This window comes from Hippocampus bargibanti, linkage group LG08, assembly GCF_051943395.1.
Source record: "Hippocampus bargibanti isolate YZ-2025 linkage group LG08, ASM5194339v1, whole genome shotgun sequence".
NCBI lineage: Eukaryota > Metazoa > Chordata > Actinopteri > Syngnathiformes > Syngnathidae > Hippocampus > Hippocampus bargibanti.
Genome location: NC_142741.1, coordinates 8,185,432 through 8,257,520, shown reverse-complemented (window position 1 = coordinate 8,257,520; position 72,089 = coordinate 8,185,432). Strand labels below are relative to the sequence as shown.

Genomic DNA, 72,089 nt, shown 5'->3' with positions numbered 1-72,089 from the left:
AGAGGTTTTATTTTTTGTTTCATTCTACAGTATGCAGTTTTGCATTGTTAAAAAAAAAAAAAAAAAAAAGCTGACTCCATTGTACTTCGCGGATTTCACCTATCGCGGGCTATTTTTGTAACGTATCTCCCGCGATAAACGAGGGTTCACTGCATTTTTTTGCCCTCTTGTACTCTTTTTAAATATTCTGTATTCTTTTAAAAATCTGTATCAAGACATTCAATAATTCATGTGCTCCGAAAACTGACGACCTGACTCCGTTAGTCCCACGCGGCAGTCACACATCGTAGGAAAGAGCAAAGCATTCCTCCTCCGTGTGAGCTGTGCCGCCTGCTCTCGAGCCCAATGATTAGAGCTCTGTAATCAGCGAGAGGCTCTGAAAAGGACGGCGAGCTATCTGGCAGCATTTGGTCCCTCTTCTAGTCTCTCCCTCTGCTCTGGTGTATTTACGTCATGGGCATTTCCCAACCAGGCAGACCAGACAAAGAGAGACTTGAGAGAATAACGAGTGAGAAAAAGCGCCGCAAGAAGTGTACGATAGATCGCTCGGCGCTTTTCAAACAGAGTCTATCATTGTCTCCCCCCGGGTGTGGGGGAGGTGTGGGGGGGGCATCCACAGGTGTGCTTAGGCCCTGCCTGCGACGCCGCAGTCTGCTGCGGACGAGTGAAAGAAACTTACAATATATGTCAGTGCGGATGACAAGGAAATAGATGCTTATCGCTAGTGATTGCTTTAATCCAGGGGTCACCAATGTGGTCCCCGAGGGTCGCGTCATTAGCCCGTTTGGACCTGCAGGAAAAATTGCACCGCCCAGAACTTCAACCGGCAATTTTTTTCAGGGTTTTGCTTTTTTTTAAACTACACTAGGATTTGTGTTAGTCTGACAATGACAATACATACACGAATGAATTAACGGATTGATTAATAAATACAGTAAAGTCTCATTATATCGATATCGGATATATCGATAGTCCCGGTTATATCGGGTTCGGACATTGAGAGGGTGACCTCCTACAAGTACCTGGGTGTTACTCTCAACAATAAACTGGACTGGACAACAAACACGGATGCCCTAATCAAAAAGGGACAGAGTCGCCTCTTCCTCCTCAGGAAACTGAGGTCTTTTGGAGTTCAGGGGTCACTCCTAAAGACTTTCTATGACTCTGTGGTGGCATCAGCCATCCACTATGGCATTGTCTGCTGGTCAGGCAGCATCACCACCCGGGACAGAAAAAGACTGGAGCGCTTTGTCAAGCGGGCCAGTTCTGTCGTGGACTGCTCGCTGGACTCTCTAGAGGAGGTGGGCAACAGACGGACGCTAGCTAAACTAAAAGCTATGACGGACAGCCCCTCCCACCCCCTCCTGCCCATCCTGACAGCTCTGGGTAGCTCCTTTAGCCAGAGACTATTACACCCGTGCTGCAAGAAGGAGAGGTACCGCCGCTCGTTCCTACCGACTGCTGTCAGGCTTCACAATTCCAATGATCACATGTGAAAAAAAAAACAAAACTGGACACTTGTAAATATGGGTTGTTGCCATATATCTAAATGCATTTCTTGATTCTGCACTATGTACAGTCTTGTTTATAGAACGGTTTTTGCACATCTACATTTGCACAGTATACAGTTGACATTTTTATTTTGTTATGCTTAGAATATCTTGTTTTCTATCCTTTCACTGCCACCCCAACCCCATCCCTCTTCAATTGCTGCTGTGGACTGCAAATGTCCCCATTGCGGGACGAATAAAGGTATTCTGATTCTGATTCTGATTCTGATACTATTTCTATGCACGCACGGAGAAAATTACATGCAAACAGGGTCGGATATATCGATAGTCCCGGTTATATCGATATTTTTTCTGACTCCCTTGAATATCGATATAACGAGACTTTATATACTGTATTTATGTTTTTGTGTATTTACTTATTTATTCTCCGTCCCTCGCTCACCCCTCACACCACTGCTATCCTTATCCACAGTCTCGTCACCTCCCGCATCGATTATTGCAACGCACTTCTCTTCGGTATCAACCAGAAATTTCTCCATAAACTCCAACTCGTCCAAAATTCTTCAGCCCGGATCATCACTAGAACCCCCTCCTTTCACCACATCACCCCTGTCCTCCAGCAACTCCACTGGCTACCTGTTAAACATCGTATCGAATTCAAAATACTTCTGTTTACATTTAAAGCAATCCATAACCTTGCCCCTCCCTATCTTTCTGACCTGCTTCAAATCTCTGTTCCCTCTCGGTGCCTCAGATCTTCATCCTCCCTTCACCTCTATGTGCCCTCTGCCCGTCTCACCACGATGGGTTGCAGAGCTTTCAGCCGCTCTGCTCCCACTCTGCAATTCTCTTCCACCCAACATTCGCAATATTGACTCCCTCCCTATTTTCAAGGCTCACCTCAAAACCCACTTGTTTAAAATTGCTTTCAATGTATAGTTCTATCTGCTATTTTATTATGTATCATTTTACTTATGGTTTTATTGTTATGTGCTTTGTTTTATTGTTTTTATTGTATAGTGTCCTTGGGTGTTTTGAAAGGCGCTTGAAATAAAATGTATTATTATTATTATTATTTACTGTATATGAATAAATAAATAAGTAAATATGTAAACCCATGAATAAATAAATACATGAATTAATAAATGAGTAAATATGTAGACCCATGACTAAACAAATAAATAAGTAAATACATAAAAACATAAATACAGTATATAAATATGTAAATACATGAATAAATAAACAAAAAACTAAACACATGAATAAATGAATAAATAAATAAATAAATAAATAAATAAATAAATAAATAAAAATGCATGAATAAATGCATGAATAAATAAATAAGTAAATATGTCGAGACATGGATAAATCAACAAAAACATATAAACAAAAACATAAACAAATAAATGAATGAATAAATAAATAAATATATAAATAAATAAATATGTATACATGAATAAATCAACAAAAACATATACAGAAACAAATAAATACATAAATTAATATATAAATAAATACATAAATGCATAAATAAATGCACAAATAAATACACAAATACTTAAAGTAAATATGAATAAACAAAAACATGAACAAAAAATATAAATACATATGTAAATAAGTATATAAATAAAATAAATAAACATACAAATGAACAAATAAATAAATAAATAAATAAATAAATAAATAAAACATTTTAAAAGTATAATTTTCCATATGGGGGGAACACGCTCCAATGATTTCAACATTTTTAATGAAAGAAGCTCTTTAGAACGACTCGTTGATTCATTGAAATATTTCTACCGGTCACCAGCAAATTTTAATTGGAAATGTGTACGGAAGCATATTTCTGTTTTTCTTTAATTTAAGTTTGCTTAATTTATTCATTGTAGCACATTGAATCATAATTAAATAGAATGTGAAGAATTAAAGTTTGTGCACTGAGATTTTACGCTTTTGTTGTTTAGGCAACACGAGTTGTTTTAAACGAGGATAAAGAATATGTGATATTTTCTCTCACGTCTTGCTACTGTCACGTCCGCTCGAGGAGTGGTGACAGAACTCGACGGATGAAAAAAAGGAAGGGTTTGGATCCGAAATACACGATGGAGAGAGTATAGTCCAATAATGTTTTACTGAGACACGCAGGGCAAAAACAGAAGGTAAGGCAACCGAACAGACGAGCGGGACCAACCTGCGTACTGCTGGGTGACAGGGTAACTAATGAAAGAATACACCGGCGAGGACCGAGCGGGAACGGGTGGCTTTGAAAGCCAGAAGGCACAATCAAACGGATTGGAATCAGGTGAGTGAGCCCGGCGAGCAGGGAGGGGAGGGGCGCGCACCTGACGCCAATTAGGATGTGACAGCTACGCTGTTGCTTTAAGGATTGTAACAATCCGCGATTGGTTTCCGTTGTTGACAGAGTTCGACTTTATGCTCCTTTTGCATGTTCACTCAAACACAAAAACACCAACAAACCCCTTATGGCTTTTGCTCGTTTGGAATGGAATTAATCTCAGCTTCATGACAGGTAACCAGCCACGATACATTCCAGACAAACTTCAGGTGCATTGACGCAACATCCACTCATGTTGTTACACGGTGGGGAACATAGACAACACAATCCAAACCTTCATCCAAATGTCATCGTTATGCTCGCCAGCCAAAACCGAGAATGTGAAGAAATAAGAGTCAACCAAAACTGCACAATGATTAAAAACAAAAACGCAACGAGACGATACAAAGCATCTTGGCACAAACTAGTTTTACTCACTGCTTTGCCCTCGGGCGTTTACTTTGTGTATTGGACTATGAAAAAGTTTGTGTATACTCTTTCACAAGAGTATTAGTGATGATCAATATAATGATGATGATTTACACAAAAAAACAAAGAAAGCATTATATTGTCAAAAGCGCTACACACCAAGTTTTACTGCTGTTACTTTGTGTTGACATGAAAATAAAATGTGTGCAGCTCTTACTCAAGACTGCAGGGATTCAGGCTGGGGAAGAATTCATTGACGCTTCCACTTAGGTCTCTCGCGATCATTAAAAATGATCGGTGCGGAAAAAAATGATTCCTGTGATGCGCGTGCGCTTGTGCAATTTGCAGTGTTACAAAAAAAGCATTGAGAGTTAACGCGCAGACAAATCAGCCCATTTCCAACAGAGCTTGGGCGCCATCTTCTGCATTTTCTGGGTGCTACATTGCTGTCATTGACGGCTCAAATTGATATGGGAGGACTCCTTTAATCGATTGCAAACATTTATGCTTTCCTCTTCAGAACTATTTGAATCATATTCATAACTGGATTAGGAACGAGAAAGAATATTCCCCGAATCTGAAGCCATTATTTTGATTCTCGAGCAAGGCAAGACGTCTTGCCTTGACATCACGAACTGGGGGTGGGACTTTCTGAAAAATCCCTATTCGCAGCTCAATTTGTTGCAGTTTTAGCACACTTTAAGTCATTTTTATTGGTGTTTTGCATTTGACTAAAAATATCAGCCCTAGTGTTTTGGGTATTTTAGATTCTATAAAACGTTTTTCTGATGTCAATTAGGAAATTAAAAAAAATATGTGTCGTTGTCCTTTAAACGTGACGCAACACAACATCGGCAAATTTGGTTTTTGTTATTTTGGACATAATAAACAAGGTTATATCCAGCACAAACTAACACAATCAATATAAATGTGACCGCTCACCTTTTTTTTTTTTTTTTTTTTTTTTTTGCTAAATGTGCCCCATCAGCGCGCAACAGATTCCTTTCGTGCCGACAGTTGTGTGAGACGATGAAAACCGTCGCTTTGCTATGACGTCACCGTACGCTTCTATGTAAATTATTTAAACGTTATATAACACAACATCGGCGACAAAACAAGAAAAGGTTCTTCCCAGCACACATAAACACAATCAGGACAAAAATGCCCCTCCCGTAGATATGCCCCATCAGCTAACGCAAGAATCCATTCGTGCCGGTTGTTATATTACGCGACGAGAACCGTCGCCTTGTTATGAATTCTGCTATACCCTTGATAGAGTGTTTTTATACACATCCGTAAACATCCTATGTTATTTCATGTTTAGTTTAGTCTATATGGATGTATGTAGCTTATTAGATAACTTGTTGGATCAATACGATGCAACAAGTATTCATTTCCAGTCTAATGTTCTCCCAACCCCTTCCCGTTACTGATAGGCTTGTTCGAGATGATGTTATCGCTGCTGTGTGATAAAACTAGGTTAAAGGGGCGGGCTTTGCGCTCTTGGCTTCCCGCTCCGACTAGAGATGTTCTTTTTTTTTATGAGAATAAAGTAGTCTTTTCTGTTCACCATCTATGGTCCCCGCTGGTATTTCATCATAAAACTCTGTTGAACTCCGAAGAGATGCAAGAATTAGAATCCAAGATAAATTGGTGCCGAGAAACCTGTGCCAAGGCTCTCAGGACTCGAGCAAGCGGGGGGTGCCTGCCAGCGTGTGTCTGTTCACAAGAGACCTTTGACGGCGCCTGCTTGTGGATTGTCCACGAGAGACGAAGGGTCCCTTCCTTCGGCGGTGCCTACTTTTGACTGAACACAAGAGCCGAAGGATTCTGCCCTTCGGCGTGGTGGGCTCTCCTCTTCATCCTGTCTTGACCACACGGACGAGTTCACGAGTTTTCAAGGTGGGTGACGCCAGAACGCAGCCATTTTGTTTGAATGTATTGTGGAATTCCTCTGACCAAAAGCTTTTCTTTCACGGTTAATCTGCGCATCTCCGGTGTGTAATCAGATTACAATTGGTCAAGGTGGATCGAGCAAGTAGCCCGCCCGGTGGTGACTCCAACTGTGACTTGGGCAAACCAGCAACATGAAGCACTCATGACCCCCTCTGGGGGGATACAGGCATTGAAACCTGACTTTGCAGATCAATTTGCTTGTGGTAGTGATGGTGTTTCCTCACGTACCAGGAGCAAAGTACGTCGTTCTGAACAATTGTATCTACTTGAACAATTGCACAATATTAAGGTGAATGATGGAAGCGACTGTGAAGTTTTTTTCTGTGGCTAATCCCAATTCTGCCGCCTTGCACGACAGAACTATTTTTGTCTATAGGCCTTGGTGTGACAGTGACGTAGCGTTCAAATGATTAGGTGATTTTGTTGAGAATGCGAAAAGCTGGACTGAGAATTTTGAGGAATTGTGTGCTTCTTATCAGCTAAATGGGCAAGAAACACTGAAGGTTCTCAGGAGATGTCTGGGGCATCATTGGAATCGAGTGAAAGGATGTTATACTGGGAAAACTTCAACGGGACAGAACATGTCATATGAGGAGGTGACATCGCAACGCGTGACACCGCAGTATGGGACAACATCAGAAAATTGTTGAAAAAAATCACCAAACTTTGGCATGATTCAGCAATGTAGACAGCAATGTGGGGAAGATGTAAACACCTTCAGGGGACGCCTTGTTTTCAGAAACCACAGCTGTATTCCTGAATCTGCCGATGAGGACTCCGTATACGTTAACCAATTTAAGCAAAGATTTCTCCAGAATTTGACGCCGGAAATTGGGGATTTCATTCGCAAACATTATGTCCAACACCGATCTGGAAGGTTGGTTGATCTCATGGAGTGGGCTATACATGCCCAAGAAGTGGTGAGAAAAAAGTGGGGAAATGGTGTAGGATCGCCGATGAAACAAGTGATGGCCTATGCCATGGGTGACATAATGGAGGACGTGTTGTACCAAGATCGGGTAAAGAGACGATTGCCGTCCGACGATCGATGCCATAATTGTGGCGGTGCAGGGCATATTGCTCGATACTGCAAAAGAAAAGATACACCGCAAAAGAAATGTGGGAAATCTTACAGACCTCCACCATACAACACACGATATGGTGGAGGACAAAGCACAAAACATTTAGATTGACGTGCGGAACCCCGTTTCTACACTGATGACAACAGTCACGACAGTGGGGAATGGGGATCAATGAAACCAGTTGAAATCTTGGATTTGACAAATGTATTTGCCTTGACTTTGCCAGAAAACGAAAAACCTTATTATTGGCTAAAAATTGGGAAAAAGGATGTCAAATTTCCTTGTGATAGTGGTGCATGCAGATCAGTGTTAAGAGACACCATTCCAGGTGTCACTCCGAGTCAACAACAAATTTCTGTGGTATCAGCAGATGGGAAAGTGACATTGTTACCTATTTCTAAGCCAATAAAAATTTTAGATGAGGGACTAACTCCATACAAGGTCACTATGGTCTTGAGTGGAGATTGTCCTATAAATTTGTTGGGCAGAGACCTTTTACAACAACTACAAATAGCTTTAATACCAACTGAAGAAGGGTACAAACCCAGAAAAGTTAACCTTCTGGAGTCCTTCGTAGTTGACGCTATGGGGGACCCAGTAAAGGTTGATTCATTAGAATGATGACTAATGGCCACTCTAGTGGCTGAGGACTTTCCAGACGTCCCGGCCACCCTTTGGTCATTGGGAAAAACAGATGTGTGCTTACTTAAAACTGCAAAAACAGTTGAAGTATTGCCTAAAATGACTTATCGACCCGGTCTAAAACAATAGCCATTAAAACAGGATGCTATTATTGGCATCACTCCTGTAATACGGGATATGGTGAAGGCTGGTATTTTGATTGAATACCCAACTTGTGAATGTAATATACCGATATTTCCTGTTAAAAAAGTTGAATCTTGGGTTTGGAGAATGGTGCATGATTTGCGACAGATAAATAAATCCACGCAATCGCGTGCTCGGTGTGTGCCAGACCCAAACACATTATTGAACTGTTTAAAACCTGACAAAAAATGGTGTACAGTAATTGATTTGAGCAATGCTTTTTTTTCTCCATTCCGTTGCACAAAAATTCACGTCATTGGTTCGGATTTACATTTAATGAAAAAAAAAAAAATACATATACAAGATTGCCACAAGGGTTTACAGATAGCCCTACAATTTTTTCACAGGAAATGTCTTCATGTATTGCTGATTTTTAACATCCTGAGACTTCTCAGATTCTTTTGTACGTTGACGACATTTTAATTGCTTCATCGACTGAAGACGAGAACAAGACTGTATCAATAGCTTTGTTCCCTTCTTGACAAAAGATGTCCTAGAAAAACAACTTCTTTTTGGCAAAACTGTAACTTATCCAAAGAAGCTTTGTTATCTCATCTCATTTTCCGTACCGCTTATATTTAGCGAATACAGGTAACAAAGCGGGCGGCCCGGTCGTCGAGTGGTTAGCACACCGGCTTCACAGTGCAGAGGTCGCCGGTTCGCGTCCCGGTCCGGCCTCCCTGTGTGGAGTTTGCATGTTCTCCCCGGACCCGCGTGGGTTTTCTCTGGGTCCTCCGGTTTCCTCCCACACTCCAAAAACATGCATGACAGGCAGATTGACCACTCCAAATTGTCCCTAGTTGTGAGTGTGACAGTGACTGTTGTATGTCTTTGTGTGCCCTGCGATTGGCTGACAACCAATTCAGGGTGTCCCCCGTCTCGTGCCCGAAGACAGCTGAGATAGGCTCCAGCAACCCCCGCGGCCCTAATGAGGAATAAGCGGTACGGAAAATGAGATGAGATAACAAAGCTTCTTTGGATAAGTTACAGTTTTGCCAAAAAGAAGTTGTTTTTCTAGGACATCTTTTGTCAAGAAGGGGACGAGAGTTGACAACCAAAAGAAAACGAAACAAGACGAAACAAGACGAAAAAACAGATGATGACGTTTTTGGGACTGTGTAATTATTGCAGAACTTGCATTCCGCATTATGCACAAGTCACTCAACCATTATTGATACTCATATACCAAGACAAAATGTCACTGAAAGACTCTATCCAGTGGACTGAGGAAGGCATCACAGCCTTTACAGAATTGAAAAATTTGATAGCCAATACGAGTGTTTTGGCCTTGCCTGACTATGACAAATCTTTTGTTCAAACAGTTGACTGCAAAGACAAATACAAGACTTCAGTCTTGTTACAAAAACATGGACAAAGGCTATGACCAGTTGCATTTTATTCTAAAAGACTGGATCCAGTGGCTGCAGCTCTTCCAGCGTGTGTTAGAGCGGTGTGTGCCGCAGTGTTGGCAGTTCAGTCATCAGCTGAACTTGTGTTTTTCCATCCCACAACGCTGATGGTACCACACTCGGTTGACTTATTGATTACAGGCACAAAAATGACTTTCTTGTCACCAGCACGAAATTTGTCTATTATGACAACTTTGCTGGAACAACCACACATGACCGTTGAGAGGTGCAATAGCATTAACCCGGCAACACTTGTACCTCGACCTGTTGACGGAGAACCACATTCATGCGTTTACAGAATAAATGAGAACTGCAAACCACGACCAGACTTGAAAGACACACCTTTACCTGACAGCATCCACCTCTATGTTGACGGCTCTGCATCTAGGTCAGATGCAGGGGGTACCTGGGTGGGTTATGCTGTTGTAACCGACGTTGAAATTATTGCTGACGGTTCATTACCAAACACGTATTCAGCGCAAGCAGCGGAAATTGTTGCATTGACTGAAGCGTGTAAATGGGCAGAAGGAAAGACGGTGACGATTTTTACAGACAGCCAATATGCGTTTTCCACAATTCACTGCTTTGCAGCCCAGTGGAACCGCAGGGGAATGACGACATACACCCGGAAGACGGTTGAACATGCAGATTTATTGAGAGGCTTGTTGAAAGCTACCCTCCTTCCAAAAAGTGTGGCTCTATGCAAATGTGCAGTGCACACAAGGGCTAAAAACAGGATGAGCACGGGTAACGTTAGAGCAGATGCAGCCGCCAAAAAGGCTGCTCTGACTGCTTTCAATCTAGTGAGTCACAAGACACATGAATTAGTGCCCATGCAAGTTTTGAAGGATATGCAAGTGTTAGCCACAAAATCCGAAAAAGATCTGTGGCTGGCCGATGGTGCTATGCTAGTTGATGGGTTGCATAAAATAGACAATAAACCATGTTTACCGAGAAAAATGTTTCCTATGGTGGCTCGGTTGAGCCATGGTAGGTCACATGTATCAACAGAAGGGATGGTGTTTATAGCAGGAAAGGTATTCCATTTAAGCAGAGGTTTCAACTCATATGCAAAAAAAAAAACTTGTGTATGAGTTGTTTGATATGCTGTAAACACAATCCGCAGGGTAATATGCGACCAAAAAGAGGAAAATTTCCACAGGGATCACACCCCTTTGAAGTGGTCCACATGGATTTCATTGAACTAAGCACAGGTGGTTCCTATAAATAATGTTTAGTGCTAATTGATTCATTTACCAAATGGGTGGAAATTGTGCCTTCAAAGAAATCGGATGCATTATCCCTTGCTAAAGCATTATGCAAACATTATTCCAGAACATGTGATAATGGGCGAGATTTTAATGATGTAGTAACCAAAATTTCCGAACATTTAGGTATTGCATTAAAGAACCATTGCACATCCACACAGTGCAGGGTTAGTTGAAAGAACGAATGGTATGATTAAAAATTGACTCAGAAAAACCATGGAGACAACAGGCAAACCATGGCCAGAATGTCTGTTTTTGGTTAAATTATATATGAGAATAACGCCCACTAATAACGGCTTAACACCTTTTGACATCTTGCATGGCAGACCTTTCATCCTCCCATTATGGGAAGGTGTGCCCTGGCAAGAGAATGAATCAGATCCAGTTGCTTTGTTGGCAAAATGGTTGTGTGAAATGTTTACAACAAGAGAGCTCCAGTCAGCATGTGTACTGCCGCAGTCCTCTTTGTTCCCTTCACAGGAACAGAGGCTGCGCCCCGGAGACGAGGTGCTGATCAAGGAAATCAAGAGGAAGACCTGGTCTGCACCAAAGTGGGAGGGGACATTCACCGTGCTGATCACAATGCCAACTGCCAGCAAGATCGCTGAAAGAGCCACCTTCCTGCCACTACAGGCTTGCAGGAATTGTTTCGTTTCCCCATAGCGTCCTCGTGAACAAAGCACGACAAGAGGGTAGCGAGTATCCTGGTGGAGGCACCTGACAAAACGGGCCAAAGTCCGGGTGTCATGGACGCGTTATATCAACCGTTTGCAAGAGAAAAACATGACTGGAATCCGTTGTTATCAAACACGCCTCATTCTCATTCTACCTCATTCTGTGACACAACAACGCATGCATTCAAGGTATTCAGAGAGAGAATGGCTAGAGCCGCATATTTGTTCATATCTTTACGTAGACCTGATCAACATTTTCCGGTTCTTCGTAATGCTTCGAGAGGAGAGATCGTTCCAGGTTTAGATACCATTTTGGAACCTGAAAACCAGATTATGACCGAGAGCGGGTTGCGATAACCAGTATGCGTTACGATGTACAGTACAGTTCAAAATTTGGGTTTTATAGACAAGGATAAATGTGTATATGTGCTACCCCTAAACACTAATGTCGCTGCTTTGCCCGTATCTTCACATCTTTGGTGGTTATGCGGTTGGAAAGTATATTCTTTTATTCCTCCGTGACCCTAAGGTTTGTGTGCACCTGTTACTGTAACTGACAATACTTTTCGTTACCAGTCGTCCAGTGCACCATCATGTGAAGAGAAGAGTATCGTTTAAGCCCCATGATTCGATCTGGGGAACTGATGTTCCAGAACAATTCAAACACCATAGCACGGGTAGTAAGGTAATGTTAGCTCTTTTTCCGCAAATTGGAGTGGCAAAAAACATGCTATAAATTGAAACCATTGATTACAGATTTAAAGTGTTTGTAAATGCCATTTTGAAAGTGGATGAAATGCAGAACACTGAAATTGCAGCAATTAGACAAATGGTACTGCAAAATAGAATGATTTTGGACCTTTTGACAGCCCCACAAGGGGGCGTCTGTGCTATGGTGGGTGACACTTTTTGTACCTACATACCCAAAGAAGCGAATTCCATAAACATGACTAATGCTTTGTCTGTTATCAGGGATCTCAGAGATGCTATGGCCAAAGAGCAATGGCTTGATCACCCGTGGAGCTTTGCCATGCTTTTCGGGGGCCCTTGGTATACGACTTTGCTTAGACTGTTCGTGCCTATCGCGATCGTGATTGTACTTATTTTCTTAGTCATTGGTTGCATCATTCCATGCTTACGAGCAATGTTAAATTCTATGATAACTAATTCTCAGGTGAATTACGCAAAGGTTTTGTATGAACAAATGCGTGAAGGGGACCCTGTGTTGTAGCTTGGAATTGTAAACCATGGCCAGAGTGTGGTTGCTCCCGCCAAAACGGAGGGCAGAGAAGGAATTTTCCTCATCAATATTTGATTGAATTGGACTTACCTTTTTTCTCGCAAATGGAGAGTTTGCATATCACAGCAGTAAAGTTATGACAGAGGTTTTTCGCCTTCTCCATGGTATAGAACGGTTCCCTGTGCCGTTATATATGGCGTTCATACATGAAAACCGTTTTGGGAATGTATTAACTGATGTTTAAATTAGAAGTAAAAAGAGTATCAGATAGAATGCTGAGTCTGAAGCGAGAAATTGAAGGCGTGATGTTTAATGTTGTTTGTGGGTATGCCCCACAAGTAGGATGTGAGCTGGCGGAGAAGGAGAAATTTTGGTTGGACTTTGATGAAGTCATACAGAACATCCCGAGAAGTGAGAGGGTTGTAATTGGTGGAGACTTCAATGGACATGTTGGCGCAGGAAACAAAGATGATGAGGAGGGGATGGGCAGGTTTGGACTCCAGATGAGAAACGCTGAAGGACAGATGGTGCTTGACTTTGCTAAGAGAATGGAAATGGCTATTGTGAATACTTTCTTTCAGAAGAGACAGGAACATAGGGTGACCTATAAGAGTGGAGACAGAAGTACACAGGTAGACTACATTTTGTGTCTACGGCGCCATCTAAAGGAAATCAGTGACTGCAAAGTAGTGGTTGGTGAGCGTGTAGCCAGACAGCATAGGTTGGTGGTGTGTAGGATGACGCTGGCAGTGAGGAAGATGAAGAAACCAAAGGCTGAAGTGAGTACAAAATGGTGGAAGTTGAAAAAGGAAGAGTGTTGCATAACATTTAGGAAGGAGGTAAGACAAGCACTCGGTGGGCAAGAGGTCCTTCCAGACGACTGGCAAACTACAGCGAACATAATCAGAGACACAGGTCGGAAAGTACTTGGTGTATCGAGTGGGAGAAAGGTAGATAAGGAGACTTGGTGGTGGAATGGGGAGGTGCAGGAGTGTGTACAGAGAAAGAGTTTAGCAAAGAAGAAGTGGGACACTGAGAGGATGGACGAGAGTAGACAGCAGTACAAGGAGATGCAGCGCACGGTAAAAGTAAAGGTAGCAAAGGCCAAACAAGCGGTATGGTCCCCGCTGGTATTTCATCGGAAAGCTTCGGCGAACCAGAACCAGGAAGAGATACAAGAATTAGAATGTAACACTGTCCATCATAGCTTTTAGTTTAGCTCGCGTCCGTCTGTTGCCCTTTAATTGACTGCAAACATTTATGCTTTCCTCTTCAGAACTATTTGAATCATATTCATAACTGGATGAGGAACAAGAAAGCATCTTCTCCGATTAAATATGTTTTAATATTTTTTACTGAATGTGCCCCATCAGCAAAGACAACAGATTCCATTCGGGCAGGCCGTTGTATTACATGATGAGAACCGTCGCTTGGATATGACGTCATACATTTTCCTCATGGAAATAATTTAAACATGACATAACAGAACTTATGGCAAATTTGGTTTTGATTATTGTTTTGATTATTGTTAGACAAAATAAAAGAGATTGGATTGGATTGGATATGCCTTTATTAGTCTCACAGTGGAGAAATTTACATTTCACAGCAGCAAAGTGATGAAAGGAATGAAAGTAGAAAAACAAGATCATGCACTTTCTGTTTTTTTTTGTGTGCTAAATGTGCCCCATCAGCACACGGAACAGGTTCCAACGCTCTCGTCGACATTGTTGTGACGTCCCAGCGAGTTGATTACAAAACGTTCTCATCACTTTCCAATCCGCCGATGAGAAAAGTCATCCTAAGGAGTGCAAGTTGGCTTCCACTCGGGACAGGACTCAACACGAGCGCCGGGCCATACAAAGATGCCGGGCGCAGTGCACTCGCACCCCTCTTGCAATCCCCCACCCCCGCCCACGCTGACCTTGACCAAGATGGTCAAGTGGGAGGATTCGCTGCAAACGAATCCCAAAAGATTGCGCGTATGTCTCTCGAGTGCGAGCGTAAGTGTTTGAGCAGCAAAAAAATACGAACGACGCGTTCCGAAGGGAAGTTAAGACAAATGCCGATGGACAGAAAAGATCCTTCTGATCTTCTCCGTCCGACAGTCCGTCTGCCTGTCACACACCTTGCCGAGCTCTCAGCCTGCTCGCATTGTTTTATGATGACATATCTACTGCGCCCACAAGGGCCACCTGACATTCCTAACTCTGACCCCCAAACACACGCACACATACAAACACACACACACACACACACACACACACACACACACAACTGCAGGCAAAGAGACGACAGCCATCACCGCCCACTCTCTTTCTTTCTTATTTTCTATTCTCCAAATCCTCAAGTTCTCCATAAAGCCTTTCATCAACTTTAAATCAGCAAGAATAGACAGACAGATAAGCAGAAATAAATGTCAGTGAGTAAGAATTATGGAGAGGAGAGGGAAAAATACACCCAAAATGCATCACAAGTTCCAGGATTTTACTTATCTAATTATTAAAAAAAACTGTCTAAAGAAATCATGAAAAATTGCACACACACACACACACACACACACACACACACACACACACACACACACGCACACGCACACACACACGCACACGCATATATATATATATATATATATATATATATATATATATATATATATATATATATATACAGTAAAGTCTCGTTATATCGATACGCAAGGGAATTCGAAAAAATGTCGATATAACCGGGACTATCGATATATCCGATCCTGTGGGGGGGGGTGCGTAAATGCGGCATCTTTGTTATGGCATGTCATTTCATCATTGGGTTCATGGATTGCGTATCTAACATGTTTTTTGTACAGTAGTGAAGTGAAAAATAAAGTTGTGCATAAAATAAAAACGTCTTTACACTTTTTAATGACTATTTCCTTTCAAAAATGCAACCAACCAATGCTAAATCGTCAAGTTCTATTCACACGAAGCCACGAACGCCAGCATGTACAATCATATGAAAAACAGTGATTGTTGCAAACAATAAAGATATCTGGATGCAACACAATTAAATACTGTACATGGATGAAAAACCAAAACTGCAACGTTTACATAACTTACGTGACGTTCGAGAGTGGCTGAATAGAATGCCGGCGCGCAGCTGTGACGTTACAACAGCTTTTTGACTGACTCAAGAAACACAAAAAGTGATGTTGGTTGCCCTTTAATGCACAGTATGGAATGTACAGTCATTTTCAAAATCATGACGCTTCAGCAGACAAAACAACAAACATTGTTGCAAAAAACGCTTGCATTAATGTAACAGTACATGTACATAACACTGCAATTAGTATGTATGTAAGCTATTTAAAAAAGTCATCAATCTTCTTCTGCTTCCCATTTTTATATTTTAATATGAACACTTCCATCTTGTTTAACGTTTCTAAAAAACCGGATGCATTTTCTACGGATTCAAAGAAAGATCGCGTGTCCGCAACCCCTTGCAACGCTTTTGTCGAAGTTGCAAAAGGTGTGCATTCAGTCGCTTCTTCTTCATCGTCATCAGCATCATCATCATCACGGGAATCTACTGTGGCATACTTGGCTTTGACCTCCGCTGCGATATCCGCATCTGATGAGTTTGGGAATGTCGCAATGTCTTTGTCGACTGCGACATACGATGCAATGTCGGCGACTTTTAGCTTTTCAGCCAACACTGCAAGAGGAATGTTGTCGTCATCCTCTTCGTTAGCTGCAGATGTTTCCTCACTGCACCCTGGATTTTCAAATTTGCAGTGACGGAAGCAGTTCTTGATGGTGTTTTCGGACACCGTGCTCCACGCTTTGGAAATTGCTCTGATGGCATCCAAAACAGTCCATTGTTGAAGACACACGAGCAGCCGTCTGATACACACGAGCTGCCGTCTGAAAATGGCGTCTGCTCGGGAGAGCTGCTCACGTAACAAGACATGTGACCAAGTTGACCAATGGCGCGACGGATATATCGATGTAAACAACAAAAATGGCCGGCGGGGGATGAAAAGGAGCACCGTAATAACCGGATTATCGTAACAACCGGGTATCGTACTAAACGGTACTAATTATACATAAAAAGACTAGAAATGTGCAAGGGAAATGAAAATAATATCGTAATAAGCGGTACTATCGTTATAACCGATATCGATATAACGAGACTTTACTGTATATACACCCACACACATATGTATGTATAGTAGTTGTTGATAGTTAGTTGAGTGGTTAGCACAACGGCTTCACAGTGCAGAGGTCGCCGGTTCGCGGCCCGGTCTGGCCTCCCTGTGTGGAGTTTGCATGTTCTCCCTGGGCCCGCGTGTGTTAATTGTCCCTAGGTGTGAGAGTGACTGTTGTTCGTCTGTGTGTGCCCTGCGATTGCAAAAAAAACTCCGCCTCGTGCCCGAAGACAGATAGGCTCCAGCACCCCCCGCGACCCTAATGAGGAATAAGCGTTACGGAAAATGGATGGATGGATATATATATATATATATATATATATAGAGAGAGAGAGAGAGAGAGAGAGAGAGAGAGAGAGAGAGAGAGAGAGAGAGAGAGAGAGAGAGAGAGACAGAGAGAGAGAGAGAGAGAGAGAGAGAGAGAGAGAGAGAGAGAGAGAGAGAGAGAGAGAGTTCTATACACACACGAGAGAACTCCAGCATGTACATACTGTATGAAAAATAGTGATTATTGCAAGTGATAAAGATATCTGAATACAACACAATTAAATACATGTATGGAAAACAAAAACTGCAACGTTTACATTACTTACGTTGATAAAGTATTATGCGGCCCGTCGAACTCTTTCGCGATGGAGGATTTGCTCCTTGTTGGATTCTCCTCGACAGCCACTATTGCCTTGTACTTTGTCCCGAGGTCACAATTCTTACGTTTCCCCATGGTTGTAATTGGTGTTGAACAATTGTATACTGTATAAGAAGACTACAGTATGTTTCAGATGGTATTGCAGCTGTGCTACACTGTGCAAGACATGAAAGCTGGTCACGTGACCAACGGTGTGACCGATACAGATATCTCTAATGGTGGTACTTTATAGAAACCCTTAAGCAAATATTGATTCAGCTTAAACTGCTTTTGTATCGATATAAGCAGAGCAAAATGGCTGGTGGGAGATGAAAAGCGCACCGTTGTAACCAGATTATCGTAATAACCCGGTATCGTACCAAACGGAACTACAGTAAAGTCTCGTTATATCGATATTCAAGGGAGTCCGAAAAAATATCGATATAACCGGGACTATCGATATATCCGACCCCATTTGCATGTAATTTTCTCCGTGCGTGCATAGAAATAGTATCGATAAAACCGGGACTATCGATATATCCGATATCGATATAACGAGACTTTACTGTAATTATACATAAGAGACTATAAATTTGCCGGGAAATGAAAATAGTATAGTAATATGCTGTACTATACAACTGATATTGATATAACGAGACTTGACTGTATATAGATAGAGATATAGATATATATAGATACATATAGATATATATATATAGATACATATATAAATCTAGAGATAGATCGCTAGATCACGCGATCAAAAATCTTAGTGTACTTACCACCACAATCCGATGATGTTCACCGGGCAAAGCAAGATAAAGAAAAGAGCCAGTTGGGGGCGAGACATGATTGAGCACTGTGGGACTTGCAGCTAATTTTGGGGGAAATGTAAAAAAAAACAAGCAAAAAAAATGAATTCTCCTCCTGTTTTTGTTGTACAGCTAAGTGTCAATCAAGTCAAAGTTCCTCATCCAGCTCCCCCCCTGTCGGCCGCATCTTAATTATGCGCAGCGAAGTCGATCAAGAGGTGACGGAGGCGAAGTCCAAGGGGACCCTCAAACTCTCCATGGTCGATCCCGGTTCGATGCAGGTCCAAATTCCCCGTTGCAGCGAGCCCAAAAACGTGACCCAAACGTTGATTCTTCTCCGGAACCGCCAACAGACTTCATCAAACATCACCCCCAACGCCGCCCCCCCAAAACAAATAGAAAATATCAATCCAAAAGACGTCCGATGATGAGCGGGTGGATCGGTGGTTCCGTTCGTTTGCGCCTGCTCGTCCTTTTTGCGTTTTTGGAAGTGACTCACAGGAGGTCGCAAAGGAGGAGGACGGGGGGAGGGGGGGCAGAGGAGGAGGAGGAGGACCACGGTGTGTGTCAGTGTGTTTTCTTTGGATGATGAAGGGCGGAAAAATGCAGCCGTCTTCTTCTCGCACCTTCGTGTGACGTCGCTCCAGGCGTGGTGGAGCGAGCAGAGAGACCCGAAGAGGGGAGCCGAGACGCCGCAATTAGCTGCGCGGAGATCCGCCTAAAGAAATACGGGCGGGGGGGGGGGTCAAGTAGGAGGCCAAAACACACACGATCAACGTTAACACAGCGACAATGAGACTTGGATATTTTTGGTGGGGGCCTGCTGGAATGGGATGACGTCATCGCAGGTGTGGGAGAGGTGCGCAAGGGTGGGGTGTGTAGAGAGGGGGAGGGTTTGCGCAGCCCTCGTCGAGGGCAAGAACACGTGAAGTGCGGGGATAAAAACTGCTCTCACCTGGAAGTGCGCCTGCGGGGGTGGTCGATCTGCTTCGCCGTGGAAGGTTAGAATGCGCAACCCCCCCCGTACTCACTTGGACAGACTGCCATCAACTAAAATAGGTTATGCGTGACTATCAGTTTTTGTATTGGCTGTGATTGGGTATACAGTGGATGGAGCTTCAACATTTGCAAATTTGACAATTGTCACAATTTTTCTTGGTAAATGTTCATGGAAAACACACCTATTCACATTTTTCCATAACACAAAGAAATAAAAAGTTGTCATCATAAAAAAAAAATGTATATGCCTCAAAATTTGCTTCCCAAACATTTCTGAGACATTTTGTGAGATTTTAGCGATCTTATCGATTTACTGTGATACCTTGATTTACGAACCCATTGGCTTATGAACTTTTCGATTTACGAACGTTGAATTTATGAAAATTTTACCTTGGCATATGAACTTTACGGCATACGAACTTTTTTAGTACACGGACCTGCCTCAATGAGTGATGTGTCGTTTGCGAACAAGCCCTTCTTCTAACAACAAAATGGCAGCCAACTGTTTTTGTCCTCTATTCCTCGGCCCCAGTCTTCGGTTAAAGCCACGTGATTGGTCAAGAACGCAGCAGTGAGGGGTGGTAGGGTTTACAAATAGAAATAGAGTGAAGCCGTTCTCCAAAATGAAAATGGCTGCCGACTTATTTTGTCCTCTATTCCCCGCCTCCAGTCTTCGGTTAAAGCCACGTGATTGGTCAAGAACGCAGCAGTGAGAGGTGGTAGGGTTTACAAATAGAAATAGAGTGAAGCCGTTCTCCAAAATGAAAATGGCTGCCGACTTATTTTGTCCTCTATTCCCCACCCCAAGTCTTCGATTAAAGCCACGTGATTGGTCAACAACGCAGCAGTGAGGGGAGGTGGCTTAAACATTAAAGAGACAGGCAGATGACAGTGAGAGATTCAACTTTGACAGTTCAAAGGCAGGGTGTAGACTGCAAAGTTAAAATATCCCATCAATCAGGCTCCACAAACAACCCGCACAAGCCATCTGTACATTTGATGCAAAAAGCTATCAACCCAGCTAAACAGAACACAATTGATGTTGACTAGATAAAATTATCCCAGAAAAAGCACCTACCAGAGATCATTCCTAAAGATGGTGAAAGAAGGTTACGTTCCTCATCAAGTGTTTAATGCTGACGAAACCGGCCACTCCATTCCATCAAGCCATTAACGACCATCAAAAATGTAAATAAAATGACTTTATTATACAGTAGAGGTTATTTATTTAATTATAATACAATAGCAATTGACAGTGGGTAGGTCCTATTGACCTACACGGGTGTAAAGACGACCCCGCCATCCACGAGTCTCCGGAGCCTCTAAGGCGGTCTGGTGGCGAGATCCGCCACCTTTCCGGCAGCTCCTATGGTAGTAAACCCGAAATCAATCCGGTAATGGCGCACCTAAGGCGGTCTGGTGGCGAACTCCGCTACCTTTCCAGCAGCTCCTGCGACCATACTGACCCCAAAATTGTATCAGCTAAGCTGACCTTTGGTCCAGTCAGCAGACCTTTGGTCCAGTCAGCGTGGCGGAGAGGGGGAGCAAGCTGCATAGGCGACAATCTGCTCTCCATAATACACCGCCCAGGCACACTGTCCACCGGGGCAGTCATCCATTGTCAGCCATGACCGATGGAGGCCGACGACGAATACAATAGCACATTTAATATACATAAAATAAGGTAGTTTGTGTAGTTTTAAGGCTTAGAAAATTAGAAAGTAGAAAATTTTGTTTTATGGGGACCTGGGAACGGATTATTCTCATTTTAATGGTTTCCTATGGGAAATTCATTTTTGGGATACACACTGTTTTACATACTCTGTCTGGGAACCAATTAAGTTCGTAAGCCAAGGGATCACTGTACTTGATGCATTTGGAATTACGGAAACAGCAACTCATGCATACAAAAAAATTTCACCGCATGTTTTTGTGAGAGTAAAGAAATATAAAGTTGTCATCACCCAAAAACAAAAAAAAATCCAGATCCCTCGAAATTTGTTTCCCAAAAGACTTTTGTGCGATCTTATCAATCTTTACTTGTCAAGATGCTTTTGGAATTCTGGAAACGCCAACTTGTTCATCCCAAAAACTGTCACCGCGTGTTTTTGTGTGGACAAAGAAATAAACAGTTGTCATCACAACAACAAAAATTTAAGATCCCTCAAAATTTGTTTCCCAAAAGACTTTTGTGCGATCGTATTGATCTTAGCTATTTACTTGATGCATTTGGAATTCCGGAAACGCCAACTCATGCAAACCAATCCCAAAAACTGTCACCAAGTGTGTTTTTGTGTGAACAAAGAAAGAAAAAGTTGTCATCACCAAAAAAATTCAAGATCCTCAAAATTTGTTTCCCAAAAGACTTTTGTGCGATCCTATCCATCTTGCGTCTGTGTAAGCTCTCAGTCGTACAGGAGTGGTCCATCGATGAGAAGGTTTCTTCAGCCGTCATCTGTACAATTTTGAAGGTTTCGGACGTTTCGTCTCCTATACAAGAGGCTTCGTCAGCGAACTAAAGTCTGACTGGTCGTATCGGCCCTATTTATATATCCCTAACGTCCAGGCATGGCGGTGCCGGACACAGCTATGATAGGTCCCTACTCTCAGGTTGGGGGGAGCAGAGGACCCCTCCCTGTGGCACCACTGATTGTTCCTACATTCCTGACTAACGACTGGCCTATTTCCCCCACTCCCACCGGTATGACCTCATCAGCATTACGAATGTTGCCTAACCTGTTTTGCCTAAGCAGTATTGTATGAACAATCCAAATTGAACCTCACCCCACCAGACCTTTAAAGAAGGATTTTGTTGTTTTATAAGAATCGCTTCTTTTACCCCCCTTTCAAACCATCTATGTTCTTTCGCTAAGATTTTAACCTCATTGTCGTCAAATGAGTGGTTGCTAGCTTTTAGGTCCTAAAAGGACCTTTAGGTTGCTAGCTTTTAGGTCCAGAAAATGCACAAGATAGTGCCCAAGCTCCATTGGAAACGGGCTGATTTGTCTGCTGGGAATTTGTGTCTCAAATAGTAGTCTTGGTGCAACACACAATGATTCACCATCGCATTATTTATGTTTTTTCCTTCTAATTTCGCCATCAACACGGATCAACACAAAAGTTTTCAGACCAAACAAAGTACCCAAAATGTCACATCAGGCATCGTCATCAACTCGAAAACAAGGCTTCCTGAATATTCAGTGCGAGTCTTACATGTAAAATATAGCTATATGCTGTGGTATCTTTGTAAAATACGCTCAGTAGAAGTCATTTGAAGTGATTTTACAAATTATGGATACAACTTGTCGGAGGCGTCGATTGTCCTTTAACAGCTGACGTCTCCGGACAAGTTGTGTCCATAATTTTGTAAAATGGCTTCAAATGACTTCTACTGAGCGTATTTTACAAAGATTCCACCGCATATACAATTATACCTCGGTTCTCGACCATAATTCGTTCCAGGACCCTGTTCGAAAAGCGATTTTTTTCAAACACCGAAACCACCTCTTTGCTCCTGTCACTTGCGAGTTGACAGCTGGGGAGGGGGGGGCGGGGCTGCCTCTCCCGGCCGTTCTCCACCTGCTGTCAATTCTCTAATCACAGACACGGGGCATTTATACGGCTCGCAATCACCTCGCCAATGCCGGATGATTGACTCAACTCGCCACCGTACCTGGACTCTTTCTTCGTTGTGCGCGAGTGTATCCGGTCCGAGGTATTATCACTGCATCCCGTAAATTTATGTCATCTTCCAGGATTGCGTCATTTTGCACCCTTGTGTGCCATTTGCTTTTTGGCATACAAGCGGGTAACAAATCGCTACAAGCCACGTTGACTCCACTTTCTCAGCGGGTTTCAAAACTCTGAAGTAAACTTTTGAGTCAGGGTGTAGTCCGAAGCATGCTTCTGATTGGCTGCCGGTGCAGAGTATGCAAATTGCCAAAAGAACGTTCGTTTGGCAATTTGCGAGAGGATTTAACAAACATTATGTGTCATAATTTTTTGCGTCTTCGAACATTCGTTTGGCAATTTGCATACTCTGCACCTACGGCCAATCAGAAGCCTGCTTTGGTCTACACCCTGACTCAAAAGTGTACTTCAGAGTTTTGAAAGCCGCTGAGAAAGTGGAGTCCTCGTAGTGTTAAGCAGGCAACACAATGCAGACGTTGCACGCCCGCACGCGACAACAGTTGGTCACGTAGAGAGTGATACACCCGTGCGCTGCTCAGCTCCCCACCCTCGCGTACGCGTCGTATTGGCGTTCGAACACTGAGTGATGTTCGAACGCTGAAGCAAGAATATCTTGAATATTTTGTTCGAACACCGATTTGTTCGAACTGTGAGGCGTTCGAGAACTGAGGTACCACTGTAGGTATATTTTACGTTTTAAGACTTGCGCTGAATATTCAGGAAGTCTTGTTTTTGAGTTGGTGACGAGTCCGGACGTGACGTCACTAAAGGACCACCCTTGACCATAAAAAAGACGCATTGTAGCGGTCCCTCATCACGTCAATGTATTTTGCTGTACCTGTTTGGTCTGGGGACCTTGTGTTGCACCCAAAAGCCGCCCGGAAGCCAGAAAAGGGCATCCAAGCGCCATATAAGGAATTTATCAGCCTATGGAAACGGAGGGGGCCACAGGAGGTCACCATTTTGTGTCTCTTTTTTTTGGGTGAGAGATTTTCCCCCAATGTTGCTTCAAAATGGCAAAACTAAATTATTTAATCGATTGCAAACATGTATGCTTTCCTCGTCAGAACTATTTGAATCATATTCATAACTGGATGTGTAACAAGAAAGCATATTCTCCAAATCTGAAGCCATTGTTTTGATTCACTAGCAATGCAAGACGTCTTGGCGTGACGTCACGAACTGAGGGCGGGACTTTCTGAAAATGCCCAATTCGCAGCTCAATTTTTTGCAGATTTTGGACACTTTAAGTCATTTTTATTGGTGTTTTGCATTTGACTAAAAATATCATACTGCGTGTTTTGGGTATTTTAGATGCTATAAAACGTTTTTCTCGTGTCAGTTAAAAAACAAAAAAGTGACGTCGGTTGTCCTTTAAACAATCGATGTTCAGTCTCAGTTGGAACTAAAATCCGCAAACAAAACTTTGTTTTGATGTGTCTTCAGGCCGCTACTCACTCGTGATTTCCTTCGCTGTTGGACGAGTGTGTTTTGTAAGGGAGGCTTGATTTTTTTTCTCCATATTTGGCCGAGGCTTCCCGGACAATAAAGATCTGATTTCAAAGTCCAGCAGGGTGTTAAGGCCTGGGGTCTTGGCTCACGGCTTCAGTTGCCTGCTGGGTGGAGACATGACACGAGCCCGAACCAGATGGCCATCATCAAGCGTACGTCCAGAAGATCCACAGAGTACATCATGTATACAATCCAATGCCATTAAAAAAATAATTTTTGAATTTCTGCTATGAAGATCAAGAAATGACAAATCCGCTTACCTCTGGACCAGGTCACAATCGTACGTGGATGCAACAAGTCGCATTATGCAACTGGATGCGATTTGACAAGCCGGTTTCCTGTCATTTACGCAAACCTTCGGGGTCCAGTGGGTCTTTGGGTGAAGAGGGTCTTTCCGAATGAGTCACAATGCTCTAATTGTGCTTGGAGAACAGCTGGTGGTGGATCCGTGAACTCATTCACTGCCAGACGATGTTAAAAAATGTGTCCACTCCAGTGCCAGGGTTTTTGTCATTATCACTCAAATTCCAGGAGACACAGAATATTGGGTTTTAGGACTCCATAAACATTCAATGCAGCGTAAAAGACCCTACTCTTTTCTTTCATCAGAAAAAAAGTTAATTCCTAAGTTGCATGGGTCTGGGGTTATCTGAGCTGGAAATGGGGGCAGCTGTACAAAACACAATAGCTACATATTGATTAATATAGCGCTTTAACAACAGCTGAAGCTCTAACAAAGCACTAACATGGACAAAAGGCAAATGCTGCCCCCTTGTGGAAGGGAAAAACATTGGCAGACGTTTGACGTCCCTGATCCACTGGTGAAAATGACTGGTGAAAAGGTCGTCTTCTCTTTCATCTAGGACTACTTCATACAAAAAGGGAGCAGAAAGTGTTTAAGATCTAATGACTGTCTGTGTCTTTTGGGTTGTGCCATATTTGTTATTTAGGGTTTTTTTGTTTGGTCTTCAAGATTGCGCCACAAGAGTGGCTGCCTTTGCTGCAGGTCCTGTATTTTGTTTTTGTACTTATTCCTTTCTTTTTCTCTTCCTTCCATAACATTGCTGCTTTGAACTGTAAATGTTTCCGCTGTGAGACTAATAAAGGGTAATCCAATCCATTTCCTCGAGCATAGCTTTATCTAGTGGATGCATTGTACATCACGTCTTATAATGCAGTGCACCCCCCCCCCCAAAAACAAACAAACAAACAAATAAACAAACTGAGCCATTCATCAAAAATACGCCTCATAATGCAGTGAATCTTTTAGTATGGAAGATATGGTACTTTGGCCACCTGCGCCGTACATCCGTCAGGCCAAAGTCAACCTGAAAAGGAAATAAATGACCTGCTACCGTATAAAGCCAGAGCCTGACCACAAATGTGCAACTTGCTCCTTAGGATTCCCTGTGGCGAGCAGGTGGACCCGCTGGTTCTTGATTTTGGAAGGAATGTCCAAAACCACTTTGCTTTCTTTTCCCCCAAGAGCGTACGGTTCACTTGCCTACTTTCCAATTACTCCCGTTACTCACGGCGTGACATTTCCGAATTAAATGGACACTGTAGCAGCAGTCGAGACGCTTCTAAAAAGCGGAATGCAAGGTTCTCTCCTTGTCAGCAAATTCTAAATTAATCTCTAAACTTCCCCTTGATAAATTCACATCTTGGACAGAAGTTGGACTTAGGGAACTTGACGATCGATGCAGGTCTGATTGGACCTCAGGGCAGCGATTGACACATTTGATCTTAGAAGACCATTAAACGGATTGGAAACTTGAGTAGGATGACAAGGAACAGTACTAAAATGGTTCAGGTCCAACTTGAAAGATCAATGTGTGACTGAGCCAATGACCCCTTCTGTTCAGTCTGTATATAGTACAGCTTTGACGTAGGGTTCCTCAGGGGTCAATGCTTAAACCCCTTTCGTTCAGTCTGTACATAGTACAGCTTTGACATAGGGTCCCTCGCTGGTCTATGGTAAAACCCCTTTAGTTCAGTGTATGTAGTACCCTTTGACATGGGGTTCCTCGGGGGTCAATGCTTAGACTCCTTTTGTTCAGTCTGTACATAAGAAAGCTATGATGTCGGGTTCCTCAGGGGTCAATGCTAAGACCCCTTTTGTTCAGTCTAGATGTACTACTACCTTCGGTTTGAATTCTTCAGAAGTTCCATGTTGGTTATCATCGCTATATTTTGCTTCTTTTTTCAAGAATCGATCGCAAGCTGGAAACCTGCCGCTTGTTATCAAGTGACTGTGCTAACTGCTAACGTCAATCATCTAGATTTTAACCTTGTGAATCAAAGCAAAACAAGTCGCCCAAACGGCAACTTACATGTTGAGGTGGTTGCATACCGCCTCACTCGAATTTCAACTCGGAACACCCTGGTGCGCGTATCGCACGCCCGATCATCTCTAAGGAGGGAGTCATCCTCTTTCATTCTCCTCTGGGGTTCTCTCCATCATTTCTCACACTAACCATGACAAAGGGAGCAAAGCTCAGGGGTCCAGTACATGTTGGAAATGTACGATTTGTAATAAGGAGATATACAAACAATATCATCCGATATGTCCGGACAGAAATCATCAGGATAAATAACAACCAGCAATAATGTGCTGCATGGTTGCGTTGGAGTGGGGTGTCCCCCTCCCTCCTACGGCAAATTCTAACACAGCCGAACCCATGTCCTACCACACCTATCGCACACATGCTTGACAACCCTCTCCCTCACCCGCTCCCCCCCATTACTTTGCTTTCATTTGGGCGTGAAATGGATCCCTACTGTCAGCCAAAACGCACCACCTACTGTATCTCTGGATTGTAATTCCGCTGCACTCTTTTTCTCTTTACTGTGCCTTGTTGCTTTCTATATAACGGGGGGAGAGGAAAACAATACTAATGTCGAGTCCAATTCATGGGCGATTATGATCAAAAGTGATTATGAAATGTATCTGACGTGACTTGATGTAACTGCTCAAATTAGACACATTAAATTAGACAAAGTTTTGAATCCCAGCCAATGGCTATGATGTGGGGTTCCTCAGGGGTCAATGCTTAGACCCCTTGTATAGTACGCAATCCCTCGCTTTTCTCGGTGAGTGGGGACCAGGACCCCCGTGATAGATGAAAATCTGTGAAGGAACAATGAAAAACAGCTGTAATGTTTTTCAGGAAGGCAAGATATACATCACATGAAGGAAACGATTGATCAAAATTGGCGCAAAAGTCGCAACGGACGGACCAAACAATGGTCAGGCGAGTAGTCTTGAACGGATCGGAACGTAATCTCATATCTAACATATCGTTCAAAACTGCCGCGGGTATTGGAATGGTGGCGTTTTGTGATGCAATAACTCTGCAACGGCGGAGGGGGAAAAAAATCAAAGTCAAAGTCAGCTTTATTGTCAAATATGCTAATATGCATGACATACAGCACAGACGAAATTACTGTCCTCTCGGACCCAGCGTGCAAGGCACTTATAATGACTTTAACAAACATAATAAACATGAAAACGGCAATTTGCCGGGAGAGGCGAGCCGCTGCGTGTTCACGCATCTTGGGAAAAAAAAATAATAATAATAATAATAATATGACAACACAAAGACAGAGTTATTCATTCTTCAGGACTTGCTCTACCCTCTTTGTGATGACATGAAGCAGTTCTAGATGAAAGAGGAGAGGATCAAAGCATCCATTTCAGCAGTGGATGAGGGACGTCATGGTGGAATGTGCACGTCTACTACAAGCTAAATGTTGAAAGCAAACACAAAGCTGTAGCATCCATTGACGAAAAGACATGGTCTCACATCTCCTGTCCCACATAAATCCGCTTCAATTCCAAGCCGCGACAGTTCTACATACGCATCGTAAAAAAGCGGTTGCAAGTCAAACTGTTTGGCATTCTTCTTTGACGGCCAAGTAGTAACAAGACATAGCAAGGGATTGATCCAAGTCAGGTAGGAATGTGCCTGCATGGAATTATTTATGTCAAATCATCAATCTCTGCCACAATCGACGGGTAGACGGTATTCTAAACTTGCGTATGGACACCTGATGACATTCGCATTGAGCAGAAGAAAAGCGTTGAGGGCAACGACTCACTAAATTAAGATATGTGTGAGTTCGTTCAGACGGGATTGTCAATGAGTGACATTTTTGCGCGCTGGTGTGCAATGTAAAATATGTGTCTCGGTCTGATAAAGGCTGCGACAGAGGCCTGCCCGATTAGATTACGGGGCAGGTGCGGTGAGAGAACTGATACAAATGTTGCCAAGTTAGCATGCCTGAATGAATGAATTTTGTCGTTGCTTGCCTGACTCCATCCAGCAGGCAAAACTGTCTTGAGCTTGGCGAGCGTTCTGTTTCATTGAATTACTGTCACGCGAGGGGTCCATGGTGGTTATCAATGAAAACTATAGTCGAAAGAAACAGAATGATGAGAATCCACAAAGGCGAGAACATTTCAGTCATGTGGCGTCAACCAAGGGAACGGGAATAAATGAAAGACCTGGATTACGAATGAGAAGATTGTTTGGTTTTGGCACCACATAGTGGATATAAACGGATATATCAACCCGCTCTGTTGACGCCTTTTAAATTTTGACTTCATGGGCTGTCATTTTACACTGCAACCATGTTTACGAATAAGTAGTTAACATGAATTTTTATCGGTTTGAAAATTTAAATAATTAAAATGAATAAATGTAATTGAATTTACTAATACGTATGTATCATACAGATGTAATCAATACATAAAATTAATAAAATTATGATAAAAAAAAAATACTGAAAATGGAAGATGAAGTGTTGTTGCCTTCATATTTACATTAGTGGCGCGAGTTTGTGTTACATCCGGGTTGAGTGAACGCTGGCGCGAATGGCTGCCGCTGGTCACCCGCAAAAAAAATCTTATACCGTCACTGTAAAGTGTACTTGAGTTTTAAAATGTGCTTAGAAATAATATTTATTGTTATTATTATTGTCATTATTTGTTTTTACGTGCGTTTCTGACATTCAGGGGTCCTCGAATTACGACGGCGTTCCGTTCCGAAACTCAATACGTAATGTAATAAAAGTCAGTCACGACGGGTATGAAAATCACTTTTAGTCCAAAAATATAACCCAATAAAAGGATTGAGATTATTTTGGGACTGCCGTTTGCGAAAAGTCGTCAACAGAAACACCGTTCGGAACCTCAAAACCGTCGTAAAAGCAAGGAAGCCTGACTGTGACGTCTGAATGAAGTGCTTGAAGACGACCACCAGGTGGGAGCACACACGCAGGGAATGCCGTAATGGCCACTTATAAAACCCGAACAAACCCATCGAAAAAGTGTCTAATCAAAAGTGTCAAATCCGCCTGTCTGATGAATATCTTTTAATAACGACATGTACAACGATTACAATGTATTTGTGCTTTGTTATTTTGCCATTTGAAAATCAACCTAAACCGTCTCACATGTGTACCTGGTGGGCACTTTGACCAAATGATACGATTTCAATAAGTGTTAACGACTTTTGGAAAAGGAACGAGTGCTTAACATGTTGAAAATGGCATTATAATCTTATTTAAATGGTGTCCGTGTGATGTTCTGATGATAGCTCAGCATGTGTTTGTTTGTTTTGGGGTGTCTCCTTGTCGTCTTTCTTGCCTTTGGCCGTGGCGTACCTCCTGGATCTGAAGGGAGAAATATAATCAGAACAGATTTGCTTTGAGGTTTTCATTTAAAGGGGATATCTTTGTGAAATGTTTTTTATTTTGTATCGTATTTTCCGGTTTATAACATCCAAAAGCATTGATTTTCTTCAAGAGATGAGCGTGCGCCTTATATGCAGGTGCACAGCAGTCACCGACTCAATTTCCCCCATAGAAGAAATTGAGCGTAACCCCAACCTCTACTGCAGCACCTTATCATGTGGTGTGCCTTATATTTGATAACTTTTTGATAACTTGTATCTGTTTATACATTACCATATTTATTAGAGTACAACACGCAAACTTTTCTACCTAAAAAAGAACTCAAAGTTTGGATGCGCGTTATAAACAAGGCCTGGGCAAAAAATTCTCATATATTGGTATATTTAATAGTTTTTTGGTTTGCCTTATACACCGGAAAATACAGCATTTAACTCATTCACTGCCATTCACAAATTTATTCGAGAATTGAAAATATTTCGTAGAGTGCCATTCCCGAATTTGTCCGGGTTTTGTTTTTTCATACTCGGGTGCCGATAAAGCGCTGGGCATGGCCTCTGGCAATGTATTTTCTTTTCCACAGGGGGCAGCATTTCTCTTTTGTCCATGTTGGCGCTTTGTTACAGCTTCAACTGTTAAAGCGCTATATAAATTATGTATGTGTTGTGCATATGTATGTATTGTTTAGCATTTTGGACAGCTGCCCTCATTTCAAGCTCATATAACTCCAGACCCATATAACTTAGGAATTAACTCTTTTTTTCTGATGAAAGAAGAGATTCTAATGTTTCTAATGCTGTATTGTTGTTCTAAAACCCAATATTCTGTGGGTCCTGGAATTCGAGTTACAATGACAAAAACCCTGGCACTGGAGTAGTCACATTTTTGCACATCTGACAATGAATGAGTTACATTTTTTCCATTTCAATATTTTGTCTAAAAACGCGACCATTTAAAAAAGTGAAACGCACATTCGAACATATCTCCTTGAATTGCGATTAATCCAAGAAGGCGGCAAACAAACATCATGTCTTTCTTTACCTGACAGAGACACTTGGGGAGGACACTCTGTGATGCTCAATGAGGTCCAAATCTCCCCTTGCCGCCTCCATCATCAAGTTCTGGAGGGTGTTGAGTAATATATCGTTGAACACGCCAACCGGTATGTGTTCAGGGCCCTGCGCCATTTTCAGCCTCTCCTCGGAACCTCCTGAGTTGTCAGCGCATACATGAAGATTGGTCTCGTCCAAACCGATAAGCGGTTGTGGGATTGGAGACGGAGTGGAGAAGATAACTTTGGGCTTGTAGAAAAGTGGCTTGGATGCCAAAGTCAGCAGAGATCTTGAAAAGGCCACATCATCTAATATGCTCCTAAGAACAAAGAAGAAAACACTTGTTTCATAAATCCGTTTCATAATTTTGCTGCTGTTAATTGGTAATTTCTCCGTTGTGAGGCACATAAATCTTTATTTAATGACCTGATCAGAGACGTGATGACATGCTCGAGGAAGTGTCGCTCGGGGCCCAGCGTCTGCAATGGCCGCCCTTCTTGAAGTAGCGTGTCCGACAATATTTGAGGCGTCAACGGTTTGATTGTTTGGAAACACCTGTCGGAATCAAGCAGACCGCCATGATGTTCTGAAGGTAATAATGATAATACATTTCATTTATAAGCGGCTTTCAAAACTCTCAAGGTCCCTTTACAGTCACAGGATAAGTTTTTCTGTGGGTGAGCAGCGGAATCCAATGCGCCAGCGTTCACTCAACCCAGAAGTAACTCGGATAGAAAGCTAGCTAGATAATAGATAGCTAACAGATAGCCAGCTCAGCCTTCACTCAACCCGGAATTAACTCAGATAGAAAGCTAGCTAGCTATTAGACAGCTAATAGATAGCTAAGTAACTACACACACTTTTAACTCATTCGCTGCCATTCCCGAATTTGTTCGGGTTTTGTTTTTTCATGCTTGGGTGCCGATAAAACGTTAGTAAGAGCTCTGGCAATGTTTTTTCCCTTCCACGAGGGGGCAGCATTTGCCTTTTGTCCATATTAGCGCTTTGTTATAGCTTCAGTTGTTGTTAAAGCGCTATATAAATTAATATTTTTTTTGTTTTTTGACTTCCAGATGGCACCACGAGAGTGGCTGTGTTTCCAGCAGCTCCTGTATTTTGTTTTACTACTTCTTTCCTTTCCTCTTCCTTTTATAACGTTGCTGCTGTGAAATGTAAATTACTCCACTGTGAGACGAATAAAGGTACATCCAATCCAATATGTATGTATTGTATTGTATTGTATTTATTTTGTACAGCCACCCCATTTCAAGCTCAGACCCATATAATTTAGGAATTAACTATTTTTTTCTGATGAAAGCAGAGTCGGCAGGTACTTTTAAAGCTTTGGTCAGACCTCTGGCAATGTTCTTTCACTCCCACAAGAGGGCAGCATTTATGTTTTCTACAGCCACCCCGGCTTTCAATGCAGATAACTCTACAACCAGCATTTACCTTTTAGACAGACGCCCCTATTTCAAGCTCAGATAACCCCAGACCCAGATAATTTAGGAATAAACTGTTTTTTAAACTCAATATTCTGTGGGTACTGGAATTTGAGTGAAAATGACAAAAACCCTGGCACTGGAGTGGACACATTTTCTGGCAGTGAATGAGTTAAAAAGCTTCAAAACCACTGTCATTGTTTTTTTCTCAAACTGTCAGGTGCTCGCACCCAATAAAACAAAAACAAAAATCAGGAAACAATACAGGTTTTGGAATCGCTTCTTGACAGCTTCAAGTGCTTACCTGAAGCGATTATTGAATTGGTGGGGAAAATATCTGCGATATTCCTGCGACTGGTAGGAGCGCGCCGTCACCTCCAGATGAAGCAACGTAGGCTGAGGCAATGTTGGGCGTTTGCAGATTTTGACAGCTTCTGACTGAGCCCGCAGCTCGGCTCTCGCCACCCGGCTGCAAATAGGTGCAAGAGTCACCTTTTGTTTGCCTCGGGGTGACTCTTTTGCTTGAACAGCAGCCACACAACCCTGTGAAAAAAATGGTTTTGCATCATCACGGCGGCCATCTTCTTTGAAGAGGCGGGTATGTCCAGGGCTCAGACCGGAGGGTTAACAACTTTGCGCTTTCCCGCAAGGTCCCATTCCGTGATGGTGAATTCGTTTTGCTGCTTTTCTCGTTCGTGCTCCCAACGCCGCAGGGAATCCGAATATTGCGCCAGTGCGGCCTGCTCCGTCAGCTGGAAGGTTCCGGAGGAGAAACCGAATGGGAAGCGTGAATAATAACGACAATTATCGTAATAATAATCATATGAAATACAAATAAATGACACCTTTCAAAATAAGATTTTATTTTTTTTAAATGTGAGAGAAAATAATAATAATAAAAAAATAAAAAACATAAAAAATAATAAATTCATCACGATCACTGAGTGAATAAGAAATCCCAAATTATAGATAAATAAATGTATAATTACATAAAATTTTATTATTAAATTATAGCAGGATTAAAAATCTAAATGTACCCGAATAAAAAGTATAAAATGAGGATTGTTCTTTTATGCTCCAAAATTAAAAGGACTCATAAAATAATAAAATAAAAATAAAATAACAAAACTAAAAACAATTAAAATTAAAAAAACATTAAAAATTGTAAAAATAAACTATAAAATTATGAAATAAAAATAATAAAATAACATAATAAATAAATTTAAAAAATAATAAAAACGTCATGAAATAAAATTAGACAATCATAAAATAATCATCACAAATCTCGCTGTAAAGAAGATACAAAAAAAATACAAACTAAATGACTTCATTTATTGTAAAAATATCTACATAAATGTAATAACTATAATAATCATAACAATTTAAATAATGGCTAGGAATAATAATGCTGGCGATACCTGACATATGATGTCGAGATTATAAATCATGGGAAAGTCAGTTGCCATGAAGGTCATCACGCAAATGATGCTCTCGCCTGGACATATGAGGCCTTGTTTAGGCTGGATCCGGATCACCTGACACCCGCACAAAAGAGAAGCCATCAGTCTTTGTCACCTGGCACGATGAAAACACTCAATCCAATGGATAGAAAAAAAAACTTGAATTTAATACGAGAATACAGTTATACCTAGACTTACGAACGCTTTAGCATACAAACTTTTCGCCTTACAAAGATTAAATTCACGAGAATATCATCTTGGCATATGAAGTAATTTTCGGGAAACACAAGTAGCACCACAATGGCTGGCGGACTAGTTTTCGGCGGAAGAACACCAAACCACACGGCCGAACAACGCCACCGTGGCTGCCGGACTACTTTTCCACACCCACTTTCTTTGAGTGCACTCAGTGTTTACGTGGTTTGCTATTGAGTGGTGTATTTTGTTTTTTGGGGACCGAAAAAGACCCCACCACAGGCTAGTGTAAATCCGAAGAGGACACATGAAAATTACGGTTGAGCAGAAGAAGGAGATCATCGAAAAACACCAACGAGGTGTGCTTTTGTGTGACTTAGTGTCCCAGTACCAGTATGCGAAATCGACCATTGCTACGTGTGGCTAAGGGTGTTTCTGTATTGTCTAAGCAACGGTCTCAGGTAATAGAAGAAGTTGAAAAACATCTGTTGATTTGGATTGACGAAAAGCAGCTTGTAGGGGACAGTGTGTGAGAGTATTATCGCCGAGAAAGCATGGCAACTTCACTCGGATATCATCAAGAGGTAATTACATCAACGACCATCACAAAGGTAAATAAAACGATGTTATTATCCAGTAAAGTGTATTTCTTTAATTGCAATACAATAGCACATTTATTATACATAAAAAAGGTATATTGTGTGTAGTTTTAATGGTTGTTTAGTAGAAAATAGTTTTATGGGGACCTGGAAATGGATTATTCTCATTTTTAATGGTTTCCTATGGGAAATTAATGTTTGGAAGACACACTTTTTGCATTACACACTTTCTGGGAACCAATAAATTCTTAAACTGAGGTATCACTGTATTCCAACTTCATCCTGTCAGAATCAAGACAAGGCCGCGGAAAATCCAACTGGACCCTCCACACTCTGCCAAGCACCTTTTCCAGCGACTCCCCGTTGCTCATATTTTGTCCTGTGATGCGACGCTCACCTGAGTCAAACACCATTTGTAGCGGATTTCCTTTAAGGAGACGTTGGTGAGGAAGAAGATTCGGGAAGACTGTGAGCCCACCGGGACCTCGCCCAGAGAGATGCTATCCGTGGAAAGAAAGCCATTCTGCATACATAAGGAAGACATTTTCAAATGACTGATTTTGAATACACTGCATTCAAATCATATTATTATTACAGTGATCCCTCGGCTTACGCACGCTTTAGCGAACGAACTTTTCGCCTTACGAACATTAAAATCGCGAGAATATAATCTTGGCATACAAACTATTTTTCGGAAAAAAAACAGCGCCACAATGAGTGATGTGTTGTTCGCTAACGAGCTGGTTCTTGGAGCTCCTAAAATGGCATCCGGCTTTTTCCCCTCTATTCGCCGCCCCCAGTCTTGGGTTATAGCCGCATGTGATTGGTCAGGATTCGTGGTAGAGGAAGGAGGGGACACATGCAGCAGTGAGCGGGGGGGGATTACAGAAACAGAAACATACACACGAACGAAGACGACAGAGCTTGAAACAAGAAAAAAACAAAAGTGAAAAAAAAACAACAAACAAAAGTGAAAGAAGTGAGAAAATAGATAGAAAACAGTGAAATTTGGACTAATTTCAACTTTGATAGTTCAAAGGCAGATTGTAGACTGCAAGGTTAAAATATCCCATCAATCAGGCTCCACAAACAACCCGCACAAGCCAACTGTACAATTTGAAGAGTAGACAAGCAAGGGAAACAGCTATTAATGAAGTTTCCAGTGTGTCTGCCTGCATCTGTTGCAATATCACAACTTCCCAGAGCTCCTTGAGACACTTTATGCAAAAAGCTATCCATTCCATCAAGCCATCAACTGTCACATCCTCCTTAGCGCAAGGAGCGCGCCCCTCCCCTCCCTGCTCTCCGGACTCACTCACCTGTTGCTCATTTCCTTGATTGTGCCTTCTGGCTATAAAAGTCACCCGTTCCCGCTCGATCGTCGCCGGTGTATTCACTATTGTGACCCTGTCACCCAGCAGTACGCAGGTGTGTCCCGCTCGTCTATTCGGTTGCTTCATCTTCTGTTTTACCCTGCGTGTCTCAGTAAAACACCTTTCTTGAACTTATTGTCTCCATCGTGTATTTCAGATCCAACCCCTTCCCTTTTTTTCGCCCATCGAGTTCTGTCGCCACTCCTCGAGCAGACGTGACATCATACACCGGCCAACGATGGATCTCGCCGATGGCCCACCCGGTTTGGAGGGGTGAGCCGAGTGGAACGCTCGGGTGAGAGATGGGTCGCCGATGGAGAACGTTCCGCCTTAGCCCATCAGGCGGAACGTTCGAGCCAGCTGGCGCAAGCGATCGCGGAGAACCGCCACATCGCGTCTTCGCTGGATCAAGGCCTACAGGAGGTCGAGACACGCCTCGCTACCCTAATGCCCCCTTGCGCTGAGAGGAGTGCTTCGTCGCGGACTGAGCGCCGCTCTCAAAGACGAGTTGCCCACCCGCGACGCTGGCACCACATTCAGCGAATTGATCGATGTAGTCATCTGTCTGGAACATCGCCTCTGGGAGCAGCAGCGGGAGCAAGGTACCCAGCGGTCCGGCGAACCCGGAAGCAAGCAGCGGACGACCACACCAGACGGCGACGAGCATGCGCGATGCCAGGAGGAGTTCCCCGAGCCGATACAGTTGGGGAGCGGGGGCGATTGTGCCAACCCCAGGGGTCGTCGCACTCAAGGGCCCCCGCCTAAGACCTCCTGCACCCGTAAGTCCCCGGGCAAACGGCGACCGCGGCGGCCGTCGGAGGCGTCGAGGACGGCGCCCATCACGCGGTTGGAGTGAGACGGCGACTTATTTGGCCCGCCCAACTCCCAAGCTATACGGGCGTTAGTGGATTCGGGGGCGGACGGGTGCTTTATCGACCCCCAACTGGTCCGTGACATTGGGTTGCGGCATCGAGGAACTTAAGATCCCCAAGGAGATTCTGGACCTTGAAGGCCGACTGTTAGCCCGGGTTACGCATATCACCGCACCACTCAAACTCTGGCTCTCGGGCAACCATGTCGAACACCGCCGCTTTTCACTCATGCCCTCCCGCAACATGCCACTCGTGCTGGGCCTCCCCTGGCTAAGCACCCATGACCCTTCCATATCGTGGGAGGGTCCCACGATACAGGGTTGGAGCCCCTACTGCTCCGCTAACTGTCTACGGTCGGCTACGGCAGGGCGAGATCCCTCCCATGGCGGCTCGCCCAAAGGATCTGTCTAGAGGGCGTGCTGCGTTGTTATCACGATCTGCGGGAGGCATTCAGCAAAGACAACGCGCAATCCCTGCCACCCCACCGACTGTATGACTGCAACATAGAACTGCAGCCAGGGGCTCCACTACCGCACTCCTGACTCTACCACATCTCACACCCGGAACAAGAAGCCCTGCGCACATATATTGACTCTTCCCTTGCGGCGGGAGTCATCCAACCTTCGCGTTCTCCGCTGCCCTGCGGAAGCCAACTATGATGTGGGGAACCGGGAACTGCTGGCGGTCATCCTGGCGCTGCAAGAGTGGAGACACTGGCTCGAAGGGGCCAAATACCCCTTCACCGTCTTCACCGATTATAAGACCTGGCCGCCATTCAGTCCGCCAAGAGACTCAATTCGCGGCTGGCCCGATGGGCACTGTTTCTTCCACGCTTCAACTTTACTCTCACCTACTGCCCAGGTTCGCAGAACACCAAGCCCGACGCCCTATCTCGCATTCACGAGCCGGCAGAGAAGGAGGCGGTCGTCGCCAAAATCCTGCTGGCGCAACACATCCTGGAAGCCCGAAGGTGGGAGGCAGAGAAGATAGTTCAGGAGGCCCAGGAGGGTAACCCTATCCCCAAGGGTTGCCCGGTGGATCACCTATTTTTCCCCCCGCTCTACGAACCAAGGTGCTGCACTGCACGATCAACGACCATCACAAAGGTAAATAAAACTTTAATAAAAATAAGACTTTATTATACCGTAGTTTAGTTCTTTAATTACAATTTATTATACATTACCCATTTATTATACAAAAATTATTATATTTATTTTGTTATATTGTGTTTAGTTTCAAGGCTTATTTAGTTGAAAATTGTGTTTTATAGGACCTAGCAACAGATTATTCTCATTTTAATGGTCTCTTATGCAAAATTAATGTTTGTAATACACACTTTTTGCCTTACACACAGTTTCTGGGCACCAATTAAGTTCGTAAGCCAAGGTGTCACTGTATTAATTTTTTTGAATGCAAGTGGATTTCTCCGATCTGACCTGCCCGGGCAAGGGGATCTTCCGTATGGGGGGTGCAGATTTGGTTTCACTGCTTTGGAACACATCTCTTTGGGTGTCAAAGCCGTAGCCATCAAACCTCACCACAGTAGTTTCTCCGTGTCGGATGTGAATTGGAACGTCCATCTAGTCAGGGACGATACGTTAAAAACAGAGCGGCATTGGAAACTGACAAACAACGACGTTACGTAATGAAGAGACAGTGAATGATCACGTACGACGTGCTTCTTAGCCTCAAGCGGAGAAAAAATGAAGTCCAGCTTGGCCATCTTGCCCGGTAGGACGACTCCAACCGGGTTGAGGCAAGACAGCAGCGGCTGATTAAAGTTGTTCTCCTGGAGCTGCGACAGAACCCCGACGTCCACTTCGTAATGGACGGGAACATCGCCGCCGTTGTAAAGGTCGTACGTCTAAAAAGAAAAAACAATAACATGTGGCTTGAAAGGGGCAGAGATTAAGGTTGGCAACGTTTCGAGCCATACCTGCAAGGGAGGGGTCAAACCGCCGATCATGACAGGGGTGAAAACATGATGCCTGGTTAAAAAATACAGATGCGGTTTCTCCTGCTCTATCGTCTCCCCTTGGAAGTTCAGCTGTCAGGGGAAAAAATGGCAACTGGTTAGCTAACGTCAGCTTTCCTCGGACATGGGCGGTATGTAAGATGGCATGGGCGGTCTGTAAGACGGCATGGGAAAGCTTACCAGGATCTCTCTGCCGTGTGAGATTTTCAAAATGATTGGCAACTGATGCATCCCAGCGATGACGTGGCTGGGAAAGACAAATTGATGGTTCACCGGGCAAGAAAAAAAAAACATTAACTCATTCACTGTCAGATGATGTGCAAAAAGTATTCACTCCAGTGCCAGGGTTTTTGTCATTTTCATTCAAATTGCAGGACCCAAAGAATATTGAGTTTTAGGACGACATGAACATTCAATGCAGCATAAGAAACCTTAGACGCTCTTCTTTCATGAGATAAAAATAGTTAATTCCTGAGTTATACGGGTCTGTAGTTATCTGAGCTTGAAATGGGGGCGGATGTCCAAAATACAATAAAATAAATACATATTGGTTTATATAGCGCTATATATAAAAAGTGAAATGCTGCCCCCTGGTGGAAGCGAAAAACATTGCCAGAGGTTGGAGCGAATGAATTAAGAAAGTCAATATTCTGCACCCAGTAATTACGTTACAATGCAGTACAGTGCCCCCTAGTGGTGGAAATAGCTAAAACCACTCAAAAACGTTGTGGAGTAGCCATTTTGAAATCCAACTGTGGAGAGGTGTGATTACATCCATGTCCATCCTCTTTCTTTTGACTTGTTCACACACCTGTAAGTATGTTTACACTATTATACATTTTATTGTTTGTTGTGCAAGTTATTTATAAGCCTACATCAATATTTTGTCAGTTAAGCATTTCACATGCTTTCAATAGAATCATTCAATGAGCTAGAGAATAGGCCTGTTTCGTTAATGTGATTTTAGATGTGTAATTGGATGCTGTACAACATTCGGATTCTTTTTCTGTTTGTATGTAGTTTTACAAGAAACTCTTCCATGAAAATACTAAACGGTGGATTCGCATCTCCGTGTTTTTTTGGGAAGATTGTTAAGCTCGCTGTTGACACACCAACCATTTGGTCAGGGCAGAAGAGTAAAAAGATTACCTATACATCGAAAGCATAGCTGTGGATTGGCTATACATTACATCTCCTTCAAAATAAAAAAGTCAGAGCCCAAGGAAATATCTAACCTGGAGGTCAGGTCAGTGTGTTATCAAGTGCTAGCCAGTCATCTTCCAAGCGCTCTTCCAAGTCAAATTCAAGCCAGGTTGCTGCAGCAGCACGGACAAAGGCGGAGGCCGCTCGCAAAAGAACTGAATATTCTAAACTTAAAATTGACATGGAAGTTGAACAAGCCCGCATTGATGCAATGTTGAATGCTCTGAAAGAAGACAGTGAAGCTGAAGCTGCATTGGCTGCAGCAAAGGTGCTTGAAACAGCAGCAGAAAGTGAGAGTAGTAAAGCTGACTTGGCTATCGGACCTATCTATCGCCGGCTGTATCAAAACAACAAGTTGATGACGACATTGACACACACTTCAGCCCCCAAAATGACGACAAAGAGAAATCAGTATACCCTCCACAGCGGCATCTTTATTGATCCAAGATGGCGCCGCGGATGGCAGCCTCGGTCACACACTCCCTAGTATTGTTCCTGGTTTTGTCATTTTCATTTGTTTTTTGCGATCCTACGCGACTCAGTTACACGAGGGAAGAGTTACTGAGCATTGGGGAATCCACTCTTGGACTATTTTCACCGACACACCAAAATCTACATGGTTTTTCGGGGCTGCTCGCGCGCGGCGTAGCAGCTCTGTACGGAGCTTTGAGACGCCGGCGTAGGGGGGGGAAGCGAGCCGGCGTGCTCGTCAAGCTACGGCAGCGTGGATTTCGAACGCCGCTCCCATCGATCCACCTCGCTAATCTACGCTGACTACTAAACAAGATGGACGAACTTCTGCTTCTCACAAAGACCAATGAAACGTTTGCCCGCTCTGCTGTGCTGTGCTTCACTGAGACTTGGCTCAGTGACCGCCACCCGGATTCCGCGCTATACCTACCCGGATTCCGTCTCGGGCCGACCGTGACACGGAGCAATCGGGGAAATCCAAAGGCGATGGACTATGCTTCTACATCAACGAAGAATGGTGCACCGATGTCACGATGCTCGACGCACACTGCAGCCCCGGTTTGGAATCGCTGTCTCTCAACTGCAAGCCATTCTACTTGCCACGTGAGTTCGCTTCCTTTATTCTCGTTGCCGTGTACATCGCGCCACAAGCTAATGCTAACGCGTGTATACAAACGCTAGCGGACCATGTAAACCATCTCGAACTAAAATATCCAGAATCACCCCTGATCATTTTGGGTGATTTTAATCAAACACGTTTAAACCGTGATCTTCCCAAATATAAGCAGCATATTGACTGTTTCACCAGAGGAGAAAACATTCTAGATCATTGTTACACAGCACTCAAAGGCGCATACCGGTCTGTTGCGCATGCAGCATTGGGTCTTTCTGACCACTATTTAATCCACTTAATTCCCACATACAAACAGAAACTCAAATGTGTAAAACCGGTAGTCAAGACAGTTAAAACATGGACAGATGAAGCAAAGTTATCGCTACAAGAATGCTTAGACTGCACTAATTGGAGCGTCTTTGAAACTTCAACGGGCACATTGGATGAATACACAGACACTGTAACATCATACATCAGTTTCTGTGAGGACATGTGTGTACTAACAAAGTCCTTCCGCTCATTCAACAACAACAAGCCATGGTTCACTCCCAAACTCAGGCAGCTTAGGAAAGAAAAAGAATCCGCATTTAAAAGCAGCGATCGAGCAGTTTACAAACTCGCCCGAAACAGGCTGACGAAGGAAATTAACATCGCAAAGAAAAGTTATGCGGAGAGGCTTAACAAACAGTTCTCCGCTAACGACTCTGCATCGGTGTGGAATGGCCTGAAAGCAATAACAAATTATCGTTTACCTTCCCCCCAAGCAGTGTACAACAATGGTATGGCTGATGAGTTAAATACATACTTTTGCCGATTTGAAAAGGACACCCCCATTTCCCTGGTCTGCCCACCATTACCAGAAACTACCGTATCTCCGCCCTCTGCCCTACAGATCCACGAACTGGACGTTAGACGGCTCTTCAAGCAGCAGAAGATCAAGAAAGCTGCAGGACCTGACAGAGTGTCCCCCTCCTGCCTGAGAGTCTGCGCTGACCAGCTGGCTCCGGTCTTCACACAAATCTTCAACAGATCCCTGGAGCAGTGTGATGTCCCATCCTGCTTCAAACAGTCTACTATCGTCCCAGTTCCAAAGAAACCAGCACCCTTGGGATTGAACGACTATAGACCTGTTGCTCTGACGTCTGTGGTCATGAAGTCCTTTGAACGCCTCGTGCTGAACCACCTAAAGAACATCACCGGACCTCTGCAAGATCCTCTTCAGTTTGCCTACCGGGCAAACAGGTCTGTGGAGGATGCAGTCAACATTGGACTGCACCACATCCTCGACCACCTTGACAACACAGGAACCTACGCAAGGATCCTGTTTGTGGACTACAGCTCTGCGTTCAATACCATCATCCCAGAACTCCTCATCCCCAAACTTCTCCAGCTTGGTGTGTCCCCCACGATCTGCCAGTGGACCCTCAGCTTCCTGACAGGACGGACACAACAGGTCAGACTGGGAAATATATCATCCACAACACGAACCACGAGCACTGGAGCCCCGCAGGGATGCGTCCTCTCTCCATTGCTCTTCTCTCTCTACACGAACGACTGCACCTCAACGCACCCAGCTGTCAAATTCATAAAGTTCGCAGATGACACCACGGTCATCGGTCTCATCAAAGACGGCGACGAGTCTGCGTACCGACAACAAGTGGAGCAGCTGGAACTCTGGTGCAGCCGTCACAACCTGGAGCTGAACACGCTGAAGACAGTTGAGATGATCGTGGACTTCAGGAAACATCCATCAACACAGCTACCCCTCACACTATCCAACTGCCTTGTGTCAACCGTTGAGACCTTCAAGTTCCTGGGAATCACAGTCTCCCAGGACATGAAGTGGGAGGTCAACACCAACTCTATTCTGAAAAAGGCCCAACGGAGAATGTACTTCCTGAGGCTGCTAAAGAAGCATGGCCTGCCACAGGAGGTGCTGCAACATTTCTACACGGCTGTCATCGAATCCATCCTGTGTTCTTCCATCACCGTTTGGTTCGGGGCCGCCACAAAAATGGACAAAATCCGACTTCAACGGACAGTTAGGACAGCGGAAAAAATCATTGGCACCGCCCTACCCACTCTCGAGGACTTGCACACTGCAAGAATCCTAGGGCGCGGAAAATCCTACTGGACCCTCCGCACCCTGCCCACCACCTTTTCCAGCTACTCCCCTCAGGCAGGCGCTACCGATCAATGCGCACCAAATCCAGCAGACATTTAAACAGCTTCTTCCCCCAAGCCATTGACTCTTTGAACTCTTTCAACAGTAGCCAAAATGGAACTGTATAGTGCCACTTTTTTTGACGACGATACTAGTGCAGCGTGTTCTACCGGAAACAAATTCCTTGTGTGTTCTACATACTTGGCAATAAAGATGATTCTGATTCTGATAAGGACATTTCTCATAATAGCCCCAGCGTGTTGCAGCCTGTAGCATCTCGTACAACCCAGCGTTCTGAGCAACCCCAGGCTACACGGCGGCCAGTTTTCCCTTGTGCCAATGTTGATGCCTTCAGATCCCACTCACCACAGAGCAACAATGCAGCAAGCTCTCCACGTAAAGTTTTCTCGCTCGTCGTGACCTTCTCACAACAAGGTTCAAGGTGTTTGACAATCGGCCTGAGAACTATATGTCATGGCGATCTGACTTTTGCAATGCCATAAACGGCTTGGATCTCAAACCTAGTGAGGAGCTAGACTTACTTACCAGGTGGCTTGATGGGGAGTCACTTCACCATGCCTGTGGCGTCACAGGTGCGCACCGCGGCTTTGATGGGAATCTCAGCGTGACACTTTTCCCACGCTTGGAAAGTATAAAAGAGCAGCCGTCGCGGGACAGCGGTCAGATTCATCTCAGACACAGACACACGCGCAACTCCCAGAGACCTGCTCAACATCGGACAGATTTTCACAGCACGACTTGCTCGACTCCACGCCACGATCAAGCTCTGCGAGACATCTGCGCGTCACTTCCCTAGGAAATTTTACAACCTCCATTCAACAAATAGATTTGACAAACTCTTTATGCCCAGCGGATCAAGGCAGTGCATGTCAACGATCCAGCGGCTGGACTCGACAGGCTATGGCAACGATGGAAAAAGACTTATGGTTCTCCAGGAGTTATTGAAGCTTCACTATTCAAACGTCTTGACAATGTGCCTCCAATCTCTCCCAAAGATAGCCGACATCTTCAGGAACTTGCAAACCTTCTTCTGGAGGTGTAAGCTGCAAAGAATGAAGGTTACCTACCTGGCCTCAGTTTCCTCGACTCATCTAGAGGCATTAATTCAATTGTTGAGAAGCTTCCATACAACCTCCAGGACACATGGGTTACTCAGGGGACCAAATACAAGAGAGAGAACTTTGTCCATTATGCGCCATTCTCCTTTTTCATTAACTCTGTTAACAGTTACGCAGAAATGAAGACGGATCCCAGTTTCACCTCCAAGGCTCCAGCACAGGTCCCTACAAAGATGAGAAAGCTCCCAACAGCCAGTGGAAGGTCAGGACTCCCATCTCTGCAAATAAAACTGAGGCTGAAGCCTCCAACCTTTCAGGTGGTGACAAGCTTGCCACAGACCCGGAAAGACATTGTCCCATTCACAATAAGCCACACTCTCTCAGGAAGTGTAGGGGTTTCAGAATGAAGACCGTAGAAGAGAGTCAGATCTTCCTTAAAAAGCATTTCATTTGTTTCAAATGCTGTATGTCCACAAACCATACAGCAAAAGACTGTAAGACTACAGTTCGCTGTTCAGAGTGCGACAGTGATCGTCACATCTCAGCTCTCCATGATGGTCCAGATCCTTAGATGGCAAAGGACGCAGTGACTCCTGAGGGTGATGGCGGGGAGCAGGCTGAGAAGTCCACTGTAAGGACATCCAGCTGCACTGACGTTTGTGGAGAGGGCTTGCATGGAAAGTCATGTTCCAAAATATGCCTGGTCAATGTGTATCCCAAAGATACCATGAACAGAAGAAGAAAATGTATGTTATGCTGGAAGACCAGAGTAATTTGTCACTCGCCAAGTCCGCCTTCTTCGACATGTTTAACGTTCAGGGAATGGTCTATCCTTATACATTGAACACATGTTCTGGCATGACAGAAACCAGTGAAAGAAGAGCCACAAACTTTGTCATAGAGCAGGGGTGTCAAAGTCAGTTTTGCCGCGGGCCACATTGTAGTTATGGTTTCCTCTCGAGGGCCGTTATGAATTTGGGGAACCCATTAGAATGTTGAAATCCCTTCAAATATTACATATAGAGCACACAGCAAATTAATGAATAACTCGTTTTCAAATCTGAAGTCAAGAATAATGACTTTTATTGTGGTTGACATCCAAAAATATGGAATTTTGGCTCAGATTTTAGCAATCATCATGGAATTTAACAAGTTTGATTTGCTTTCGCGGGCCGAAAAAAATGATGTGGCGGGCCGGATTTGGCCCGCAGGCCTTGACTTTGACACCTGTGTCATAGAGGTTATTAATGGTGGAGTATCCATGGTACTTCCAACACTCATTGAGTGTAATCTGATACCTAATAATAGAGAGGAGATACCAACTCCAGAGGCTGCTACACATCATCACCATCTCAAAACCATTGCTAACAGGATACCACCGCTTCATGCCTCAGCCGAAATCCTTCTGTTACTTGGAAGAGATATCATCCGAGTTCACAAGGTTCGCAGTCAGTGTAATGGGCCACACAGTGCGCCATATGCCCAACGCCTTGATTTGGGATGGGTAATTATGGGAGACGTCTGCCCCAGCGGAGCCCACAAACCCACTGTGAACACTTCCTTGAGAATGGTCGAGTTAGCTTCTTCAGACCCTGTGAGAGCAGCATCTACATTAAGGAAAGGTTCACAGGAGAGCGCCCCAAACAATCCCCTCAAAAGCCAGTTCAAGATGGTCTTGGCAAGCTGATCTTCAGTCACACCATTGAGGATGAGAAACTGGCCCTCTGTCGAGGATGAGATATCCCTCCAAATCATTAAAAAGGAGTTCCCAAAGGATGACTCAAACCGTTGGGTGGCCCCCTCCCGTTACGGCTTGCCAAACAACAGGGAGCACGCCCTCAACCGTCTCCTGTCTCTTCGGCGTACTTTGAAGAAGAAGCCGGAGATTAAAGATCACTCTGTAAAGTTTAGACGGAAAGCAGAGAGCAAGCCTTCCAACCTCTCCTCATCTGAGTCTTCATCAGAGTCCAACCACGCTCAGCCTCAGCAGCAGCCCAGAGGCCAAGAACCAGGCCAGGGCAACAGAGACAGACCGGGATCCGGTCCCCTCCACCATCTCCTCATAGAGACAGACAGCATCGGGACCAGAATCAGGATCAGCCGATCCGGCGCGATCCGCATGCCGAACACAGGCCAAAATCCAGCTATCAGGTACGGGATGGCAGCCCGCAGTTCCCACGGGAAAGGAGGCCCCTCTCAGGGCCCAACATCCGCACCCCTAACCTGGCGGCAACCGATCGTGTGATGAAGACCACAAAGCAGACAATGCGGCCGTTCAACACGTATCCCAGGGCAGAAAGCGACGGAGTGCACAGCCCCATCAGGCCACCAGCACGTCCCCACGAGTCATCTTCTCAAAACGGCCCCTCCGTGCCCCTCCGAGGATCTTCCGGCCACAAGCCCGTCGTGCAGCTGCACCCTCACCACACCTCGTCCCATCCCAGCCTGACGTCAGAAGCGGGTCAACACACACACACGTCTCACCCCAGCGTGCCAGCCCCACGACTACCGGCCCCCTCCGCCCTGCCGCCGGCGCCGCCCAATACCCGCTCCCCGCAGAGAGAGCCGCAGAGGGTGTCGCACGAGCAGTTCCGGGCGGCTCTACAGATGGTGGTGGACCACTACATCAAGATCGTGGAGGGGTTCATGGGCATCGTATGCATCGCCACCGTCAAGACGAGGGGAAAAATTGGTCGCTGTGAAGAAGATAGTATATTGATACTTACATTTTGATGATGTTTGTTATTATTTCTGTTGGTATGTTGGTTTGCCATCTTATAGATGCCAGGCGGGGAGTGTTCTGCCCCCAGTAATTGTGTTACAATGCAGTACAGTGCCCCCTAGTCGTGGAAATAGTTAAACCCACTCAAAAACGTTGTGGAGTAGCCATTTTGAAATCTAACTGTGGAGAGGTGTGATTACATCCATGTCCATCCTATTTCTTTTGACTTGTTCAGGCACAATCTGTAAGTACGTTTACACTATTATAGATTTTATTGTTTGTTGTGCAATTTATTTATAAGCATACATCAATATTTCGTCAGTGAAGCATTTCACATGCTTTCCATAGAATTGTTGAATGTTAATGACAATGTAATTTTATATGTATAATTGGATGCTGTACAACATTGAAATACTTTTTCTGTTTGTATGCAGTTTTACTAGAAAGACTTCCATAAAAATACGAAACGGTGGATTCTCATCTTCGTGTTTTTTACTGGAAGATTGTTAAGCTCGCTCTCGACACACAAACAATTGGTCAGGGCACAAGAGTCAATTTTTGAACAGAAAAACATTTGCAATAATATGAACCTTTTTTTTGTCCTAAAAAATGTCTTCTTTACCAGAACAAAGACATCTTTTGCTCGCATAAAAAGTCAATCCGAGCAGAATAAAGTAATATTTTTATAAGGTGAAGTCAAAATATTCTCGTATTAAATTCAAAGTTCAACTGGGCAAGATATTCACAGTAGTTGTGGTGTAATTTACAACATTTTTTGTTTTATTTTGTTAGGTCTGGTTGCTCTGTGGTGTTCCACAGGGCTCAATCCTGGGGGCCTCTGTTGTTCTCACTGTATCTGCTCCCGTTGGGCTCCATTTTAAAGAAATATTCTAACTTTCATGTTTATCTTTTCTAGAGGATATGCGTACTTGGACCTCTCCTCCTGGCCCACGGCTCCTTCTTGGGTCTCGAACTTGGGTTTTCAAACTAGATAGTTATTTGAAATTAGAGCGGCAAATTGCTGCCATTGTTGAATCCATCTTTGTTCATTTTATGCAGAATTTCTCCTTTGTCAAGAGAACACGAACCCATTTTGAGACAACCTCTGTGATCATATCTGACCTGTAGCTAAACTGTACTCCTTTCTGCTGTCCAGAAAGCAGAGTTCCGGACAGCGGAGAAATGCTGAAAAGCTCCACAACCTGCAAATATACGGAAAATACGTTGATATGACCCAGAAATGTATTGATGACATATATGACCAAGACTAATTAGGACATTGCCTGCATCTGCTGGAGCCCATTATGACATAACTCTTCTCGCTGACTCCAGTGATTGAACTCGACCTGTTGGTCGTCTGGAAACAAGAATGTCCTAAATTTCAAGAGGAAGCAATTCAGTAAGTCGGGAGTAAAATGTTTGACATGACAAGGACACACATTACCCGATGTATCCACGCATTTATCTGTGACGTGCTCCCATCAAGATATAGCACGGTTGAAGAATGATCGCCCACGTTTCACCTCACTTTTTGGATTTTCATCTTTTATATCCAGTTGAAAGCAGAACATTTTTTAAAAATGGTTACCGTATTTTTCGGTGTATAAGGTGCATCAGAGTATAGGGCACACCCCCAATGAATGGTGTATTTTCAAAATGCTTCCATATACATATACAAGTAAAATCCGACTTACGACAAGCTCGACTTACGACAAGCTCGACTTACGACCACCCATATTTACGACCATGACCGCCAGACCCTATTTTTTACCATTTTAATTCTACGCCTGGCACCGCAACGCGCCAGCAGGCCGGCAATGAGTAGGACAATTTTGTCCAGGCTGCCAACATCTTACTCTCGCACAGTAATCGACTGTGTGATGGCACCAGAGAGGGGAGTTTGCATGTCATTTAGCCTCTGAGTCTCTATTCAACATTTTGAATGGATTTTGACTTACGACCGTTTGGTCAGAACGGAACTCGGTCGTAAGTCAGATGTTACCGGTACTATAAGGCGTACCGGACTATAGGCCGCAGCTTTCATGAATGAAAAAAAAGTTTTCAAAGTGTGATATATAGGCAATCTCATCTTCCATTTTTTGAAAGCGAAATGAACACCCAGCCTCAAGCACAACAATGACTATGTGGAGTGACATTCTACTCTTAGCAGTTGGGAATTAATTTTGACTTATAAATGATAGAAGTCAGATGACAGTTTGTGAATTTAGTTGGCTGATCAGGCAAAACAAATGCGTGAGTAGTTACCTTCATCTTTAACAAAGGAAACACAAAACTTGATTTACTGTCCACGGTTGACAAGACACATGCAAATAAACACTGCATCAAGCAAAATAGGCATACTGTATAGCAGGGGTCGGGAACCTTTTTGACTAAGAGAGCCATAAAAGTAAAATATTTAGAATTTTTTTTCAGTGAGAGCCACACGCACGCGCGCGCACATACAAACGCTCGCGTGCGCGCGCACACACACACACACACACACACGCACACACACACACACACACACACACACACGCGCGCGCACGCGCCGCCACTTTTCAACAAAATATCAGAATGTATTATTTAAAATAACTTTGTGATAGTACTCACCGTTAACATGAATGGTTTTCCGTTCCTCGTGATTGGTAAAAATCCAGGCAAACGATCGGAATGAAATTCAACTTGCCGGTCAGGAGGCGAAGTTACTGCTAGCGAGCCTGCACACGGCTCATAAGCTTTCACACTTGCTATCTGCAATCTACTTCTCGCAGAAGTATGTTGATGCTAACGTTAACATGGGGCTTGTTAAAATGTCACTGGCATTCGACTGTTTCATCAATGGTATTGTTTCATTGCAAATTAGAATCAGAACATTTTCTCTCCTCTAATGCTCCGGTGGATTCACGCTGAAGTGCACTAGTTGGGCTCATTTAAAGGGGCGTTTACCTGTTTCAACATGACGGCTACTATCATCCAATCAAAATGGCGCTTTCGGCCAACCTAGCTCAGTGACATCCAATCAAAATTGCGCTTTCCGCCAACTGCAGCCCCAACGGGAAATGAACGGCGAAAAAACGAAAATATGTATTTAGTTTTATCGGCGAGCCATATGCAATCATCAAAAGAGCCATATATAGCTCGCGAGCCATAGGTTCCCGACCCCTGCTGTATTGTAATGATTACCATTAGAGCTGAATGGTGAGTATAGTTTTTGCTTTTTTGAATATTGCAGTGCCAATGACCATTTTGTGTTTGGGAGCCTTTGACTGAGTGAGTTGCTTGTTCTGTAGCCACAAAGGGAGAGAAGTCTTCGTGTGCCGGTCCCAAGCCCGGATAAATACAGAGGGTTGTGTCAGGAAGGGCATCCGACGTAAAAGCTTGGCCAAAACAAACATGCGGATCAAACCTCTAAAGATGGAGGACACTCATTTGCTGTGGCGACCTCTTGATGGGAAAAGCCGAAAAGAAAATAAGAAATGTTTTCCAAATATAAGGCACACCACATTATAAGGCGGCCGGGGGTACGCACTACTTCTTCTACAGGGGTAAAAAGCAGTCGCTGGCTGCTGAGAATCGTTGTGAGACCTGTTGTGGCTCAATATTACAATACATATAAGACGCAGGGGCATCTTTTGAAGAAAATGAAGGCTTTTGTGTGTGCCTTATACATAGGAAAATATGGTATTTACAAGCGCCCACTGGTTGAAACACTGCATTCTGATAAACGATGTGTTTGTGAAATTTGAACAGAAAAAATCCTGCTGTTTGACTTCAATGTCTCATCCTGCCACTTGCTGTCGACTAAAAATGATGTCATAGTGGCTAAGGGCTTGAGTTTGGTCATGTGACAACTTACCACTCTACTGGAATGCTGCCAGGGTTGTAAAAAACCAATGCAAACGTGGAGGGTTCACAATTCAAGGAAGCTGCACTGAAGTTCAAATCCAGCATGGCTTTAATCAAAATGGCCGGGTATGTGTCCATCCTATCAAGACCAAAAAAAACAAACACCATGACAGTGGCATTGTCATACTGATTTTGCAAAAAAAAACACGTCAAAAAGCATTGCGGCGCTTCACCTGTGGCATCTGGGGCTTCTGTACGTGTGCTCCACGGGCGAGGGGATGGAAAGCAACTGCGCGTTGAGGCAATCCACTGAGAGGAGTTTCCACACAAAGGACTTGGTGAACCAAGCTGCGCCGCCGCCGCTGCACACGTCGCTCACCTGCACGGCGGGAAACACGCCTTTGCCGCGCACTTCGCACACCGCTTGCGGGGGGGATAACAGCGCACCTGGGGACCAACAATGAGATCAAAGTGTCAGTGTTTCAAGTGTGTGTGTGTGTGTGTTTTGTGTGTTTACCGCTGCAACTCAGTGTCTGGTAGCTGATGGTCCACCTGTAGTGGGCTTGACGATCTGGGCGAAATGTGGCTCGGAGCATAAAGGTAGAATGTGAAGCGACCATTCCGCCATTACAGTCAAGTTGCAGGGCTGGGAAAAAAATCCAACCCAATTTAGTAAATTTCGGGTTAGATTTATTCAAGACCCCCTTTCAAATTGCTGCTGTAATTGCAATTTTACCCATTGTGGGACTATTAAAGGCTTTCTGATTCTGAACCAAGTCCAAGAGATTATTCAAACATTGTACAAGAAGGATGGATTGGATGTGTATAAATTTACATTTCACAGGAGCAAAGTTATGAAAGGAAGAGGAACGGAAAGAAAGAAGTAGAAAAACAAAATACAGGAGCTGCTGGAAAGGCAGCCACTCTTGCGGCGCTATCTTGAAGTTAAAAAATAAATAAATAAATATGACAACCCAAAGACACAGAGAGTCATTCATTCCTCAGCACTTGCTGTGCCCTTTTTGTGTCATGAAGCAGTTCTAGATGAAAGAGGAGAGGATCAAAGCATCCTTTTTAGCAGTGGATCAGGGACATCATGGTGGAATGTGCATGTCTACTACAAGCTAAATGTTGAAAGCAAACACGCAGGAAACGGTCCAAATTACTTACATTCACATCACTGCTCCGTAAATTATTTAGTAATAATACATCTACATTAATCCCTCGTTTATCACTGAATGTGGACCAGGACCGCCCGCAATAGACGAAAAACAGCAACCTTATATGTATTGGTAAATTTACATGTGTATGAGTACAAAATAATATTTATAAGGCTAAATTTAGTGGAACACAGTACAGGAAATACCTAAAGTTGCACAGTAAATGTTTGTAGTACAGTACAAAACTAACTCCTTCCCTCAGTTGTTCAAGTCATGTGAATATTTCTCTCAAACAAAGTCAAGACGATGAATGTACAGTAAGCAAAGTGATGAAAATGTTGACATGAATCGTCGACTCATTGTTGTCACATCCTGATTGCCGTCAGGTTCGCACCCCTCCCTGCTCTCTGGGCTGGCTCACCTGATTCCAATCCCACTGATTGTGCCTTCTGGCTATAAAAGCCACCCGGTTTCGTTCGGTTTTCGGCGGTGTATTCCTTCATTCCATGACCTTGTCGCCTCACAGTACGCAGGTTGGTCCCGCTCGGCAGTTCTGCTACTTCAGCGTTCTGTTCTGTTTCTTTTTGTTTGTTTCCTATGTGTCTCAGTAGCACCTTTTTTGAACTATACTGTCTCCAACAAGTATTTTGGATCCAGCATCCCTTTTTCTTTGTCCTAAGAGATCTGTTGCCACTCCTCGAGCGGACGTGACATCATACACCGGTCACCATGGATCCCACCAATGGAGACAAGTTCATGTCAGTCTTAGCCCATCAGGCGGAGTTTTCGAGCCAGCTGGCACAAGCTATCGCAGAGCTCCGCAGTACTGTGTCCTTGCTGGCTCAACGCCTAGAGGGGGTTGAGACACGCCTCGCTACTTTGACAGCCCCTTCCGCCCACCCCGTGAGTAGTCGCGAGCTCCCCCTACCGCACCCCTCGCGCTACGGAGGCGAGCCTGAGTGCTGTGCTCAATTTTTGATGCAGTGCTTGTTGGTTTTCAGAATCAGAACCATCTTTATTCTCATACTGTTTCCTGTCGAACACGCTGGACGAGTATCATCATCAAAAAATTGCAAAGAGGCACTATACAGTTCGAGCGACAACCCTCCACTTATCGATGAGAAGGTTTCTTCAACCGTCATCTGTACAAATGTGAAGGTTTCGGACGTTTCGCCTCCTATCCAAGAGGCTTCGTCAGCGAACTAAAGTCTGACTGGTCGTATCGGCCCTATTTATATATCCCTAATGTCCAGACATGGTGGCGCCGGACACAGCTATGATAGGTCCCTACTCTCAGGTTGGGGGGGCAGAGGACCCCTCCCTGTGGCCCCACTGATTGTTCCTACATTCCTGACTAACGACTGGCCTATTACCCCCACTCCCACCGGTATCACCTCATCAGCATAACGACCCTCATCAGCATTACGAAAGTTGCCTAACCTGTTTTGCCTAAGCAGGCTATTGTATGAACGATCCAAATTGAACCTCACCCCACCAGACCGGTTTAATGAAGATAGACCGGTTTAATGAACAGGACTTTGTTGTTTTATAAGAATCGCTTCTTTTACCCCCCTTTCAAACCATCTATGTTCTTTTGCTAAGATTTTAACCTCATTGTCGTCAAATGAGTGGTTGCTCGCTTCCACTTACGTTAGCGACGAGGCCAAGGTCGCTTTTATTACCAGCCTGCTCACGGTGCAGGCGGAGTCTTGGGTGTTGGCCGTCCGGGAGTCACAGCCCGAACTCTGTGAATCGTACCCGGACTTTGTGGCCGAGTTTCGCCAGGTGTTCCACCACCCGGTCACACAGTGCGAGGCTGAGGGACTTCTCCTAGACTGCACACAAGGAACGCGTTCTTCCGCCGAGTATTCCATCGCCTTCCGCATCCTGGCTGCCCAGAGCGGCGACAACGATCGGGCGCTGAGAGGAGTGTTTCGTCGCGGACTTAGCGCCGCTCTCAAGGACGAGTAGAACACCCGCGACGCTGGCACAACCCTTAGCTCTCAGATGATCGCTGTAGTTGTCTGCTTGGACCATCGTCTCCGGGCGAGGAAGCGGGAGCAAGGCGCCCAGCAGACCAGTGAATCCGGAAGCAGCTGCGGACGACTACACCCGGCGGCAGCGAACAGGCCCGGCGTCCGGAGGGGGGCCCTGAGCCGATGCAAATGGGAAGCGGGAGCGATCGCCCCAACCCCGGAGGACGTCGCACCCAAGGCCACCCGCTGAAGACCCCCAGCACCTGTAAGTCCCTGTCTGATTGGTGACCGCGGTACCTGTCGCAATCGTCGAGGACGGCGGCCGTCACGCGGTTGGAGTTGGACGCCGAATTAATTGGCCCGTCCAATTCCCAGGCGATACGGGCGTTAGTGGATTCGGGGGCGGGCGGGTGCTTTATCGAATCTCAACTGGCATCGTCGTTGGGATGCGGCATCGAGAAACTTGCGGTCCCCAAAGAGATTCTCGACCTGGACGGCCGATTATTAGCCCAGGTTACGAGAGTCACCGCACCTCTCAAACTCCGGCTGTCGGGCAACCACGTCGAGCATCGGCGCTTTTTGCTCATGACCTTTTGCTCGCCCGAGGAGATTTGCCTCGAGGGCGAGCCGCGATGTTACCACAATCTGCGGGCGGCATTCAGCAAAGAGCGCACTCAATCCCTGCCACCCCATCGACCGTATGACTGCGCCATAGAACTACAGCCCGGGGCTCCACTACCGGACTCCCGATTAGACCGCATTTCTCACCCGGAACAAGAAGCCCTGCGCACATACATTGACACTTCCCTCGCGTAGAGACTCATCCGATCGCCCCGGCACGGCGGCAGCAAGTCTGATGTGTCCTGGCGCGGCTCCTGCAAAACCGGCTCTACGTGAAGGCAGAGAAGTGTGAGTTCCACGTCCTTTCTCTGTCTTTGCTAGGGTTCATCGTGGAGCAGGGGCAACTTCGGGCCGATCCCGCCAAGACCAAAGCGGTGGTAGAATGGCCAACACTCAAGACGTGCAAACAACTCTAGCGATTTTTGGGGTTTGCCAACTTCTACCGCCGCTTCATCCGCGATAAAAGTCAGAAGGCAATTTCCCTAACAAGTCTCACTTCCACCAAGGTTCCCTTTAGGTGGACACCCGACGCGGACGGGGCGTTTAACCTCCTCCGATGCGCCTTCACTAACCCTCCTGTATTACGCAACCGCGACCCGAACCACGCGTTCGTGGTACAGGTGGACGCATCTGAGTCCGGGGTGGGGGCTCCCCGGTTGACCAGAAGCTCCACCACTCAGCCCTGCGGAGGCCAACTACGACGTGGAAAACCGGAAACTGCTGGTGGTCATCTTGGCTCTGCAGCAGTGGAGACACTGGCTCGAAGGGGCTAAACATCCCTTCACAGTGTTCACCGATCACAAGAACCTGGACGCCATTCGGTCCACCAAGAGACAGTGGGCACTGTTCCTGACACGCTTCAATTTCACCCTCACCGACTGCTTCAGTTCGCAGAACACCAAACCGGCCGCCCTGTCACACATTCACGAGCCGGCAGAGAAGGAGGAGGTCATCACCAACATCCTGCCAGCGCAACACATCCTGTGCGCGCTTAGGTGGGAGGTGGAGAAGAAGGTGCAGGAGGCGCAAGGTGGTAACCTGGTTCCCAAGGGTTGCCCGGGGGAACGCCTAAATCGTCCCCCCCGCACTGCACGCTGAGGTGCTGCACTGGGGACACGCCTCCAGGGTCGCCTGTCACCCTGGAGTCAACAGGACGACCCACCTTATAGCCCAGCGATTCTGGTGGCCGGACTACAGGAAGGACGTCGCAGACTACGTGAAGGCATGCCCAGCCTGCGCCTGTGGGAAGGTCTCCCATCAAGCCCAGGCGGGACTTCTCCAGCCACTAACAGTCCCCTCCCGACCCTGGTCCCATATCTCCCTGGACTTCGTCACGGGCCTTGCCCCTTCCCGTGGCAAGACGGTCGTCCTCACGGTGGTGGACCACTTCTCGAAGTCGGCCCATTTCATCACGTTAACCAGGTTGCCGTCCGCCATCGAGACGGCCCAGCTCCTGGTTAACCACGTCGTTCGTCTCCACGGGATTCCGGCGGACATCGTGTCGGAACGGGGACCGCCGTTCGTGTCCAAGGTATGGAAACGTTTCTGTCGGTCCATAGGGGCGTCGGTGACCTTGTCGTCTGGCTACCACCCTCAGTCCAACGGCCAGACGGAGCGCAAGAACCAGGATCTGGAAGCGGCTCTACGGTGCGTGTGCCTCTACCGTCCAGCGTCGTGGGCTCTCCACTTGCCGTGGGTGGAGTACACACACAACACACTGGTCTCCTCAGCCACAGGTCAGTCTCCTTTCATGTCTGCCTGTGGTTATCAGCCACCGTTGTTCCCCACCCAGGAGGGCCAGGTGGAGGTCCCGTCCATTCAACACGACCTCAGACGGGACCTTCGGGTGTGGAAGGAGACCAGAGCCGCCCTGTCGCGCACGGCGTCCCGGAACCAGCACGTCGCGGATCGTCGTCGCCGCCAGGCACCGGACTACCAGGTCGGGCAGGAGGTGTGCCTGTCCACGAGGTATCTCCGGTTGGCCGGGACGTCGCCCAAATTGGGGCCGCGGTTCGCGGGCCCCTTCCTCATCGAGGCCGTCCTCAGCCCGGTCTCGGTCAGGCTCGGGCTGCCGCCCACTATGAAGGTCCACCCGGTCTTCCACGCGTCCCTCCTCAAGCTGGTGGAAACCAGCACCCTAGCTCCAGCACGCGCCCCCCCCCTCCTCCCCGGAAGGTGGACGCCGGTGCGGGAGATATTGGACTCTCGCCGCATGGGCAGGGGCTCGCAATATCTGGTCGACTGGGAGGGCTACGGGCCGGAAGAACACTCCTGGATCCTCGACTCGTCACTCACCCGAGCGTTCCACTCGGCTCATCCCTCCAAACCGGGTGGACTGCCAGGGGGCGTCTGTTGGGGGGGGGGGGGGGCACTGTCACATCCTGATTGCCGTCAGGTGCGCGCCCCTCCCCTCCCTGCCAACCAAACCAAAGTACGCAGGTTGGTCCCGCTCGGCAGTCCTACCTCACCGTTCTGTTTTGTTTTTTTTTTGTTTATTCCCTGCGTGTCTCAGTAAAACCCTTTTTGAACTATACTGTCTTCATCGAGTATTTCGGATACAGCTCCCCTTTTTCTTCGTCCTACAAGATCTGTTGCCACTACTCGTGCAGACGTGACAATTGTCAGGTGAGGCCAAATGAAACCGATATTTTTGGTGGCTGAACTCATGTTCGGTTTTGTGCATTTACAGCACAGTGATGGTCAAAATGGATGAACAAATTAAAAAATAACAATAGTCAATCTAAAGAATGCTGTACGCTGCTCACTATGACGCGCTGTTGTTTTACAAGTACTGTACTGTAGTGACTTTCACTGTCATTTGCAGCCATTTTTAAGGTTCTTTCGCATCAAGGGCCGCTATAATATAACCGCGAAGTAACAAGCGATAACTGTATTATTTTTATTTTTTTTAAATAAAACCTCCATCCACTTATCTTCTAATCATTTTTGAAGAAGACTCTGGGCTCCATTTTTCTGATGGGCGTAAATCCGGCACATCATTTGGCATAATTACATTCAGCGGCAAGTTGCTGTGCCGTAGTGGGAGTGGTCACACACGCACACAATGTCAATATTGATCCATCAAAGTTTTTTCCAATTTAAAATGGCGATAGGCTCACTAAAGGTCTGTTGTACGGTATACCAATTGTCGCAGGACGAAGGTCTGGATGAAGTTGTTCATCTTGTAGCGTCTGCTCAATGGAAACACCGAAGGTGATTGAGCAGGTACTGTTGTTGACCAGGGGAACATCAATTGCCTGAGCACGCCCAACCATTGTATCTCCCATATCCAAGACTTCCTTAACCGCCTGAGGATGGTAACGCAAATCCATATTTGTGCCACTTTTTTTCAGAACAGCTTGCAAAAAAATAAGCCATACCTGAATGAAGCCTTTAGCGCCTTTTCCCACAATTTTGAGGGTAAGGGTGGACTGATTATAATTGGGGTTTTGAATCGGCCAGATAACGAGAGCAGGTTCCAGGATGTATGTTCTCTCTTCCTTTGGATTAAAGGACCACTTCTGCTGCTGCGATATCAAAACAGTCACCGAAAAGACATTTAAAAAAAATCATTTGGATCATTTTAGGCGAGACGAATAGAGCGCGACTCTTACCGCAAACTCGTTGGCTTGCAGTTCACCGGCTTCCGGTTGAACAGAGATGAGGTGTTGGTCTGAGGAACTGATGTTCCATTGGAAGCTACGATGACGACATCGTCAGAGAAGAAAATTTTTTGGACATGGCGGTTACGAAAGAAAAAGAGGCGCAGTTCGTTACCCCACATGACGAAAAAGAAACTCACCCCAGAGGAATGTGGCAGATGTTTCGGATGACGTGAGTCTGGTGGGTCTGGGAGCCTACGGACGTATCTTGGAAATATAAAGTGCCATTTCCGCTCAGTGACATGTTCATCTTTTCCAGTGTGTTGAAAACTGTAATTTCCTAAAGTCAAGTAAATCAAAAACGGGTGCATCTTAAAGAAACAAACAAACAAATAAATGAATAAGCACATAAATACACAAATAAATACATAAATAAATATACACACAAATTAACAAACAATAAAAACTTAAAACAAACAAATAAATAATTAACAAGTCAATAAATAAATGAGAACATAAACAAATAAACAATTTGCCAAATAAATAACGATATAAAAACTAAATGTAATTAATTAATAAACAACTAAATAAAAACACATAAATACACAAATAAATTAATTAATAATGACAAATGAATAAACAAACAATAAAAACAAACAATAAAAACCATAAAACAAATAAATACATTACTTAGTAAACTAATAAATAAACGAATTTACAAAAAAACAATAAGATTATTTAATAAACAAGTACATAAAAACATACATAAATAAATACATATATAAATAAACGAAGAGACAAATAAATAAACAATAACAAAACTTAAAACAAATTAATTAATAAACAAGTCAATAAATAAATACATAAACAAATAAAGAATTGACAAATGAATAAACAAATAAAATTAATCAATTAATAAAAAGTACATAAAAACATAAACAAATAGACAAATAAACAATAAAAAACATCCAACAAATGAATTAGTTAATTAATAAACAAGTCAATAAATAAATACACACTGAAATGAACAAATAAAGAAATTGACAAGTACATAAACAAATTAAAAAATGTAATTAATAAATACACTCATGAATTAATAAACAAGTAAATAAATATGACAACCAATATACATAATTAAATAAACAAAACAAATAAATAAATACATAAATAAATAAATGGATAAATAAAGAGATACAAAAATAAATAAATAGGATCTTTGGGGGGTGTCATAATCAGTGTTGTACCTTTGTGTATTTGCTGCAATTGAACTGAAGCCGCAGGTCAATTCCCTGGATGGGGGAGTCTTCTTTGGGAGTCGTTATGACGGTGAGGATTTGGTAGGCCCCGGGCGGGATCAAGCCGCACCTCGGCACCACTGACACCGATGCTTCCAAAGAGGGGTCGAAACTCTCGTTGAGGTTGCGACAGAAGGTGAGGGGCTGCTCGCAATTGTTGCGGAGGAGCAAGGTCTGATAGGATCGAACGTCGAGGCCCGTGAATACCTACGAGTGGAGCGCGAAAATCGTTGGAAAACAACGGCAGCAGATACAGTCGATATAAAAAGTCAACACACCCTCATAAAAATAAACCTGATGAATCTTTTCAAAAAAAATTCAAGCATTCATGTGATGCATAATCCGTACGCCATCAAACACATACTGGACTTGAACCGAAATCTCCCCAACACATGTGGAAAAGTGTTGGCATAATGCAAAATGTCTGTGAAAGCCTACTAGAACAGCTGAAATGTATTTTGGGGTTAATGAGAAGTTTTTTCAAGGGTGTGTGAATCTCATTAGACCCAAAAAGTTTGAATATGATTGTATGATTCCGCATCTGACACAGACGCATCTGTGTCAGATGCGTCTGTGTAGACTTATGCAAAAATATTACTGTAATTCTCCATTTTTAATTCGCCTCTCCCCATTTTTTTTCACTTAAAAAAATCATTTGAGGCGAACAGGTCATAGGTCACATCCACACATTGTGGTAAAAATATATCATTGATAAAATTGTAACATTTTTTTCCGTAGCTGTCGGGTGTTGCGCTTACCACTTTGGTTGGCTCGAGAGAGAAGTGTGGGTAAAAGTGCTTTTTGCCACGCTCAAAGGAGTGTCCAATGACTCGGACGATAACGCACCAGGGGGGGCATACCCGTTCCTCATTCTCCAGAGGCGGATTTTGCTGCACCCCGGCAGAACAAGGGGAGATAAATTTCAGATAGTGATACGTTGGCTTACGAACTTAATTGGTTCTCATTAATTTCGGACAGGACACCATTAGAATTAGAATAATCCATTCCCAGGTCCCCATAAAACATAATTTTCAACTAAATAAGCCATAAAACTACACTCATACCTTATTTTATGTAGAATAATATGCAATGGTATTGAAATTAAAGAAATAAACTGTACTGTATAATAAAGTTGTTTTATTTACCTGTGTGATGGTTGTTGATGGCTTGACGGAATGGATAGCTTTTTGTGTCTCAAGGAGCTCTGGGTTGTACATCTTGGAAGTTGTGATATTGCAACAGCAACAGATGCAGGCAGACACACCAGAAACGTCATTGATAGCTGGTTCCCTTGGTTGTCTTTTCTTTTCAAATTGTACAGATGGGTTTTGCGGGTTATTTGTGGACCCTGATTGATGGGATATTTTAACGTTGCAGTCTACACCTACACTCTGCCTTTGAACTATCAATAAAGTTGAAACAAATCCAAATTTCATTGTGTTTTCTATTCATTTTCTCAACGTTCGTTTTTCATTTTTTTGTTTCAACCTCTGTCGTCTGCCTTTCCTGTGTCGTGTGCTCACAGCGTGCTGCTCACAGTGTGCAACAGCACGCTGGGAGCACTCTGACCCCTCCCCCCGCTCACTCCTGCGTGTATTCTACTGCATGTGTCCCCTCCCTCCTCTAACACGGACCTTGACCAATCACGTGTGGCTTTAACCGAAGACTGGGGGCAGGGAATAGAGGAAAAAAAGTCTGCTGCCATTTTCAGCTCCTTCTTCGGAGCTCCAAGAACCGAATCGTTCGTGAACGACACATCACTCATTGTGGCGCTCCGTGTGTTTCCCAAAAAATAGTTTGTATGCCGAGATTATATTTTCGCTAATTTAACGTTCGTAAGGCGAAAAGTTAGTTAGCTAAAGCGTTCGTAAGCTGAGGTATAACTGTAAAAGAAAGTGATTGGGAAGGTTTCAAGATACCCTACTTGCAAAGCGAGGCATTCCAGTTGAGCTGCGTGCAACGTGTTGACTTCCTTTGGATTGTAAATCACACGAAATGAGGTGGACTTCAGTGGCGACAGCTCACGTGTGACGGGAGACACGGAAAAAGAAGATTCTGGGGTGTTGGTCCACATCAGGCTGCAAGAGAAAAAAAATGTGGTGTCAAATCCATGTTTTGGAAAATCTAGTTGGAGTCTCTGGCGAAAAACTTTACGTGACTTTCACAGCTGAGTTGTTGGTGATGGCCACCCCCTGAGAGGAAGTTGTCACGGGCCAGGAGGATGGGGCGTGATTGAACACTAGCTCGCTGGGGACCACCGATACGCGGGTGGACAGTGAGGAGGCAGCGGTCAAATCCGCATCCGTCGAGCCGGGCCGGTCGGGGTCTTCCTTGGGAGTCATCGTCCGCATGACAGAGATGTCGGATAATCGGCTTGTTTTCTGGAAAAGGACAAAAATGGCTGGCAGTGAAAAACGACATCCAAACACGACCGAAACGCTATTTTGGGAAACGGACGGGACGGCTACTCACCTCATTCCCAGATAGGGAGAATGCTTGCGGATCCAACTGCGTGCTATTACTTGGTAGCAGGGTGCTAATGACGTCAGAGTGATCCTCTTGACTGTCGGCTAAATGTTGTGGTGTTAGTACCGCTGGATTCTCCAGATCAGAGTGACACGTACCAATCAGGTCAAGGAACAACGGCTCCTATGAAAAAAAAGATGTACCTGAGGTCAGAGGATGCTGGCAAATATAGCCTGTTAGCGAATATAGCCTTTTAGCAAATTTAGCCTGTTTGCAAATATAGCAGATTAGAGCCTCTGAAAAAAAAGATGTACCTGAGGTCAGAGGGTGCTAGCGAATATAGCCTGTTAGCGAATATAGCCTTCTAGTGAATATAGCCTGTTAGCAAATATAGCTGATTAGAGAATATAGCCTGTTGACGAATATAACCTATTAGCTAATATAGCATGTTAGAGAATATAACTTGTTTGAAAATATAGCCCATTAGCAAATATAGCCTGTTAGCGAATATAGCCTATTAGTGAATATAGGCTGCTAGCAAATGTAGCCTATTAGCACATATAGCCTGTTAACGAATATAGGCTGTTAGCTAGTATAGCCTGTTAGCCAATATAGCCTGTTAGCGAATATAGCCTGTTAGCAAATACAGCCTGTTAGTTAATACATCCTGTTAGCAAATACTGTACAGCCTGGTAACAAATATAGCCTGTTAGCGAATATATCCTATTAGCAAATATACTGTAGTTTATTAGCGAATATAGCCTGTTAGTGAATATAGGCTGTTAGCAAATATACCTGGTTAGAAAATTTAGCTTGTTTGCCAATATAGCCTGTTAGCAAATACAACCTGTTAGCTAATAAACCCTGCTAACTAATATAGCCTGTTAGCTAATATAGCCTGTGAGCGAATAAAGCATGCTTGCGAATATAGCCTGTTAGGAAATATAGCCAGTTAGCAAATATAGCCTGTAAGCAAATATAGCCTGTTAGCCAATATAGCATGTGAGCGAATATAGCCGCCTTGTTGCTAAAAGTTAGCGAGAGCATGGCAAGACTATGAACTTCCATTCCGAAATATTTCAGACTCAAAAATGCAAAAAATAGAAAGCTCCACATTTTGCCTTCGATTCCAACGCTTTTCAAAATGTCGCAGGCGATGACAACGTTTTTAGTATCGGTTTTTGTGGTATCAGAGTCACCTTTGTGGTAATCGCAATCGCGGTAATCGCAATCGCGGTAATCGCAATCGTGGTAATCGTAGCGCTTACTTCCTTACCCCGTGCAGTATCAAACACGGCACGCTTCTGTGATGCGCAAAAGGCACTGTGGGGAGGTACAAGACAGTCAGTGTCAAAGAGCTTTTGGCAGCTATGGTGCCAAATTGTGGTTGAATGCTGAAGGCACTGTGTCCGGCACAGTCAAGGTCCCATTGGTAGGTCGCTTGAACGCACGACGAATTAATCATCTCGACGGTCTGCGACACTGCATTTCCCAGTTCAATGCAGCCAAAGTCAACCACAGAAGAAGAAAAACACAGCTTGGGGCCTAGAAACAATAAAATAAATTATACAAAATAATGAGGTATGCTACGATCATAACTAGCTTTCCGTCGCATTCGTGCGCCATACCCGTCGAATTCCCAATTAGCTTGAGCACCGTATTGTTGAGTGCCCCTTTGCATTCCACAGTCAAATACTCCACATAGACCGAATCGGCAACCGTTGGCATAAAGGTGACCTTCGCCGTCAAGCTTCCACCCGGAGCAACGCGATTGCTGCTGACTTCGCAGACAAATTGGGACCCCAACATGGGCACCCCTCCAGAAAGCCGGGCCAGGGAAAAAAACGCAGTCACCTGGAAGACAGCGCCGATGCGCAAACAAATAAACAAACAAATAAATACATTAATAGACAAACCAAAAGATAGGTAGATAGATAACTAGATCGGTCGGTAGATCGATCGGTAGATAGGTCGGCAGATCGGTCGGTAGATAGGTCGGCAGATAGGTCGGTAGATCGATAGATAGGTCGGTAGATCGATAGATAGATCGGTAGATAGATTAGTAGATCGTTAGATCGGTAGATCAGTAGATAGATCGGTAGATCGGGAGATAGATCAGTAGATCGGTAGTTAGATCGGTAAATAGATCGGTGGATAATAATTGATAGTAGATAATTTATAATTGTATTTTATTTATTTTTGTATCTATGCGTGTCTGTGACTGTAAAGTGTCCTTGAGAGCTTTCAAATGTGTTTTTCGGTCGATCAGTAGATCGGTAGATCAGGAGATCGGTAGATAGTTCGGTAAATGAGATAGATCAGTAGATAGTTGGGTAGTTCGGTAGATATATAGGTCGGTAGTTCGGTAGATAGATCGATCGGTAGTTCGGTAGATAGATTGATAGATCGATAGATAGGAATAAAAGGATAAAGATATAGTTAAATATTAAACACATTTTTTTCAAAAGTGGATACAAATCAGATTCCAAGGTTCAGGATTTGAATCGAAAACAGCAAATCAGAAAAAGAAACAATGAAATGTGAGGTAAAATGTTCATTAAAGGCACATTATAATTGAAATTAATTTCCAAGTGGCAACGTATATTTCATTTAAAGGACAACCGTCACCAATTTTTTGTTTCCTAACTGACATCAGAAAAACGTTTTATAGCATCTAAAATACCCAAAACACGCAGACTGATATTTTCGTCAAATACAAAACACCAATAAAAATGACTTAAAGTGTCCCAAAACTGCCACAAGTGAGCTCAAAACTGGGGAGATTCAGAAAGTCCCGCCCCCTTATTCGTGACATCACGTTAGGTTTGGCCCACCCATAAACTTGCGCCAGTATCAAAACAATAGGTTCAGAGAGTTCAGATTCGGAGACGATGCTTTCTTGTTACTCATCCAGTTATGAATATGATTCAAATAGCTCTGAAGAGGAAAGCATAAATGTTTGCAATCGATTAAAGAAGTACCTTCGTATCAATTCTAGCTGTCTGCAAGCGATGAAACCGGTGGAGATCTGGACTCCGAGGTAGCAGCCTAGAAAATGCACAAGATGGTGCACAAGCGGCGTTTCGTCCAGTACAGTGAAACGTCGGTTTACGAACGCCTTGACTTACGAACTTTTCGGTTTACGAACGTTATATTTATGAAAATTTTACCTTGGCATACAAACTATTTTGCAGGATACACACAGAGCTGCCACAACGAGTGATTTGTCGTTCGCGAACGAGCCCGTTCTCCTAACAAGAAAATTGTGGCTGGCCACTGTTTTTGTTCTCTATTCCCCGCCCCCAGTCATCGGTTAAAGCCACGTGATTGGTCAAGAACGCAGCAGTGGGGAATGGGGTTACAGAGAGTGAGTGAGGCCGTTCTCCAAAAAACAAAATGGCATCTTCGGTTAAAGCCACGTGATTGGTCAAGAACCTAGCAGTGTGGGGGGGGGGGGTTAAACATTAAAGAGACAGGCAGACAGAGAGAGAGTGAGAAAACACACACACGAAAGCGAGTTGCCCGAGCTTGAAACAAAAAACAAAAGTGTGAGAGCGTGAGAATAGTGAGAAAATGGATAGAAAACGGGTAAAATATCCCATCAATCCGGCTCCACAAATAACCCGCACAAGTCATCTGTACACTTGATGCAAAAAGCTATCAAGCCAGCTAAACAGATCACAATTGATGAAGAACTAGATCCAATTATCACAGAGGAAGCACCTACAAGGGATCATTCCTCAAGATGGTGAAAGAAGCCTATGTTCTTCATCAAGTGTTTTATGCTGAGGAAACCGGGCACACCATTCCATCTGTCACGTTTTGCGAGGTGGTGATGGCGGGTGCGGATCCCAAAAAGCAGGCAGGAGGGAGCAGGAGGTTGTTTGACAAATTGTATTAAAATAAAGGTCAGCGGGAACAAAATGTAAAACATCAAAATCATCTGAACAGAAAAAAGTATCAAAAGAAAACCAAGTGTAAAAGTCCGCCAAGGTTAAACAAACACATGCACAGCATACAATGCATGCGATTGCAGACAAAGCATGCAACAAACAATGAACCGACACCAGATGGTCGTGCCAGGACTCCTTTTAAGTGTCATCATCACAAAGGTAAATAAAATTACTTTATTGTACAGTAGTTTATTTCTTTATTCATAATACTATACCACATTTATTATACGTAAAATAAGGTATATTATATGTCGTTTTAAGGCTTAGAAAATTAGAAAGCAGAAAATTATGTTTTATGGGGACCTGGGAACGAATTATTCTCATTTTAATGGTTTCCTATGGGAAATTCATTTTTGGGATACACACTTTTCGCCTTACACACTCTGGGAACCAATTAAGTTGGTAAGCCAAGGTCCCACTGTATATGGAGCCGGTTGTAAGATCCGTAAAGCCGCCCGTGATTGGTTAAAATCCGTGGTAGAAGACACAGAGGTGGGTTTTACGCACACACATAGAAGAGACAGCAACACAATTTGAGCAGCACACGAACATCAGAGATGTTGAGATGAGAGAGAGCTCGACAGCGCTACAGAGTAACAAATGACACGGTGGAAAGTGGATGTTTGTCTGATCGGTTTGCTCCACTAATACGGCGATTGCTCTCTTTCACCAGGTGAGCTCACAGTTAAATGAGTAAACATGCATCAAACTTCCGCTATACAAGCACCGAATGGCTAACTCTGGTTAGCTTCTTCGTTCGCCTCCGCTGGTGCTCTACTGCTCCGCTCCTTTGGAAATGGTTGGTTTGTCTGCTGGGAATTTGTGTAAACTTCCACCTTCTTTATACGTGTTACCGCAATTGGCTGCCACACAACGATTCACCTTCACGTTATTTATGTAGTTTTCCTTCTAATTTCGTGAACAACACAGTGTTTTGAGATGAAAAAGTACCCAAAATGCATTGTGTGTCGCTTTCTCGGTCAGGGGCGTACAGAATGTGATGTCACTTTTGGCATCAACATCAACTCGAAAACAGGATTTCATGAATATTCAGCGTGACTTTTAAAAAGTAAAATACAGCTATATAATAATAATAATACGTTTAATTTACAAGCGCCTTTCTGAACACCCAAGGACACTTTACAATACATAAAACAATAAAATAATAAATAGAACAATAAATAATAAAACAGCAGATCACTAGACCATGAAAGCAAGTTTAAACGGGTGGGTTTTGAGGTGAGTTTTGAAAGTCGGAAGGGAGTCAATGTTATGGATGTTAGTGAGTTCCAGAGTTTGGGAGCGGAGCGGCTTAGAGCTCTGCACCCCATTGTTGTGAGATGGGCAGAGGGCATACAGAGGTGGAGGGAGGAAGAGGATCTGAGGGCCCAAGAGGGAACGGAGATTTGAAGTAGGTCAGACAGATAGGCGGGGGAATCTTTGTAAAATGCGGTCAGTAGAAGTCATTTGAAGTCTTCTTTTCCTTTCGGCTTTTCCCTTCAAGGGGTCGCCACAGCAAATCAGTGTCCTCTATCTTGAGAGGTTTGATCCGCATGTTTGTTTTGGCCAAGCTTTTACGTCGGATGCCCTTTCTGACACAACCCTCTGTATTTATCCGGGCTTGGGACCAGCACAAGAAGACATATGTCCCTTTATGGCTACAGAACAAGCAACTCGATTTACAAATTATGGACGCAACTTGTCAGGAGGTGTTGGTTGTCCTTTAAATGAAGGACAACTAAACTGTACCTAACTGTTAATATTTGCTGTTTTTTTTTCACAAACCAATGTTTCCTTTTACATCATTCATAAACATAAAATAAAAACATCCATTCAAATTTGTCAGATTTTAAAAATAAAATGTCCTTACTCACATGCGAAGGATTACAGATGTCAAAACATTTCTGCAAACTTTGTCCAACTGCGACCGAACCAAAGTTGAGCACGGGGTCGCCGTATTGTTGCTCAGCTTTCAAACTCCGGCTTCTCAACTGAAGACATGGGTACTTGGCTTTTCACCGTGAGAGCAAACAAGATAAAAGGGTAAATGATTCCGCGTGCAACCTTCACACACTTGACGTGCGCTGGTTGATAATCACAGTACCCACTCCCCGAAGACGCACTGCGACGCTGCACTCGGCTTTCTCTCCCTCCTCCCCGAAATGGCAAGAGGCCTGTTTGTTGTACAAAAGCGCCTGCTGTGGTTGGAACACCACCATGAGCTGAATCTCCTGGTTGGGCTTCAGCACGCCTTCCTCCGGACTCACTTGAAAAGGTTCCAAACACTCCCAGTGGAAGTACGTGTGGAGTTTGCTGCGTGACGGACGCACCACGCGGGCAAGACGATTGACGAAGTCCAACATGGATGTTTGGGTTTTTTTTTAGATCGAGGTCGAGATTATGCGATACCTGAGATTTTTCAGCAGGAAAGGAACAGAAGCGGTCTGATGAACCGCGCAGAGTGGAAGGATTACTGTGTCTGGAACTTCAACAGCCGGATAGGGAATCACGGCTCGAAGCGGTATTTGGAAACTGGCATCTTTGCCTTGGAACTCAATGCTATCCTCATACTTGCACTGTCCAACACATAAGAAAGCGTGCACGTCAAACACCAGTATGTACAGGACAGCCTTAAACCAACTGATGACGAGCAATATAACCTTCTCTTCGGGTTTAAAAGTGACCGGTATGGACAAAGTCGTCCCTGGACTCACAATGACGTGGCGGGAACCGGAGACGCTGAAGAATTTGGTCAGCGGAGTCCTGAGAAGGAGCCCAGATGAGATACTCATGCAACTAGCTCAGATTATCACTTGTCTGCTGTCTTTAGAAAACAACTGCTGACCTTAACTGAAGTTTCTGGAGCTTGAGGCCGATGTTCTTTAACGTTAGCGACTTGGTGAATTCTCTTCCCTCATCCCAGTCCTCCCAAAGAAGCTCAGGCTTGATTTCTAGGCCTAAAAAGCAACTTTTTTGAACGGGCGCACGGCGCTGGTGCTTGTGTTGAATTACTGGATGCTTACAGGGAGGAAAAAAAAAGAGAGGGAAAAAAAGTGACAGTAGACCCAATAATGGAAGAACTACACAATTAAAAGACAGCTGCAATAAAAGTTCTCACCGTGCTTTTGTATTCTGCCAAATAACTAAAAAAATAACTTACTTTGGTATTGTTCACAAAAATGTAGGACTTGCACGGTGCTTCTGGCAAAATTAGCTTTGGAACATCAGTCTCAGCTAACATGACTGCAAACAAGGAAAACGTGAAGAGCGTATTTCCTTGCTTCATATTTATTTGAATACTGTAACTGCTTCGACATTATACGAAACGGGGGAGCACAAATATGTATTTTCTCTCCAGCTTATAAGAACACGAAAGGCAGTTAATGGCCCACCAACTTCGCTTACGTTTACGAAAAACCTACAAAAAAATAATACATGCGCTAACTTAAAATAGTTGCACATTAAAGGCTAGCGAGTTAAAGTACACGCTAAGTAATCGCTTAGCAGCTAATTATTGCACGAATTGTACATATTTGGACTTAACATAGAAGGCGTTGTCTTACATTAAATATCAATAACGTGATTAAAACCTTCCATTTTACATTTTTGACAGCAACACGTTCAAAGCTCGGGTAACAGTTAGTGTTTATATGTATATGACACGCTTACCTGCTTCAAGTTGGAAAACTTTACGACAGCAACAACTTATTCTATTTGTATTTAACGTTTAGAATGAAAAAAAATCAACAACCGAGTGGATGAATTTGGAGTTCACGCTGAGTTCTGATATGTTGTGTGTTGCCATGGTAACTACGGAATTTGAAAGAGGACGAGAAAGCGAAGCAGTATTGTCATGGAGTGGTTAGCGTACAAAAAGAACACAATTTAATTTAAATTGCTTCGCTTTACCATTTGTTCTTCATATGAACTTTATTTGTTGAGCAATGGTGTTCACCCGCTGCCTCCACCATATAAAAAAAACCACAGCTGCAAAAACATGATAATATATATTAATTATATCACTATAAAAAAAAGTAATCACACTCACTGAGAGCAGCTTTTGCACATTTTTAAATGTAGTGCTGTCATCTGCTGGACAGGAGGCGTTTTTGGTTCATTTCACGAACATTCAGGCAAATTCAATAATTTTAAATGTGATTACAGTTTTAAAAAATATGGATTATGGTGGTTGCAGAAATTCCCTAAACCGCAGACAACTACCTTATTTTCACGACCATAAGGCGCATATAAACGTCTCAGATTTTTTTTCAAAATGTGCGGTGCGCCCTGTAGTACGGACGTATTAGAGACCACCATGAGAAGGACGTGGGACAGAACATGTGTGGGGGGGGGGGGGCGTGGTTTGTGTATAAACGAACAGGTATGTGCTTAATGCAGAACATTGCTGTTTTAACAACCCTGAACATGGCACAGAGATATGGATATGAAGCTCAGTTTAAACCGAAGGCTATCAGTTACGCCGAGGAACATGGGAATGGAGTCGCCGTGACATAATACGCGGACATAAGGCAAGGTCCGGAGTTGGAGGAAAGATTCGAGCAATGGATCGGCGAGCGGAAGGAGCTTTTCGACTGTCACCATCCCACTCAGAGCAGTAACGCTAGCGGAGGAAATGAAAATTTAACATTTGCAAGGAGGTCCGTCTTGGTGTTGGCGTTTTATGAAACTGTGCGATTTTTCCATGCGGATCGGGACTACTGTAGCGACGGCCGGCGAATGATTCTGAAAAGCTGCCGAAAAGGCTGCCATGCTAACGGAGGGAAACTCCCGGCGATTGTGATTTCTTAAAAGAAAGACTTTGCCTAAAGAGACATTTCCAGCAGGCGTCATTCTTAAGGCAAACGAAAAGGGCTGGATGTTATACCACAGTTTGCCAATGGATTGTGGATGCTTGGGCTAACGTGTCTGCTAGCACGGTGGTTTGAGCTTTCGGAAAAGTCGGTAGCGGTAATGTGCTCCTTTTTACCATGCCGACGCCAATTGAGTGATGATTACAAAATGTTATTCCTTTGTAATTAATAAATAAAGCACTACCAAACTCAGTTTTGCTCCCGATCTGTTTTTTTAAATATGCATACTTGTATGCCTGTGTGTTGTTGTGAGGCGGACGTACGTATGGCCGTAGAGGATACGGTACATATGTAACGGAGTCGTGCACTTAGATTATTAAATTATGAAGGAAGTGACGCAACGGCGCACAGCGTGGCACCATGTCCCGCCCATAGTTTCTAGAACAATCTCGAGGAGATTCAGGGTGAGTCGCAATTTTCTGTTGGTCTCGATTAACGCGCATTTTCATGGCAATATCTTATTTTGTTTCCCCTTTTGTACTGTCTAGTGTTATCTAATTAGTTCCCTTATTCATTTCGAGTCCAGATTACTTTTTGTGTCATTATTTACTTCACGTTTTGTCGAGTGGAACTTTGGAGCACATGTGCTTCATAGTGCTTTTCTATTGCGCAGTTAATCAAGAGACGAAACCCATGCGACTTCACCCATCCCTTCTGCCATACCGTGTTGCAGGTAATAATTGTTTCATTTCGTTTTTATTGAACAATATTTAGTTTCTTGTCTCGTGTTTCATTTGCCCGTGAGTGTCCGTGGCCTGGTTGAACTGCGCCAGCCATTACAAGCGCACCGCGTGTTCTGCCGAGTCTCCGCCTATGATGCGTTCAGAGACATCTTGTA

The 72,089-nt window shown here is 44.2% G+C and overlaps 2 protein-coding genes across 2 annotated transcripts in view; both read right to left on the bottom strand.

Annotated features, from left to right (window-relative positions):
* The window catches only part of wnt6b (wingless-type MMTV integration site family, member 6b), a 73,701-nt gene extending 55,317 nt beyond the window's left edge, over window positions 1-18,384 (bottom strand). The window contains exon 1 of the mRNA XM_089002288.1: window positions 18,317-18,384. Coding sequence (XP_088858414.1) covers window positions 18,317-18,384 — 68 coding nt within the window. The remainder of the gene's footprint in view (window positions 1-18,316) is intronic.
* A 9,787-nt stretch (window positions 18,385-28,171) lies between these two features.
* Window positions 28,172-69,621, bottom strand: cfap65 (cilia and flagella associated protein 65). The gene is made up of 33 exons (XM_089002180.1): window positions 69,541-69,621; window positions 69,226-69,398; window positions 69,041-69,143; window positions 68,790-68,956; window positions 68,485-68,693; window positions 68,255-68,391; window positions 64,056-64,281; window positions 63,704-63,972; window positions 62,434-62,610; window positions 62,116-62,342; window positions 61,886-62,039; window positions 60,720-60,851; window positions 59,911-60,168; window positions 58,867-59,006; window positions 58,679-58,763; window positions 58,445-58,591; window positions 58,207-58,372; window positions 51,825-51,953; window positions 51,541-51,754; window positions 51,318-51,446; window positions 48,745-48,835; window positions 48,584-48,663; window positions 39,390-39,456; window positions 39,171-39,281; window positions 38,907-39,098; window positions 38,671-38,814; window positions 35,387-35,512; window positions 34,154-34,270; window positions 33,353-33,487; window positions 33,040-33,278; window positions 31,720-31,848; window positions 31,283-31,612; window positions 28,172-30,223 (listed from the first exon to the last, which is right to left on the bottom strand). Exons 1-33 carry the CDS (start codon window positions 69,619-69,621, stop codon window positions 30,115-30,117), a joined length of 5,193 nt encoding a protein of 1,730 aa, XP_088858306.1. The 3' UTR covers window positions 28,172-30,114.
* Window positions 69,622-72,089: the final 2,468 nt, after the last annotated feature.

Excerpts from the sequence above, each read along its gene's own strand:
- cfap65 (XM_089002180.1), bottom strand. The coding sequence starts at position 69,621 with ATGTTAGCTGAGACTGATGTTCCAAAGCTAATTTTGCCAGAAGCACCG. Across the intron at positions 64,282-68,254 it reads ACATCTGTAATCCTTCGCAT|GTGACTGCGTTTTTTTCCCT; the intron begins GTGAGTAAGGAC and ends GCTGTCTTCCAG. Across the intron at positions 51,447-51,540 it reads AGAAGCCCCAGATGCCACAG|GATGGACACATACCCGGCCA; the intron begins GTGAAGCGCCGC and ends TGGTCTTGATAG.